The sequence below is a fragment of the Hemiscyllium ocellatum genome, chromosome 7 (genome assembly GCF_020745735.1).
Source record: "Hemiscyllium ocellatum isolate sHemOce1 chromosome 7, sHemOce1.pat.X.cur, whole genome shotgun sequence".
Taxonomy (NCBI): domain Eukaryota; kingdom Metazoa; phylum Chordata; class Chondrichthyes; order Orectolobiformes; family Hemiscylliidae; genus Hemiscyllium; species Hemiscyllium ocellatum.
In genome coordinates this window covers 112,507,744-112,579,832 of record NC_083407.1, presented here as the reverse complement: position 1 = coordinate 112,579,832, position 72,089 = coordinate 112,507,744, and the positions used below count along the sequence as shown (strand labels likewise).

General features: G+C 43.7%; 1 protein-coding gene across 1 annotated transcript; it reads right to left on the bottom strand.

Moving 5' to 3' along the window:
* Nucleotides 1–29,630: 29,630 nt before the first annotated feature.
* On the bottom strand, nt 29,631–54,023 carry LOC132817598 (cytotoxic T-lymphocyte protein 4-like). The gene is made up of 4 exons (XM_060828102.1): nt 53,913–54,023; nt 42,826–43,194; nt 39,840–39,943; nt 29,631–31,157 (listed from the first exon to the last, which is right to left on the bottom strand). The coding sequence occupies exons 1-4, from the start codon at nt 53,974–53,976 to the stop codon at nt 31,041–31,043; spliced, it is 654 nt and encodes a 217-aa protein (XP_060684085.1). The 5' UTR covers nt 53,977–54,023; the 3' UTR covers nt 29,631–31,040.
* Nucleotides 54,024–72,089: the final 18,066 nt, after the last annotated feature.

The following is a 72,089-nucleotide window of genomic DNA, read 5'->3' as shown; positions in this document are numbered from 1 at the left end:
ACCACCACTGGCTAAGGCAAAGAAAGGGAACTGAAGCTATCTTGGCAGATGAGCACACAGTAAGCTGGGAGCAGTCTGTCTCTGGAGGAGTGCCAGTTTTAATGGGTAGCAGTTGGAGGATCTGCCTGCATTCATCACCTCACTGTCACGTGTTGGCTCTGGAAAATAGCACCATATTCGAAAAGAATGGTTTCATGTGTTGGCTTTGGAAGCCGTTTAACAGCCCAACAGGCTGCAATGTGTACACTTCCCTAACCATTTCTGCATCAACTGACAGGGTGGCAGGTCCTACACAGTCAGCAGATTGTGGAGGCTTCAGCAGGGTCTGGAGCTGGTAACCCACACGCACTGGATCCTGGCACCCCAGTAAATATTAGCCTGGAATGCACTATCAGGGCTTCTCATTGGCTGAACCCTCACTCACTGAGAGTCGGCAGTGCTACAGTAAAATCTAAAGCTCACTCCAATGAGAAAATCGTCATTCCTCAAAGCTGCTCCATTAAAAACTCAATGACCTGTTGCCTGTTGGATTTGGATGGGAATGTCACCATGTGAATGGAGTTAATGGCTATTCTTTAAGTGAGATCATGGATCTTCTATATAGAGTCATAGAGATGTACAGCATGGAAACAGACCCTTCGGTCCAACTCATCCATGCCGACCAGATATCCCAACCCAATCTAGTCCCACCTGCCAGTACCCGGCCCATATCCCTCCAAACCCTTCTTATTCATATACCCATCCAAATGTCTTTTAAATCTTGCAATTGTACCAGCCTCCACCACTTCCACTGGCAGCTCATTCCATACACGTACCACCCTCTGTGTGAAAACATTGCCCCTTAGGTCTCTTTATATCTTTCTCCTCTCACCCTAAACCTATGCCCACTAGTTCTGGACTCCCCCACACCAGGGAAAAGACTTTGTCTACTTATCCTATCTATACCCTCCTATCTCAGATTCAAAGTGCCTTTTTGACAGGCCAGATGGAGTCTGCAATGGAGTAAGAGAACTCATTGGCCAGTATTAAGGAGAGTGTGCACACCCTGGAAAGCCAATCTACATCTGGTTTGGAACAATTAAACAGATCCAATCAAAATAAGCGTCTGGTTAAATGGTCGCTGCTTCTAATGGAGCAGTTTCAGTGACTGTAGAACCAGTCTTTAACAAAATTTGTTCTGGACTTCAATCTTTAGGTTTACGCAAGACCTTGGCCAGACTGAGAGCCTATACAGACTTGGCCAACATTGTCTATCTCATACGCTGCAGGCATGGATGCCCTGAGGCATGGTACATGGTACCAAGCAGACGCTATGACAAGGGATGAATGGACACCGTATAACAATCACCAGACAGGTGTGTTCCCTCCCAGTCAGGGAACACTTCAGCGGTCAGGGACATTCGACCTCAGATCTTCGGGTGACCATCTTCCAAGGCGGACTTCGGGACAGGCAACAACGCAAAGTGGTCGAGCAGAGGCTGATAGTCAAGTTTGATATCCATGGAAACGGCCTCAACCGGGACCTTGGGTTCAAGGCACACTACATCTCTATCACACACACACACACACACACACACACACACACACACACACACATACACACACAGACACACACACTCTTACATACTCATACACTCGCTCAGAACTTCTCTCATACACAAGCTCTCTCTCATACACACAAACATACACCCACCACATTCACACCTACGCATGCATCCTCTCACAGGCTTATACTCCATCACAGTCTCACCCACAAGCTTGCCAAGCTTGCAAGTGTGCAAACACACACTTTTACTTGCACTCACACTCACACGCTCACGCTCACATGCACACACACTCTCTCTCTCTCTCTCCCCTGCAGGTGCACATGTGTATAAGTCTATGGGGTGAATTTGTAATTGCAGATGCATTTTATTTTGCTCAAAGAATGCACAGCTTGGAGGCAGTCAATGCAGGCGGTCAATCCAGGTAATATTTTGTAAATGCTACTTTGGAAGTAGAACCAGTTTAACAAAAGATTAGGATACAGACACACTCTAACCTCACACCTTTAATACAATGTCTGAGCTGAGATGTCATCTTTATTTTATAAAACCTTAAGTTTTCTTGAGAATGTGACTTAAAAGAAATTCTTGGATTTACATATTAGTGAACGAAACTTGCAACCCATTCTAAAAGATAAAAGAGTTTACAATCTAGATTTGTTCAAAATATCATTTCAGTTGCATGACACTGTAATTTTTTGCTATAAATTCTGTGTCGTATGGCCCTGCTTCACAAACACCTGATGAAGGAGCAGCGCTCCAAAATCTAATGCTTCCAAATCAACCCGTTGGACTATAATCTGAGCGTTGTGTGATTTTTAACTTTGTCCACCCTGGTCCAACACTGGCTCCTGCGTACTTGCAATTGCGGTTAGGTAAGGATTTTCAGAAGTGTGCTACAATTAATATCCACTAGAGTTTGTACCAATGGGTGAGACTGCCATCTTATTGAGTCATAGAGATGTACAGCATGGAAACAGACCCTTCGGTCCAACCTGTCCATGCTGACCAGAAATCCCAACACAATCTAATCCCACCTGCCAGCACCAGGCCCATATCCCTCCAAACCCTTCCTATTCATATACCCATCCAGATGTCTCTTAAATGTTGCAATTGTACTAGCCTCCATCTCTTCCTCTGGCAGCTCATTCCATACATGTACCACCCTCTGTGTGAAAAGGTTGTCCCCTAGGTCTCTTTTATATCTTTTCCCTCTCACCCTAAACATTAGCCTGTGTAATATTAAGGTGGACAATGGAGAACATTTTACAAGGTCATTTTATGAAGTCACAGCTTGCTACTTATCTAGGTGATGTGCTAATAACAGGGAAGACCAATAAGGTGTACTTGGAGAACCTGACATAGTCCTTAGACATTTCTCCCAGTTGTGTGTACATCCTGGAAAGGAAAAATGTGTATTCCAGGCACCCCAACTGACTTACCGGGGCTACAGAGTCGACAAGACCGAGTGACATCTGTTGGAAGGCAAAATGAGGGCGATCAAATGTGCCCCAGCTCCATGTCTGTACCGGACATTCACTTGTGCTGGTGAATTATTATGTAATGTTCATACATAACCTCACCTCCACCTGACACCTTTCCATCAACTCCTGATAAAGGGTCAGCCTTGGAAACGGTTGTGTGGCCAAGCCATAGCCTTCAGGGAAGTGAAGCAACAGCTATCATCTTCTTCAGCATTGACAAGCTGTGATCTAGTATTGACTTGTGATGTCTCCCCGTGAGGCATTGGGGTAATGTCAGCTCATTGATGGCCCAATGGAGAGGAACTCCCCATAGCGTGTGCATCCAGGACGTTGGTTAATGTAGGGTATAAGAATGGCCAGATAGAGAAGGAAGGTTTAGTGGTAATTTCTGGGTGTCAGCAAGTCCAACCAATACTTTAATGGATGTACATTTGTAATAATAAGGAACCATAAACTCCTGCTAGGTCTACTTAAAGAGGACAAGGCTATGCAGCCCTTCCTTCGGGCCAAATTCAGCAGTGGGCTCTAATACTAAGTTCAGACAAGTTGGAACACTGTCTGAGAGGCCAAGTTGCATGCGGGTGCATTGAGCAGCCTCCCATTGGCAGATAGACTCCTGGTGGTACTGCCACTGGAAGAATTCGTAATGGTTTTTAATTTTTCTGGACATACTTCCAGTCACAGTTGACAATATCAGACTTTGGACTCAAAAGGATCTAATCCTGGCAAAACTGACACAAGTGGTGGTGATGAGGGAAGCTAAAGTGCCATCACAATCAGAATTGAAACTGGAGAGATAAGATTGCATATTATTAAGCTGAGCAAGAGTGATTGTCCTGAGTAAAGGTCGTGGATAAACACTGGCTGAACTGTACCAGGGTCATCCAGGGGTTTCTAAAACGAAGATGTTGGTGAGAAGTTATGTCTGGTGGCCAGCACTGGGTGTTGGTGGGCAATGCCCAGAGTTCCAACAAGAATAAAAACTTACCGCCAGCAACACCCCCACATTCATGGGAATTGCCAGGTAAATGCTGGACTCGGTTATACATTCACTATGCAGATTCTGGGTCAGTGGTGCTGGAAGAGCACAGCAGTTCAGGCAGCATCCAACGAGCAGCAAAATCGACGTTTCGGGCAAAAGCCCTTTTTGCCCGAAACGTCGATTTCGCTGCTCGTTGGATGCTGCCTGAACTGCTGTGCTCTTCCAGCACCACTGACCCAGAATCTGGTTTCCAGCATCTGCAGTCATTGTTTTTACCTTATTCACTATGCAGGTCCTTTCATAGACTCAATGTTCTTAGTCATTGTGGACGCCCACTCAAAGTGGCTGAGCGTGCACACAGTTCATTCGTCAAACATGGGGATGACGATAGAAAAACTGCGTGCATCTTTTGCAATGCGTGGATACCCAGATGTGTTGATCGTAGATAATGGGCCATCGTTTCCCAGCAGGGAAATTGAATATGTCCAAAATTCAAACAGCATTTGGGGGGGACAGAAAAGGACAGCTCCATACCATCCATCATGTTAGAGAGAGCAGTCCAAAATTGAAGGAAAGTTTAAAGGATCAGTTAAAAATCACACAACATCAGGTAATAGTCCAACAGGTAAATTTGGGGAAGCACTAGCATTCGGAGCGCCGCTCCTTCTTGAGGTACCTGGAGATGGAGTAGAGCTCCAAAAGCTAGTGCTTCCAAATAAACCTGCTGGACTATAACCTGGTGTTGTATGATTTTTAACTTTGACCACCCCAGTCCAACACCAGCTTCTCCAAGTTAAAGAATCAGCCGAGAGTTCACTAGATACCAAACTGTCCCGGTTCCCATTTAATTATAGGACAATGCCTCATGCGACTGAAGGGATAGCTCCAGCAGAGTTGCTGATGCGGAGTAGACTTTGCACCAGGTTACATCTGATCTTCCTGGACTGGGGGTGGAGAGGGTGAAATGGCATCAGGAACATCATTGTCAGACACAAGGCTCTGCTCACTGAGAGGGATGGTTTACTTCAGGTGATGAAAGTTGGTGTCGGAACCATGGCCCTGCATAGGTAAGAAGCATGGTTGATGTGAGGTCAGGTCTCCAGGTGTATAAAGTTTGGGGAGATGTGACGGTCCTAAACAAGTATGTGGACCACATGAAAGCTGCAAATTCTTAAATGATGCGGGAGCAAAATGTGCCCGGCTCCTTAACTGACTTTCCAACTGTTTCGGAATGCGTGCATTCACCCTGTCCATCAAACATTCGGGTACCTCAGAATCTGATATGGGCAAGGTGGATGTCTCCAGTTCAATGCCTTTGCTGCCTGAAGACGAGAATGAATGTCTTCCAAGATCCGCCGGGTGCAAGATGTGAGCCACTGTGCACCAACATATCACCCATATCCAAGGCAGGGTATGATGAACCTGATTCAGCACTTAAATGCTCCAGGGGGAGCTACAAGGGGAAAGAACTAGCCCGTGTCTTTGGACTCGGGGTGGGGGTGATGTAGTGATTATACCGAGGTCAGCCAGTTGGGCATCATAGAATATTAGTTCCCCTATTGGGGCTGTTAATCTGGTCCAATCAGGGAGCCCTGGCTGACAGGTAAGAACAGGAGGGTCAGACGTCCTGTTCACTCTGAGAGCTGGCTCCGAGGGAGCTGGATCAGTGTCAAGGATTCTCCAAGTGTGAACAGAGGGTGACATGCTGACAGGATACCGGCCTCTGGAATTATTTCAAACTGCACCTTCAGCCTCCACTTCTCCTCACAGCACTGAGACTCACTAACTCAATCCTGTTTCACAGTATGCACTCAATATGTCTTTAAACAAGTGGTCACAAACACAGTAAGGCAAACTGAAACCAACCGCTCACCGCAGAAAGTTGTGAACATGTTCATCATACCGAACAGCTCTGTCACATAATCTGTAGGTTGATGTCTCCTGTTCACAATTGCCATAGGTTGACATTTAAAACGCTGGTTTAAGACTGTTGCTCACTCACAAAGGATAACCCATCAAATTTATCTGTAAATAGGAAAATGCAGCCACAAACGAAACCACAGACTGAGTGACATTCTAGGCAGTGAAACAACTGTGAACTGCACAATATGGCCTGGTCTGCGCACACAGTTCAATCTGCGTACACAGCTCAGTCTCTGCGTACACAGCTCAGTCTGCGTACACAGCTCAGTCTCTGCGTACACAGCTCAGTCTGCGTACACAGCTCAGTCTGCACACACAGCTCAATCTGCGTACACAGTTCAGTCTGCGTACACAGATCAGTCTGCACACACAGCTCAATCTGCATTCACAGTTCAGTCTGCGTACACAGCTCAGTCTGCGTACACAGCTCAGTCTGCGTACACTGCTCAGTCTGCACACACAGCTCAATCTGCGTACACAGTTCAGTCTGCGTACACAGTTCAGTCTGCGTACACAGCTCAGTCTGCGTACACAGCTCAGTCTGCACACACAGTTCAATCTGCGTAAACAGCTCAGTCTGCGTACACAGCTCAGTCTGCGTACACAGTTCAGTCTGCGTACACAGTTCAGTCTGCGTACACAGCTCAGTCTGCGTACACAGCTCAGTCTGCACACACAGTTCAATCTGCGTAAATAGCTCAGTCTGCGTACACAGCTCAGTCTGCGTACACAGCTCAGTCTGCGTACACAGTTCAATCTGCGTACACAGCTCAGTCTGCATACACAGCTCAATCTGCATTCACAGTTCAGTCTGCGTACACAGCTCAGTCTGCGTGCACAGCTCAGTCTGCGTACACTGCTCAGTCTGCGTACACTGCTCAGTCTGCGTACACAGCTCAGTCTGTGTACACAGCTCAGTCTGCACACACAGCTCAATCTGCGTACACAGTTCAGTCTGCGTACACAGTTCAGTCTGCGTACACAGTTCAGTCTGCGTACACAGCTCAGTCTGCGTACACAGCTCAGTCTGCACACACAGTTCAATCTGCGTACACAGCTCAGTCTGTGTACACAGCTCAGTCTGCGTACACAGCTCAGTCTGCGTACACAGTTCAATCTGCGTACACAGCTCAGTCTGCACACACAGCTCAATCTGCGTACACAGTTCAGTCTGCGTACACAGCTCAGTCTGCGTACACTGCTCAGTCTGCGTACACAGCTCAGTCTGCGTACACAGCTCAGTCTGCGTACACTGCTCAGTCTGTGTACACAGCTCAGTCTGCACACACAGTTCAATCTGCGTACACAGCTCAGTCTGCGTACACAGCTCAGTCTGTGTACACTGCTCAGTCAGTGTACACAGCTCAGTCTGTGTACACTGCTCAGTCTGTGTACACAGCTCAGTCTGCACACACAGTTCAATCTGTGTACACAGCTCAGTCTGCACACAGCTCAATCTGCATACACAGCTCAGTCTGCGTATACAGCTCAGTCTGCGTACACTGCTCAGTCTGTGTACACAGCTCAGTCTGTGTACACTGCTCAATCTGCGTACACAGCTCAGTCTGTGTACACAGCTCAGTCTGCACACACAGTTCAATCTGCGTACACAGCTCAGTCTGCGTACACAGCTCAAATGCGTACACTGCTCAGTCTGCGTACACATCTCAGTCTGCACACACAGTTCAATCTGCGTACACAGCTCAGTCTGCACACACAGCTCAATCTGCGTACACAGTTCAGTCTGCGTATACAGCTCAATCTGCACACACAGTTTAGTCTGCGTACACTGTTCAGTCTGTGTACATTGCTCAGTCCGTGTACACAGCTCAGTCTGCACACACAGTTCAATCTGAGTACACAGCTCAGTCTGTGTACACAGCTCAGTCTGCACACACAGTTCAATCTGTGTACTCAGCTCAGTCTGCACACACAGTTCAATCTGCGTATACAGCTCAGTCTGCGTACACAGCTCAAATGCGTACACTGCTCAGTCTGCGTACACAGCTCAGTCTGCACACACAGTTCAATCTGCGTACACAGCTCAGTCTGCGTACACAGCTCAGTCTACATACACAGCTCAGCCTGTATACACAGCTCAATCTGTGTACGCAGTTCAGTCTGCGTACACAGCTCAGTCTGCACACACAGTTCAATCTGCATACACAGCTCAATCTGCGTACACAGCTCAGTCTGCGTACACTGCTCAGTCTGTGTACACAGCTCAGTCTGCACACACAGCTCGGTCTGCGTACACAGCTCAGTCTGCGTACACTGCTCAGTCTGCATACACAGCTCAGTCTGCGTACACTGCTCAGTCTGTGTACACAGCTCAGTCTGCACACATAGTTCAATCTGCGTACACTGCTCAGTCTGTGTACACAGCTCAGTCTGTGTACACTGCTCAGTCTGCATACACAGCTCAGTCTGCACACACAGTTCAATCTGAGTACACAGCTCAGTCTGCACACACAGTTCAATCTGAGTACACAGCTCAGTCTGTGTACACAGCTCAGTCTGCGTACACAGTTGAAACTGCGTACACAGCTCAGTCTGCACACACAGCTCAATCTGCGTACACAGTTCAGTCTGCGTATACAGCTCAATCTGCACACACAGTTCAATCTGCGTACGCTGCTCAGTCTGCGTACACTGCTCAGTCTGCGTACACTGCTCAGTCTGCACACACAGTTCAGTCTGTGTACACAGCTCAGTCTGCGTACACAGCTCAGCCTACATACACAGCTCAGTCTGTATACACAGCTCAATCTGTGTACACAGCTCAATCTGTGTACACAGTTCAGTCTGCGTACACAGCTCAGTCTGCACACACAGTTCAATCTGCGTACACAGCTCAGTCTGCGTACACAGCTCAGTCTGCGTACACAGCTCAGTCTGTGTACACAGCTCAGTCTGCACACACAGCTCAATCTGCATACACTGCTCAGTCTGTGGACACAGCTCAGTCTGCGTACACTGCTCAGTCTGTGTACACAGCTCAGTCTGCACACACAGTTCAATCTGCGTACACTGCTCAGTCTGTGTACACAGCTCAGTCTGCACACACAGCTCAATCTGCGTACACAGCTCAGTCTGCGTACACAGCTCAGTCTGTGTACACAGCTCAGTCTGTGTACACAGCTCAGTCTGCACACACAGCTCAATCTGCGTACACAGTTCAGTCTGCGTATACAGCTCAATTGCACACACAGTTCAATCTGCGTACACTGCTCAGTCTGCACACACAGTTCAGTCTGTGTACACAGCTCAGTCTGCGTACACAGCTCAGCCTACATACACAGCTCAGTCTGTATACACAGCTCAATCTGTGTACACAGTTCAGTCTGCGTACACAGCTCAGTCTGCACACACAGTTCAATCTGCGTACACAGCTCAGTCTGCGTACACAGCTCAGTCTGCGTACACAGCTCAGTCTGTGTACACAGCTCAGTCTGTGTACACAGCTCAGTCTGCACACACAGCTCAATCTGCGTACACTGCTCAGTCTGTGGACACAGCTCAGTCTGCGTACACTGCTCAGTCTGTGTACACAGCTCAGTCTGCACACACAGTTCAATCTGCGTACACTGCTCAGTCTGTGTACACAGCTCAGTCTGCACACACAGCTCAATCTGCGTACACTGCTCAGTCTGTGGACACAGCTCAGTCTGCGTACACTGCTCAGTCTGTGTACACAGCTCAGTCTGCACACACAGTTCAATCCGTGTACACAGCTCAGTCTGCGTACACAGTTCAATCTGCATATACAGTTCAATCCGTGTACACAGCCCAGTCTGCACACACAGTTCAGTCTGCATACACAGCTCAGTCTGCACACACAGTTCAATCCGTGTACACAGCTCAGTCTGCGTACATAGTTCAATCGGCATATACAGTTCAATCTGCATACACAGCTCAGTCTGCATACACAGTTCAATCTGCGTACACAGCTCAGTCTGCGTACACAGTTCAGTCTGCGTACACAGCTCAGTCTGCGTACACAGCTCAGTCTGCACACAGTTCAATCTGTGTACACAGCTCAGTCTGCACACACAGCTCAATCTGCGTACACAGTTCAGTCTGCATATACAGCTCAATTGCACACACAGTTCAATCTGCGTACACTGCTCAGTCTGCACACACAGTTCAGTCTGTGTACACAGCTCAGTCTGCGTACACAGCTCAGCCTACATACACAGCTCAGTCTGTATACACAGCTCAATCTGTGTACACAGTTCAGTCTGCGTACACAGCTCAGTCTGCACACACAGTTCAATCTGCGTACACAGCTCAGTCTGCGTACACAGCTCAGTCTGCGTACACAGCTCAGTCTGTGTACACAGCTCAGTCTGTGTACACAGCTCAGTCTGCACACACAGCTCAATCTGCGTACACTGCTCAGTCTGTGGACACAGCTCAGTCTGCGTACACTGCTCAGTCTGTGTACACAGCTCAGTCTGCACACACAGTTCAATCTGCGTACACTGCTCAGTCTGTGTACACAGCTCAGTCTGCACACACAGCTCAATCTGCGTACACTGCTCAGTCTGTGGACACAGCTCAGTCTGCGTACACTGCTCAGTCTGTGTACACAGCTCAGTCTGCACACACAGTTCAATCCGTGTACACAGCTCAGTCTGCGTACACAGTTCAATCTGCATATACAGTTCAATCCGTGTACACAGCCCAGTCTGCACACACAGTTCAGTCTGCATACACAGCTCAGTCTGCACACACAGTTCAATCCGTGTACACAGCTCAGTCTGCGTACATAGTTCAATCGGCATATACAGTTCAATCTGCATACACAGCTCAGTCTGCATACACAGTTCAATCTGCGTACACAGCTCAGTCTGCGTACACAGTTCAGTCTGCGTACACAGCTCAGTCTGCGTACACAGCTCAGTCTGCACACAGTTCAATCTGTGTACACAGCTCAGTCTGCACACACAGCTCTGTTTGTGTATACTGCTCTGTTTGCATACACAGCTTGGTCGACGTACACAAAATGATCTGCACACACAGTTCGGTTCACATACATAATTCGGTCTGTGTACACATCTCATTTTGTTCCACAAACACAGCAACAAGACAGACATGGATGAAGATTCAGAGTGAAGATATCTTCAATCAGAAGGTGAATTCTACATTGTTAATGTAGTATGATGCCAAACAGTTAAAACCTTTCACTCCTATCAGCCTTTTAGGTTCTAAGCTTAAAGATGCACGCATACTTGTAGCCAAAGTCAACCCAGAGATGAGTGTGAATATCTTACTAGTCAGAGTCCTGAAAGGTATGTATTTGTCAGTCAATAATACAGTCTACAATATTATAGCTAAACTAATTGCATAGAATGCAATAGCTATTCATTGCATGGGCATATTAATGATGAAATACAGCTATGGTAAGTCTACATGGAACACACAAAGTATCTTAACTGGTGAAAATGAATGGACCAGAATTGCAAGACCATCTATATGTATGAACCATACTCTGTGATTATTCACAAAGAAGGGACTAAGCACAATTGCATTGAATAAGTTCATAATGTTGTAATATACCCATTGACCCTTCTAAAAAGTGCAGCGCGCACACACAGGAAAATTTCGAGAGCGAGTTGGATAACATGGAGCCTAATGGTGTGCATGAGCACATAGATTGATGCAGTTCTATCACACATGAAAGCAAAAGGAACAATCCACTTGTATCCATGTAGTGATGGAACCAGGACCAGGTGGATCCCATTGAGTATGAGATTCTTGATTGGGGTTGCTATGGCAGATGGAATTTAATTTAGATAAATGCGAGGTGCATTTGGGAAAGCAAACCTTAGCAGGACTTATATGGCTTAATGGTAAGGTCCTAGGGAGTGTTGCTGAACTAAGAGACCTTGGAGTGCAGGTTCATAGCTCCTTGAAAGTGAATTTGCAGGTTGATAGGATAGTGAAGGGGGCGTTTGGTATGCTTTCCTTTATTGGTCAGAGTATTGAGTACAGGAGTTGGGAGGTCATGTTGCAGCTGTACAAAACATTGGTTAGGCCTCTGTTGGAATATTGTGTGCAATTCTAGTCTCCTTCTTATTGGGAGGATGTTGTGAAACTTGAAAGGGTTCAGAAAAGATTTACAAGGATGTTGCCAGGGTTGGAGGATTTGAGCTATCGGGAGAGGCTGAACAGGCTAGAAAATGTGGAGTCAAGACAAGTAGCAGAATGACTAGCAAATTAACTCCAGAGTGTGTTGGGATTAGCTAGCCATTTGGATACAGAACTGGCTTGTAGGTAGAAGACAGAGGGTTGTTGGTGGAGGGTTGCTATTCAGACTGTAGGCCTGTGACCAGCAGTGTTCCACAAGGATCGGTACTGGGTCCACTGCCTTTTGTCATTTACATAAATGATTTGGTTATGAACATAAGAGGTATGGCTAGTAAGTTAGCAGATAACACCAAAATTGGAAGTGTTGGGGACAATGAAGACGGATATATCAGAGTACAACGGGACCTTGATCATATGGGCCAAGGAGTGGGAGATTGAGTTTAATTTGGATAAATGTGAGGTGCTGCAATTTGGAAAGGCAAATGAGGGCAGGACTTTTACACTTAATGGTAAGGTCCTGGGGAGTGTTGCTGAACAAAGAGACCTTGAAATACAGGTTCATAGCTCCTTGAAAGTGGTGTCCCAAGTAGACAGGATAGTGATGAAGACGTTTGGTAAGCTTGTCTTAATTGGTCAGTGCATTGAGTATAGGTGTTGGGAGGTCACATTGCGGCTATACAGAACATTTGTTAAGCCACTTCTGGATACCGTGTGACAATCTGGTCTCCCTGCTACAGGAAGAATGTTGTGAAACATAAAATGATTCAGAAAAGATTTACAAGGATGTTGCTAGGGTTGGATGATTTGAGTTGTAGGGAGAGGCTGAACAGGCTGGAGCTATTTTCCCTGGAGTGTCGGAGGCTGAGGGGTGACCTCATAGAGGGCATGGATAGGGTAAATAGACAAGGTCTTTTCCCTGGGGTCAGGGAGTCCAGAGCTAGAGGACATAGGTTTAGAATGAGAGGAGAAAGATATAAAAGAGACCTAAGGGGCAACTTTTTCACACAGAGGGTGGTATGTGTGTGGAAGTAGCTGCCAGAGGGAGTAGTGGAGGCTGGTACAATTGCCTCAGTGCAGTTATTTAATCCACATCCACGGCATTTAAATCTTAATCTGAAGAAATGCCCACATAAGATTACAACATGAGAGGAATTGAGTCCCATGTTCACAGGAGCTAAATTCTTCTCCAGCTGGACAACAAACATGTACCTGTAAAGGAATCTTAATATCACTAGCCCTCAGGATGTCATTTGGAAGGTATTGCTTCCAGAGATTACCTTTTGATTTGCTATCAGTCACAATATTCCAAGTGTGGTCTAACCAGGGCTTTATAGAACTGCAGCATAACTTTAAACTCATCCCACTGCTCATGAAAGCCAACATACCAAACACCTTCTTAACAACCCTATCAACCTGGGTGGCAACTTTGAGGGATATATGGACTATGATCCCAGGATCCGTCGGTTACTCCATGGTATCAAGAATCCTGCCTTTAATCCTGTAATCTGCATTCAAAATCAACCTTCCAAAATGAATCACTTCACATTTTTCCAGGTTGAGCTCCATCTGCCACTTCCCAGCCCAGCTCCGCATCCTGTCAATGTCCCGTTGCAACCTACAACAGTCCTCCACACTATCCACAACTCCACCAACCTTCAAGTCATCAGCAAACTTACTAACCCACCTTTCCACTTCCTTATCCAAGTCATTTATAAAAATCACAAAGAGGCAGAGGTTCCAGAACAGATCCCTGTGGAACACCACTGGTCACTGAGCTCCATGCTGAATACTTTCCAACAAATACCATCATCTCTTTTCCAAAGGCCAGCCAGTTCTGTATCCAGACAGCCAAATTTCCCTGTATCCCATGCCTCCTTATTTTCCAAATGAGCCTACCATGGGGAGCCTTATCAAACACCTTGCTAAAATCTATGTATACCACATCCACTGCTCTACCTTCATCAATGTGTTTTGTCACATATTCAAAGAACTCAATAAAGCTTGTGAGGCATGACCTTCCCCCTCAGAGCCATGCTGACCATGTCTAATCAAGCTATGTTTTTCCAAATAATTGTAAGTCCTCTCTATCAGAAACCTCTCCAGTAATTTGCCCACCACTGACATAAGACTAACTGGTCTGTAATTCCCAGAGTTATCCCTATTCTCTTTCAAGAACAAAGGAATAACATTTGCCATCCTCCAATCATCTTGTACTACTCCAGTGGACAGTGAGAATGCAAAGATCACTGCCAAAGGTGCAGCGATTCCCTCTCTCGCCTCCTGTAGTATAACCTTGGGTATATCCCTTCTGGCCCACGGGGCTTGTCTATTTCTTTTTCAAAATTTTCAGCACATGCTCATTCTTAACATCAACCTTTTTGAGCTTATCAGCCTATTTCATGCTGTCCTCACAAATAACAAGGTCCCTCTCACTAGTGAATACTGAAGCGAAGTATTCATTTGAGGATCTCCCTTACCTCGTCCAACTCCAAGCACAAGTTCCCTCCACTATCCCTGATTGGCCCTACCCTCACTCTGTCCATCCTCTTATTTCTCACATAAATGTACAATGCCCTAGAGTTTTCTTTAATCCTACCTATCAAGGCTTTTTCATGCCCACTTCCAGCTCTCCTAAGTCAATTCTTCAGTCCTTTCCTGGCTATGTTGCAACCTTCTAGAGCCCTCTCTGATCCTTGCTTCCTCAACTTTAAGTAAGCTTCCTTCTTCCTCTTGACTAGGTGCTTGACATCTTTTATCATCCAAGGACCCTTCACCCTACCGTCCCTTCCTCATCTCAGTGGGATAAACCTATCCAGCACGGGTTTGAAAGTGCTCTCTAAACAACCTCCAGATTTCGGTTTTGCATTTCTCTGAGAATAAATGCTCCCAATTTATGCTCCACAGTTCCTGCCTAATAGCATTATAATTCCCTCCCCCAATTAAATATTTTCCAATATCGTCTCACACATCAGCAATTGTGTTCTCTTGTCCTGTCACATGGATGATTTTCAAATTAAATGGCTGTAACAATAACTCCATTTAAACAGTTTGGTATTTTTACCTTTAAATTCTTCCAAAAACATTCAGGGGTTAAGATCAGTGTATACAATTGCCTCAGACGCAGTACTGGCAACATAAATGTTCAAATGTTGCAATACCAACATCTACCTGAAGGTCTCCTTCTCAATTAGAGAATGTTCAGCCTTCTGGGTGGCACAGTGGTTAGCACTGCAACGTCAAAGCACCAGGGTCCCAGATTCAATTCCTGCCTTTAGGCAACTGTCTGTGTGGAGTTTGCATATTCTCCCTGTGTCTGTGTGGGTTTCCTCTGGGTGCTCCGGTTTGCTCCACAGTCCAAAGATGTGCAGGTCAGGTGAATTGGCCATGCTAAAATTGCCCATAGTGTTAGGTGCATCATTCAGAGGGAAATGGGTCTGGGTGGGTTTCTTTTCGGAGGGTCGGTGTGGACTTGTTGGGCTGAAGGGTCTGTTTCCACACTGTATGGAATCTAATCTTTTTATCTTCTCATCATCGTCTTGCAAGAGTACAGCACTGACATTCACATCACTCACAATGATAGCCACTTTGAATGGCTTTGTGCAGTTAGGTTTGGCTAATACTGGGGCAGTGGTTAATAAAGCGTTTAGGCTGTCAAATGCCTTCTGACATTCCTCAGAAATGTTCTGCATTTCTTCAACAAGTCAGTCAATGGAGAAATCTTCGAGTAAAAAGTGAGGTCTGCAGATGCTGGAGATCAGAGCTGAAAATGTGTTGCTGGTTAAAGCACAGCAGGTCAGGCAGCATCCAAGGAACAGGAAATTCGACGTTTCGGGCTAAAGCCCTTCAAGGATTTCAGTGAGTCTCTCTCTCATGCACCCCCCAGGTCATCTCCTCGAAGGGTTTTAGCCCGAAACGTCGAATTTCCTGTTCCTTGGATGCTGCCTGACCTGCTGCGCTTTAACCAGCAACACATTTTCAGCAGTCAATGGAGAAACCACGTTGCTAAAATTTGGTACAAAGATCTGATTAAAAAACCCTCTCAGTTCCAGGAATTGCCGTACTTCCCTTTTTGTTGATGGCATAAGAAACTCCCCAGTAACCATTGTTTTTACATCCCATGGTTTCATCTCTGTTCAGTGAGATGGCCTAGGAACATATCTGAGCTTTTGCAAATCAATCCTAACCAGGTTTATCATCAAACTGCCTTTTGAAGCCAATCGAACAATTCCAATAGATGCTCCAAATGGTCCTTCTAGGTGTGACTCAACATCACCAGATTGTCCACGCACACCACACAATTGGATAATCTTCAGGTAACTTTATTGATTAGTCTTTGAAATGTAGCTGATGCACGTTTCATACCGAATGGAATAACTTTAAACTGGTACAGTCCATTCGGTGTCACAAAAGCCAAAATTTCCTTAGTTCTCTTAGACAAAGGTACCTGCCAGTATCCTTTGAATAAGTTCTGCTTCCAAATACAAGTTGCTTGTCCAAATTTCTCAATACAATCTTCCAGCCATGGAATAGGATATGAATCAGATTTTGTAACTGCAGTGACTTTGCAGTGATCAGCGTAGGGTTCCATCAGGTTTTGGCGCCATAACTATGGATGATCTCCATTTGTTGCAACTCACTTTGATTATATTGTCATTGAGTATTCTTTCAATCTTTTTATTTTTTGAACCTACGCCAATTTTAGAGGGTTAAGTCTCTTAGGATGTTGCTTTATTTAACAGTATTTCTACATTATGAGCAGTAGAACATAGAACACAGAACCATACAGCACAGTACAGGTCCTTCAGCCTGTTGTGCTGAAAGATCAAACTAACCTACAAACCCTAAATTTTACTATCAACCATATACCCATCGCTTCAATGTCCCTAATGTCTCTGACTCTCTGAGCACTGCTGGCAGTGCATTCTACGCACCCACTGCTCTCCATGAAAAGAACCTACCTCTGCCATCTCCTGAAACCTTGCTCCAATTACCTTTAAAATCATATTAGTACTTCTTTGTTTATTCCCACAAAGCTCTCCATGTGATTGTAATAACTTTCAGGTCATTTTGATTTTCCTCTGGAAGCTAACTCTATAATTTATCCCAATTTTTGAGAACTTCCTTATTATCTAATTTAATTTGAGGATAATCAAATTCAGAATCATCTGGATTTGGTTCTCCACTCCAAGTTGTAACAAATACCACATTTGCCTTTGGCTTTCCTTTCCTATCAGAATGTCGTTTGAGTGAATTCTGTGAGTTTTCCTTCTATCTGGTGCTCTTATCACACCTACTCTAGTGACATTACAAATCTTTTGATTTCTTGACTGCTTCTTGTTTCCTCACATACTGTGCTACTTTCAAATAACTGTCTCGCCCACTCTATTTAATATTCCCCTGAAATTTGACGTATCATCCAAAAAGATGGTCTCTGAGCTCTGACTTACCAGTGTTTTTCTGAATTAATTCTGGTGGTCCTCTCACCTCATGTCTGAAAACTAATTCAAGTGTACTAAATTGAGTTAATTCATTAGGTGCATTCCGAATTAGAAGTACAAAAGGAATTCCTTTATTCCAATCCTCTAGATAATCATGACCATAAGTCCCCAACTAGATCTTTAAAGTTTGATACCACGGTTCTAATAGCCCTGTGTTTCTGGATAGTATGCAATTGAGATAAATTGTTTTATTCATAAGCTGTCTATAACTTCCTTTAATACTTTTGATGTAAAATTTGACTCTTGATTAGATTGTATCTCTAAGGATAGTTTATATCTAGTAAAAAAAAAGTAACTCTTCTACTATCCTTTTAGCTGTGAAACCATGATAAGAATGGCCTCCAGAAATCTTGTGGACACACCCATTATGGTCAACAAATATTGATTCCCACTTTTTGCATTTGGGAGAGGTCCCACACAATCAGTTAAGACTCTGGTCAAACATTCCTCAAGTGGTGGAATAGGTATTAGCGGTGCTGGTTTTATCACTGCCTGAGGCTTTCTGGTTACCTAACATGTATGACATGTCTGGAAACATTTAACCACACCGTTATGCAGTTCAGACAATAGAAATATTTTGGTGCTTTGGTTTGAGGTTTCCTTACCCCCAAACAACCTCCTTCCAGTACCTCATGTGCTACCTGTAACACCTCTATTCTGTAACCCACCAGTAATGCAACTTGATAAACCTCTGCCCATTTTTCATCTGTCTGAACATGTAATGGTCTCCATTTCCTCATTTTTAAGATAGTAACATCCTCGGATACACTCAGATTCTTCTTTTGTGTATGCTTTTTATACAATAACTTTATTTTTTTTTCATCTTTTTATTCACATCTCATAGAGCCATAGAGATGTACAGCCCATGCCGACCAGGTATCCCAACCCAATCTAGTCCCGCCTGCCAGCACCCGGCCCATATCCCTCCAAACCCTTCCTATTCATATACCCATACAAATGCCTCTTAACTATAAATATCCACTTTATCCTTCACCTGTTGTTTTTTCTCATTATTTGATCAAACATAGTTTCTGATAATTGAACTTCAACTTCCCTGTCTTTACTCTTTCTCCTCCTGTTTCAGCCTGTGCCTTTGTGACCTTGTAACCACGCTGGAAAAATCCCAGGATATACTTACTGTAGCATCTCAGTTGCCTGATTCTCCATTGGCTTTTCAACCACAGTAGGCATCACTCTCACCTGTGATCCAGCTATATCATTCCCACGATAGGCTGGTATCTCCAGAATAGAGAAAATCTCTATCACTCCTATCACCATTTTACCCCTTTTCATCAGACTCTCCAACCTCAACTTATACAATGGAACACGACTCTTCTCACCATGAATTCCAAATATTACCACCTTTTCTGGCAATAATCCTTTCAAAGTACATAACTTCTCATCTCTCATCATCAAAGATTGACTTGTTCCTGCATTTCTTAAAATTTTAATTTCTTTACCTACTCCTCCAGATACAGATGAGTAAACCTTACCTATGCAGGTAAATTCTTCAAAGGTATCTGGTACTTTCTTACTAACCAATCTCTGACCAGGCTGTATATTCTTTTGCAGCTCTCTGACTTCCAATGGGATCTCCTTTACCAATTTAATAAACCCCATTGGCTTATTCTGTTTGCCACATCTCTCTTCCCAGTGCTTTTCTTAAACTACCAGCACTGAGACTTTGTGTGCCCTATGTTATTACAATGAGAAAACCTGGGGGCTTTTAACTTTTCGTTCCCACCTCCCCCCCCCCCCCAACACTCCATGTGGTAAACCAGCTTCAATGAAATTGCCTGTCCTTTACTCCTTGAGGATGTTTCTTTACTCTAATTTCTATCCCTTCATTACAGCGCTCAAATCTCAGACTCCAGCTCATCAACTCTGAGCTGGAGTTCCTCAGGCAACCAGCACTTGCAACAGATGTGGTCGCTCTGAACCACAATGAGGTCCACCAGCTCCCGCGTCATGTCGGTGCAACACGTTACCTGTCCCTGCATTCCGACTTTATTTACTTAGTTCTTAACTTGTCTTTTCTAATTTACATTTCTTTTTAATTGGTAATCTGTGAAATATTTCTTCTATTTACTTTTAATCTGAAAGTAACCTCTAGTAGATATTCAAATTAGAAGCTATTACCAATGAATGAACAAATCGTTTTCTTGTGACATCACTTTATGTTGGGTCCCCAATCCTGAGCTTCAATCCTTTTAAAAAGACTTTACTTTGAACCAAAACAACAAACAAAAACAATGGAGTCCCACGCTGCTCCAAAATCCCAGAATATTTGCACATTCTGCCCACGACTTCATGGGTTACCTCTGGGTGCTCTGGTTTCCTGCCACAGTCCAAAGACGTGCAGGTTAAGTAGATTAGCCATGCTAAATTGTTCATAGTGTCCAGGCATGTGCAGGTTAGGTGGGTTAGCCATGGTAAATGTGGAGCTACAGGGATAGGGTAGGGAGCTGGGTCTGGGTGGGAAACTTATCGGAGGGTCAGTGTGGAAAAGGTGGAACAAATAGCCTCTGTTGTTGTGGTTCTGTTCGCCGAGCTGGGAGTTTTTGTTGCAAACGTTTCATCCCCTTTCTAGGTGACATCTTCTGTGCTTGGGAGTCTCCTGTGAAGCACTTCTGTGCTGATTCCTCCGGCATTTATACTGGTTTGAATCTGCCGCTTCCGGTTGTCAGTTGCTGTCCGTTGCAGTGGTCGGTATATAGGGTCTAGTTCGATGTGTCTGTTGATAAAATCTGTGGATGAGTGCCATGTCTCTAGGAATTCCCTGGCTGTTCTCTGTTTGGCCTGCCCTATAATAGTGGTGTTGTCCCAATCAAATTCGTGTTGTTTGTCATCTGTGTATGGCTACTAGGGATAACTGGTCGTATCGTTTCGTGGCTAGTTGGTGTTCATGGATGCGGGTTGTTAGCTGTCTTCCTGTTTGTCCTATGTAGTGTTTTGTGCAGTCCTTGCATGGGATTTTGTGCACTACGCTGGTTTTGCTCATGCTGGGTATCGGGCCCTTTGTCCTGGTGAGTTAGAACATAGAACATAGAAGGATACAGCGCAGTACAGGCCCTTCGGCCCTCGATGTTGCGCCGACCGAGTCCTACCTAACCTATACTAGCCCAATAACTTCCAAATGCCTATCCAATGCCTGCTTAAATGAACATAAAGAAGGAGAGTTCACCACTGATACGGGCAGGGCATTCCATGAACTCACAACCCGCTGTGTGAAGAATCTACCCCTAACATCTGTCCTATACCTACCACCCCTTAATTTAAAGCTATGTCCCCTAGTAACACCTGACTCCATTAGCGGTAAAAGGTTCTCAGTGTCGACCCTATCTAAACCCCTAATCATCTTATACACTTCTATCAGATCTCCCCTAAACCTTCTCTTCTCCAATGAGAACAGCCCCAAGTGCCTCAGCCTTTCCTCAGAGTTGTTGTCTGAGAGTGGCTGTTATGAGTCCTAGTGGTCGCAGCAGTCTGGCTGTCAGTTTGGAAATGCTCCTCATGTATGGGAGTGTGGCCAGTCCTTTGGGTTGTGGCATGTCCTCATTTCATTGTCTTTCCCTAAGGAAAGACTATTATAGGGCAGGCCAAACAGAGAACAGCCAGGGAATTCCTAGAGGCATGGCACTCATCCACAAATTCTATCAACAGACACATCGACCTAGACCCTATATACCGGCCACTGCAGCGGACAGCAACTGACAACCGGAAGCAGCAGATTCAAACCACTGTAAATGCCGGAGGAATCAGCACAGAAGCGCTTCACAGGAGGCTCCCAAGCACTGAAGATGTCACCTAGACAGGGGACGAAACGTTTGCAACAAAAACTCCCAGCTCGGCGAACAGAACCACAACAACGAGCACCCGAGCTACAAATCTTCTCACAAACTTTGAACAAATAGCCTCTTTCCACACTGTAGGGATTCTATGATGCTATTCTATGATTCTATGAAATATCCACTCACTGTTTCTGTGTCTCTATCTCTGGGTGCAACCTCTTCTTCCTGACCAAATGAAGCCTAATGATCCTAATGCTCGTTATTCATTAAGCCCTACACTGACTGTTTCAAACTGCACACTTTATTAAATCCAACAATCATTTGTCATTAAGTAAATTCCATGTCCAATGCTCACCTTTCTCTGATTCCAACATTTATTCATCTGTGATTCTCATTTAATCTTCACTGATTACAATACAAATTTTTAAAATTCTTCCTCATTCTTATTCTGATCACCATGTTGCCTTTTTCAAAGATTTCTCTTTAATATTTAAACAAATGTTCATTAATTATTCACTCTGCATTCAGTCTGAGCTTTGAACACTACAACACATTGGGTTGGGGGAGGAGTCAGGTTGAGGGTATCCAGGCAGTAATCCTGAAGGAGTCTCAGCATTTAAGCTTGCCTGACAGATTTGACATTCTTGCTCCCTGTGTGGATGAGAGCAGGAGCTGTAGGAAGGATGAGCAACTGACCATAGTGCCATGGTACAGGAAACCATTCAATAGGGGGCAGAAATGAGAAACATAGTTACTTGGGGATAGTATCGTCAGATTCTGCTCCCCCGATGTTTAGTTTTTTTTTGACATTGCCAGTAGTTCCTCTAGATGTCAGCACTAGTTCACTCTTCACTCTGGTCTCTGAGTGGAGAGGTCTGGGGTTCAATGTAACTCCTGAAATTAAGCCCAAAATCTAAACTGACACTTTAGTGTAGCACTGAGGAAGTACAGCATTGTTGAGAATGTCACTTTTCAGCTGAGATATTAAACCAAAGTTCTATGTTCTGCTTCAGATGAACATTAGAGATTCTGATTTGGAGATACCGGTGTTGTACTGTGGTGTACAAAGTTAAAGATCAGGTGGAGGTGGGTACTGCAAATGCTGGGGATTAGAGTCAAGATTAGAGCGGTGCTGGAAAAGCACAGCAGGTCAGGCAGCATCCGAGGAGCAGGAACATCGACATTTCAAGCAAAAACCCTTCATCAGGAAATCACACAACACCAGGTTATAGTCCAATAGGTTTATTTGGAAGCACTAGCTTTCAGAGCGCTGCTCCTTCATCAGGTGGCTGTGGAGTATAAGATCATAGGACACAGAATTTATAGCAAAAGTTTATAGTGTGATGTAACTGAAAGTTATGTAACTTGTAAATGTTCTGCAATTTGCATATGAAAGAACTGAAATCAACATGTTCATTCTAAAAAATGAGAGACTTAACAAACAGCCAATACCTTTTTCAGAGAACATGGAACATAGAACAATACAGCCCAGAACATGCCTTTTGGCCCTCAATGTTGCGCCGACCTGTGAACTATTCTCAGCTTGTCCCCCTACACTATCCCAAAATCATCCATGTGCTTATCTAAGGATTGTTTAACTCTCCCTAATGTGGCTGAGTTGACTACATTAGCAGGCAGGGCATCCCACGCCCTTACAACTCTCTGCGTAAAGAACCTGCCTCTGACATCTGTCTTAAATCTATCACCCCACAATATGTAGTTATGGCCCCTCGTACACGCTGAAATAATATATAATTTCAATACTTAATTGCAGTTACATCACACTGTAAACTTCTGTTATAAACTCTGTGTCTTACAATCTTATTTTCTACAACCACCTGATGAAGGAGCAGCGCTCCGAAAGCTAGTGCTTCCAAATAAACCTATTGGACTTTTAACCTGGTGTTGTGTTATTTTTAAATCAGAAATCCTATGGCACTATTAGAAGGGGGACAGTTCCTTCAGTTAACATGCATCTCCATTCAGACACCTTGAAAATAGATTTATTTAGTCATTATTCTATGGGTGCTTGTGAGATCAAGCATTCTTTGCAATATGTACCACAGATGTTCTCCTCCCCTTTCCAATCCCATCTTCTTCTGCCTTTATCCACAGTTAAAATTGCTCTACGTTTCATACAATGTAATTTTCAACCTGCCATATGCTTTTGATTCTGTTCACAATCATGCTGCTGGCAAGTTTCACAGTTTGCAGTTGAATCACACTCTCAGCTCTACGTTTGATGCCCATGTACCCACAGGCTTCAAGTTTTTCTCTGCAGAGTCCAGGAAGAGGACTTCGATGTTCTGATTTTCATTTAAGGTGGAGAGGTGACCCTGGAAGTGTGTTTGGAGGTTTCTGGGTATGGAGGCAGCCTGGGCAGAAAGGACACCGACAATTTTTCAAAGCTACGTGGAAAATATAAACAAAAGTAAAAAGGGACACCCCACATACCACATCACCCTCATACACTTCACCCTCTTCTCGTACCCAGTTCATGCCATCTGATGACAGTTCAGACTATCCATGCCAACCTATTCCCCTCTACCCACGTTCATAGCTTCAACGCCAAATTAGCGCCACTTCATTCAAACCCATACTCCTATCTCATACACCACCCTTTGTCCTTGCATGTACTATTGCAAATTAACTAATATGCACAATGGATAGACCCCACAACCCATGTTAAGATTAAATACAGTTCTTAAGTAGCTATTGAAGGATTCATAATTAAAGGAAACACTCAACTTGATTTAACTTCAAACAATCCATTCTAACAGTAAACACTTGAATTCACCGTCCCACTTCAAAGAATTTAAAACAATTTAGAGCCATCAATCAAACTCTGAAAAACCTCCACAACCACCTAATGATGGAGCAGCACTCTGAAAGCTAGTGCTTCCAAACAAAATCCTGTTGGACTATACCCTGGTGTTGTGTGATTTTTAACTGAAAAAGATAGGCACCTGACTGTGAAAGATTGCGATATTATTCATGAAAGATTGTGATATTATTCATGAAACACTAATCCTGTTGTGAAAGGGAGTGTGAAATAGCCAGCAAACAGTTATCACTTCCAAATATTTAAGGGCTAGGATATTTTGGAACTATACTATGGCGTTTAGAGGTGTATTTTGTCCTGTATGTTTTTTGAAGAGACGTTTTGATGTAAAGGTGAAAAGCTGTCTCTTCCAAACCAATGAAGGAAACAGCTTGTGAGGCTTTGGGGTTCATTTTAAAGTTGGAACAATCAAAGCAGTATGAGCCAATAGAGTCGGGTTCCCACAGAGCCAAGGTTTTAGTTCAAACAATAGATTATAGAATAGTAGATTATTTAATTACTAAACTAGGGTCAGATGATATGGAGTCTGGGTGGGTGGAATGAGGAACGACAAAGGCAAAAAAAAATAACGGAAGTTATGTACAGACCTCCTAACAGTGGTCAGAACCTGTGGGTGTAAGATGTACCGGGAAATAGATAGGGCATGTCAGAAAGGCAAGGTCACGGTGATCATGGGGGATTTCAATGTGCAGGTGGACTGGGTGAATAATGTTGCCGGTGGTTCCAAAGAAATGGAATTCATGGAATGCTTGCAGGATGGCTTTCTGGAATAGCTTGTGGTGGAGCCCACAAGGGAACAGGCTATTCTGGACTTAGTGCTATGCAATGAGCCAAACTTTATAAATGATCTCAAAGTAAGGGAACACTTAGGAGGCAGTGGTCATAATATGGTAGAGTTCAGTCTGCAGTTTGACAGAGAGAAGGCAAAATCGGATGTAATGGTGTTACAATTAAATGAGGTAATTACAGGGGCATAAGACAATAACTGACGAAAATTAACTGGAAGCAGAGCCTAGTGGGTAAGACAGTAGAGCAACAATGGCAGGAATGTCTGGGTGTAATTGTGGACACAGTTCGTCTCAAAAGAAAGAAAGATTATTTGGGGGTGTGGTGGGGGGAGGAGATTAGACAACCATGGCTGATAAAGGAACTCAGGAAATGCATCACAGAAAAAGAGAGAGCCTATAGAGTGGCCAAGAGCACTGGGAAGTCAGAAGATTGGGAAGACTACAAAAACAAACAGAGGATGACAAAGAGAGAAATAAGGCAGGAGAGAATCAAATACGAAGGTAGGCTGGTCAGTAATATCAGAAATTATAGTAAAAGTTTCTTTCAAGACATAAGAAACAAACAAGAGGCAAAAGTAGACATTGGGCTGGTCCAAATTAATGCTGGAAGGCTCGTGATGAGAGATAAGGAAATAGCCGAAGAACCTAACAAGTACTTTGCGTCAGTCTTCACAGTGGAAGACATGAATAATATCTCAACAATTAAGGAGACTCAAGGGGCAGAGTTGAGTAGGGTAGCCATTACAAAAGAGTAAGTGATAGAAAAGCTAAAAGACCTAAAAATTGTTCATCTTCTGGCCCTGATGGGCTACATCCTAGAGGGAGGTGGCTGAGGAAATAGCGGAGGCATTGGTTTTGATCTCAATGGAGTTGGGGAAGTCCCAGATGATTGGAAATTCCCCCCTTGGTCAAGAAAGGATCAAGACAAAGATGGAAAATTATAGGCCAATTCGCCTAACCTCGGTTGTTGGTAAAATTGTAGAATCATCGTTAAGGATGAGATTTCTAAATTCTTGGAAGTGCAGGGTCGGAATAGAATAAGTCAGCATAGATTTAGTAAGGGGAGGTCGTGCCTGACAAACCTGTTGGAATTCTTTGAAGAGGTAACAAGTAGGTTAGACCAGGGAAAGCCAGTGGATGTTATCTATCTAAACTTCCAAAAGGCCTTTGATAAGGTCCCTCATGGGAGCTGCTGAGTAAGGTGAGGGCCCATGCTGTTCGAAGTGAGCTACTGGGATGGATTGAGGATTGGCTGTCTGACAGAAGGCAGAGAGTTGGGATAAAAGGTTTTTTTTCGGAATGGCAGCCGGTGACAAGCGGTGTCCCGTAGGGTTCAGTGTTGGGGCCACAGCTGTTCACTTTATATATTAATGATCTGGATAAAGGGACTGGGAGCATTCTGGTAAAGTTTGCTAATGATACGAAGTTAGGTGGACAGACAGGTAGTACTGAGAAGGTGGGGAGGCTGCAGAAAGATTTAGACAGTTTAGGAGAGTGATCCAGGAAATGGCTGATGAAATTCAATATGAGCAAATGCGAGGTCTTGCAATTTAGAAAAAAGAATACATACATGGACTATTTTTTAAACGGTGAGAAAATTCATAAAGCTAAAGTACAAAGGGGTCTGGGAGTGCTAGTCCAGGATTTTCTAAAGGTTAACTTGCAGGTTGAGTCTGTGATTAAGAAAGCGAATATAATATTGTCATTTATCTCAAGAGGGTTGGAATACAAAAGCAGAGATGTGCTTCTGAGACTTGATAAAGCACTAATTAGGCCCCATTTAGAATACTGTGTCCAATTTTGGGCCCCACACCTCAGGAAGGACATACTAGCACTGGAGCATGTCCAGCGGAGATTCACACAGATGATCCCTGGAATGGTAGGCCTAACATACGATGAACAGCAGAGGATCCTGGGATTGTATTCATTAGAGTTTGGAAGGTTGAGGGGAGAGCTAATAGAAACTTACAAGATAATGCATGGCTTAGAAACGGTGGACGCTGGGAAGTTGTTTCCGTTAGGCAGGGAGACTAGGACCCATGGGCACAGCCTTAGAATTAGCGGGGACCAATTTAGAATGGAAATGAGGAGACATTTCTTTAGCCAGAGAGTGGTGGGTCTGTGGAATTCATTGTCACGGAGTGCAGTGGAGGCCGGGACGATAAATGTCTTCAAGGCAGAGATTGATAAGTTCTTGATCTCACAAGGAATTAAGGGATACGGGGAGAGTGCGGGTAAGTGGAGTTGAAATGCCCATCAGCCATGTTTAAACGGCGGAGTGGGCTCGTGGGCCAAATGGCCTTACTTCTATTCCTATGTCTTATGGCCTTAACTCAGCTAGTCAGTCTGTAACATTGCTGCTGAGCCTTCACAATGAAGAATATTGAAGCTCTTCAGCCAGAGGACATCCTGTGCACTTGCCACCCTCAGTGGTTCCTCCACGTGGTATTCAACATGGAGGACTTAGGGCTAGGAAGAGCTGAGGGGATGTGGTAGGTTAGTAATCAGGAGATTTCCTTGCCCAAGTGTGACCTGATACCAGGAGACTTCAGGAGGTCTGAAGTCAGCATTGAAAATGCTCAGGCCAACTCCTTCCCAAGTGCATTCATTGTGCTGCCACCTCTGGTGTGCTTGTCGTGATGGTGGCACAGGATGGTGGTGGTGGTGGTGTCTGCAATGTTATCGGAAAGAAATAATTCCATGAGCCCGATGATGGCTGCAGTTTTAACACCCAGATATTAATAAGAAGCATTTTGCAGGGTTGATTCACCTATGTTTGGCGGTGTTGTTTTGCAGGTGTTAGATTAATGCCAGATGATCTGTCTTGTTTTATTTCTTTTTTAAAAGGGCATTTAAGAGCCAAGCATACATTGGGTTTAAAATCCCACGTGGGCCATACTGAGTAAGGGTGGTGGATTTCTTTCCCTTATGGACATTGGTGAACCAATTGGGTTTTAATGACTATCAATAATAGTTTAATGCTTGCTGTTAGATTAGCTTTTAATTCCAGATCATATTGAATTTCTGTTTCACCAGCTGCCTTGGAGGTACGTGAGTGCATTTCTGAAGAATTAGCCCAAACCTCTAATTTACTTGCCAGTGATAATACCACTGTGTCAGGTTTCCAAGTACTATCTTCCACAAGTTTGAGCACATTATGGAAGTTATTATGGCAGTCATGTAGTTAACTTAGTGTTGCAATGTATGCCCAGGATCATGTTACAGGGCTCCAGTAATAGATAATGGTAGTGCATCGTGATAGTTTAGTTAAATTAGTGGGAGATGAGCTAATGCTGAAGATATTGGTGTTATAATGTGATAGGTTAACTGTGATGGAGGGAACCAATGCAGCAGACATTGATTAGTTTAGGAAGATAAACCAAGCCAGCATAATTGTCTCTAGTAATGTTATCCGGTAAGTGCAGGACCAACAAATTATATAAACTGGAGAACAAAGAAATCGTGGGGAGCCAGGAAAGATATTTCGCAAGATTAAATTTTAATTTTGTGAAGGATTTTCTGTTTCTCCTGGTAATTATTTTATAGAACACTGAGTGATTCTTCCACATGTGTCTTGGGATGTTTTCTTACATGAAAGATAACTTTTGCTTCTATTGCTTTCGTTGTTCATACAAAATATATCATCGCGCTTACAAGCTAATGTGAGGCTAGAAATCAAGAATTATTTGATTAACGCTACAAAGTATTCAATGCAAAATATAGGTCAGCGGTTAAAATTTAAATTCGCCACACTCTCTGCAGTAAAAATAACCAAAAGCTTTATTTACCTCTCTCTGACCTAAGTTGTCACACTTTCCTGGCAGGTTTAATCTGGTCTGTTAATCTGATTGCCTGTCAGTTTTATCTGAGTTTCACAATTTTTTGTTTTAAACAGCTTGACTGCTTTTGTGTAGAATTTGGGGGGGAAAAAAAAAGTTTCCCTTCCCTTCCAACCGTTACCGGCTCCAGGAAATCTGGGATTCTCTTTCAAAGTCGTGGGTCAATTGAAAATTTCAAAACGGAGCTTCAGAGATTTTTGTTAGGGTTTTAAAGGGCAGGGACCCATTTCTGGAAAATCGCACGAAAATATCTATAATCTAAGTTGGATGGGCTGAACCTGTTTGAGGGGCTCAGTGTCAAGTTCACAAATCGCCTCTACTCAAGACTGCAGTCAGCCACAAATTCTCAGAAAATATATTTGCAAATGGCTCGGTCTTTGCTAGTTTGCTACTCAGGTGAACAAGCTGTACGCCTAAAATGTAATTGAACCTGGTAAGTGACATGGCAACAAACTCAGAGTTAAGGTAGCATTAGTTCTGCGATGGAGAGAACCAGCCCTGTCATTACTGCATTTGCAAATGCAGCAGGTGCCATGAAATTTTCACAATGACTCACCGAGTTCCCAGATTATTTATAAATTCATTTCTAGAAACTGTAAGACCAGATAACAGAAACCCACCCACTGTGCGTCTACTTTTAATGTGACTGCACCAAAATTTAACCTCACAGGTTCAGAAAATGAAATTATCAATGATGCCCGCATGTCTGGGTGACATCTTTCAAGTGCCAGATGCTCCGGGACTCTCATACTCAGAAATCCGATTCAACAAATTAGACAGTTTATATCAAAAAAATTATAACTTTCTGGAACAAATTCAAACAAGACAAGATTCTTGCATCACAAAAAAAAGTATATTTCTCTGGAACAAACCTGGGAACTATAAAACTTACACGAAACAAACACGCGGTCAAGTAACTTACATGTTAAGTTGGATACACAGAGCATCATGGAGTGATTTCTGAATGGCCAGACTGGACAGAGCAACAGTGAGGGCTATGAACGTGTACAACATGCAGGAATGAATCCTCCACCAACACCATCTACTCTTAAAGTAGCATTGCCTCAGCTCTATATACATGACTTGGCCTAATTGCTTCGGTGTGGCATTCTGTTTTCCTGCTGTTTGAGTTGCGTGTATGAAAGCTTCAAACCAAAGAGAGAGCGACTGCTTACAATGGGCTACCAGGCTAGCTACCTCGAGCTACTTGGGAGCTAGCTGTCACTGTGGGCTGGGGGTGGGATTGTCAGGGACAATTTCATTTCCTCTTCAATTTGACACAAGTTAATCCCTGAAGGCGTTGGTTCAGACAGAGTATTTGAAATCAACCACACCATGTGGACTGAAATCTCAGGGAGAGCCAAATGATGCAGGAAGGCAGATCGCATGGAGTTAGTGGTCAGCACTGCTGCCTCATAGCACCAGGGACCTGAGTTCAAAACCATCCTCAAGTGACTGTCTGTGTGGAGTTTGCACATTCTCCTGGTGCCTGCATGGGCTTCCTCCGGGTGCACCGGTTTCCTCCCACAGTTCTAAAGGTAGGCAATTTGGGTGGATTGGCTATGCTAAATTGCCCATAGTGTCCAGGGATGTGTAGGCTCAGCGGATTAGCCAGGGGGAAATGCTGGATTAGAGGGGTTGTCAAAAAGCAAAGCTGCTCAGGAAGCATCCATGGTGTAGAAGAGTCGATGGTTCGAGCATAACCTCTTCATCAGGAATTCAAAATGTTGACTGTGCTTTTTCCAGCACCACACTTTTTGACTCTGATCTCCAGCATCTGCAGTCCTCACTTCCTCCTTATAGGAGTCGTGTCTGGATGGGATGCTCTTTGAAGGGTTGGTGTGAACTCTTCCACACCGTACAGATTCTATGATGTAGGAGTGACACATCTTTACACGGTGTGTTTTAAATATACAACTTTGTGGATCCAGTACTAGAGGCTAGTGTACCCTGTGAGAAAGCTCCCTCGCTCAAAGGAGGCCCAGTAATCCAACCACGTCCCCAGTGGTAGAGAACTACCTGCTCTAGCATCATTTTGTGAGGCAATGCTGCACTGATACAAAAATAACTCGAGTATCAAGACTTGTTGGTTTGAGAACAAAAATAGAGTGGCAGTAACACATCGACCATTTTACACAGCGTTTCTCCAAAGCTATCAGACTACAAAAGAGACCACATCAACTGTGCTCTGGCAAATATAGAAGCAGTTCAACTGTTACAATGAAGTTCTGTGCTTGACTAGATAAACGTTTTCTTTTAGTATTTGCGTGAAAGAGTTGTGGCCGACTCAGTGTTCCTCCTGCTATGCTCTCCACCATTGCTGGGGGCCATTTGCTCATACACAGAATTCTCCTCTTCTTTCTTTCCCACCTTCTGTGAAAGAAATGCATATATTTAGTGTCATTTCACCCAGCCATACCTTCCAGTTCACGCAACAATTAGTGGAGTTGCAGGTGGATAGGATAGTGAAGAAGGCGTTTGGTATGCTTACCTTTATTGGTCAGAGTATTGAGTACAGGAGTTGGGAGGTCATGTTGCGGCTGTACAGGACATTGATTAGGCCACTGTTGGAATATTGCGTGCAATTCTGGTCTCCTTCCTATCGGAAAGATGTTGTGAAACTTGAAAGGGTTCAGAAAAGATTTATAAGGGTGTTGCCAGGGTTGGAGGATCTGAGCTATAGTGAGAGGTCGAATAGGCTTGGGGCTGTTTTCCCTGGAGTGTCAGAGGCTGAGGGGTGACCTTATAGAGGTTTATAAAATCATGAGGGGCATGGGTAGGATAAATAGACAAAGTAATTTCCTTGGGGTGGAGGAGTCCACAACTAGAGGGATAGGTTTAGGGTGAGAGGGGAAAGATATAAAAGAGACCTAAGGGGCAAATTTTTCACACAGCGGGTGATATGTGGATGGAATGAGCTGCCAGAGGATGTGGTGGTAGCTAGTACAACTGCAACATTTAAGAGGCATTTGGATGGGTATATGAATAGGAAGGGTTTGGTGGGTGCTGGCAAGTGGGACTAAATTGGGTTGGGACATCTGGTCAGCATGGACGAGTTGGACTGAAGGGTCTGTTTCTGTCATCTCTATGACTATAATTAACTGAAAGTTAACCTTTTGGTACTCAACATTAATCCATATCTCTATGGTGTCTTCAGCCCAAGGAAATGCCCCCCAAGACAGCACAAAAACATTACCAGACGTATCAGCAGAGTTGCCATGGTCACAGAGCAATGTTTTAAATTAGAGACTAAGAGAGATAGAGTAAGTGAGCAACAAAGAGGGGGAGGCAACATGAAGTTTAAGAAGGGAATTCCAATGTTCAAAGTCAAGGAGCTAATGTCAGGGGTGCCAAAGATGGGGTATCCAAAAGACTAGAACTGGTGGAGCACAGAGATCTCAAAATGTTGTAGGACTGGAGTGGATTAGAGACATAGGGAGGCACAGGCAATGGAGGGGTTGGAGCACAAAATTAAGGATTTTATAATGAGGAATACTGGACTGGAAGCCAATATAGATGAAAGAATTGCATTGGACATATGTATCAACTTGTCACAGTTCCAGAACATCACTGCAGGAATGAATGAATGATTTATTGTCACATATATCCCGGGAGATACAGTGAAATGAGTTCTGTCGCCACGACCTGTTGTCATCTTAAGGTACAAAGAATAAAAAGAAAGTACTTGGATACAGTTCAACTTCAAAGGCTGGGGTCCCAGACATGGTTCGAGGACTTCTACGTTTTTGCTCTGGACCTACGACAGCCAGACTCTCCTGAACAGTGCACCGATATCACTGCAGTCAACGACTTGCTGTTGCCGAAACAGTTCACACTCCAAGTCTAGTGCAGCCAGGAGTTCCTGCTCCACTATCACTGTTGCTGATGCCGTTTCGCCATTGTCAGAACCCATGCATCGGCTTTATACAAAGTCAGGAGTTACTGTATTGTATGCCAATAACTCAGATGATTGAGTGGTGCATTGAACTTTGGGGATGGCATGGTGGTTCAGTGGTTAGCACTGCTGCCTCACAGCAGCAAGGACCCAGGTTCAATTCCTGCCTCAGGTGACTGTCTGTGTGGAGTTTGCAAATTCTCTCCATGTCTGTGCAGGTTTCCTCTGAATGCTCCAGCTTCCTCCCACAATCCAAAGATGTGAGCTTCGGTGAATTAGCCATGCTAAATTGCCCGTAGTGTTCAGGTGTGTGTAGGTCAGGTGAATTAGTCAGGGGTAAATGTAGGGTAACAGGGTAGGGGTAGGAGTATGGGTCTGGGGGTTACTGTTTGTCAGTTTTGGGGTCTTGTTGGGCCAAAGGGCCTGTTTCCACACTGTAGGGATTCTATTTAAAAAAAAGAAGGGCTAGAAAATAACTTTAGTTGCTCGCATTGTTTAGTGACAAAAGAAATCAAGCAAGTGTCTGAATGCCTCTGGGCACAATTACCAGATATCTGATAAATGTCAGGAAGTTGTTCAAAGGAAATGTTTACAACCTTGTCAGTTGAGTAAGAAAGCTGAAAATGTGTTGCTGGTTAAAGCACAGCAGGTTAGGCAGCATCCAAGGAAAAGGAAATTCGACGTTTCGGGCATAAGCCCTTCATCAGGAAGGGTAAGAAATTAAAGATGGAAGATAGAAGCAATACCTAACTGGGTTACATGACTATGAAGAATACTATTGTGAAAAAGGGTTACATTTGTCTTCTTGCTCTTTATAAGATCTTTACAAATTCTTTTGCTTTTATTCCTTTTGTTTCATAAACACTCTTTTGTTAAAAGTACTTTGACAGCTTCTTGTAAATATATTCAGTGACACTGTATCACTGTAATAACTAAATTGCAAAAACAAAATGGATGGTCTATCAAGCCAGGTTTCAGACTGGAACCTGACTTGTCCAACATTACCAGCAGCTGCGTTCACAACATTGTTTTGCAGTAATTTATAATAAAGCTTTTAGAAATTCAAGATTGCACAGCTAGCAGCTCCCCTTTATTTAATTAATTATTTTTATCCTCACAAAACTTGGTAAATGGCATTTCACTTTTACAAAACTTTGTTGACATGTTCTAATCTAATATCAGGTATTCTAACTGCACTGTCAAAACTTCTTGTAATAACTGATTGACAGCATTTGCCTTTAATCTACTTCAGAACTTTCTTGATGACTAATTTTAGGTTCGCAAGTATGTAGTTTCCTGTTTCTCTCTTCTTCCTTTCTTGACCAGCAGTGTTGCATTTGCTAACTTCTAAACTGTTGGGATTGATCTAGAATCTAGGGAATTTTGAAAAATTAGAGCTAGTCTATCTATTATCTTTACAGTTGTCTCTTCTAAAACCCCAATATGGACACAATCAGCTTCTAGAGTGTTGTCGGATTTTAAACCTTTGAGTACTTTTTTTCTGCTTAGATGAATTATCTTAATTGCCTCACTCTTATTAACCTCTAGATAAGAGTAGAGGGTGGAAGATAGGCAATTCTCACGCAAAGAAATCATGGCGATGGAGCAGATCTGGAGATGGAAACTCAATTAAAGTTAAACAGGGTGTAAAGTTGTAAACAGTGGTGCAACCTCAGGCAATGGCCAAGGAAGGGAATGGTGTTGAGTTGAATTTTTTGATAGGGACAAAAGACAATGGTTTCAGCTTGTTTGATGATTAGTTGGTATAAAAGTTTGGGACATCACAACTGTTGGGGGAAAATCAACACTAAGATTGCCCCATGTCTCTGTTAAAACCATGCCTGCCCCCAAGACCACACACTTCTACTGGAGTCTGGTGGATGTCCTTCTTATTCGAGATATCTTTTGTTAATGGAATCAGTTGATATTTCCGGTTCCTTTGAACCTTGCTCAGAACTGAGGAAAGGTCACTGGACCCAAAACATTCACTCTGATTTCCCTTCATGGGTTTGCTGCCAGACCTGCCGAGCTTTTCCAGCAACTTCTGTTTTTGTTTCTGATTCACAGCATCTGCAGTTGTTTCGGTTTTTATCTTTTGTTACTGCCTGGTCAGTCACATTGTTATGTTGTTTGCGCCTTCATTTAGGCTTACGAACATAAACTTTATTATTATAATTGTTTATACAGTGAGCACCTTTAAAACATTGGGGGTCGAAGGGGCTGTATAACTGAGTCGTCAATAAACTCTATTCACAAATCAAAGTGTTTTGGTTTTCTCCCTCACTGATTGACAGCTTTTACACTCCTTCTTCACTTGCTGCTCTACCTCCATTATCCTTCCATTTATAACTCAATTGCCACCACTGCTGCTCTGTGAGTGGAATGGGGTGAATTGAGAGCTAGTAAATGCTCCTCTGGGTGAGATTTCTAATCTTGTGCCTCTGTCTTATGTAATGGAAATGAGAGACCACTTTACCCTGCCATTATCCCTTTGAAGAAGGGCTTATGCCCGAAACGTCGATTCTCCTGTTCCTTGGATGCTGCCTGACCTGCTGCGCTTTTCCAGCAACACATTTTTCAGCCATTATCCCTTTGTGCCAATGTCACAAATCATTTGGCAAGATGAGTTGGGTAGATAAACGTGGAGCTGAAAATGTGTTGCTGGAAAAGTGCAGCAGGTCAGGCAGCATCCAAGGAGCAGGAGAATCGACGTTTTGGGCATGAACCCTTCTTCAGGAATGAAGAATAGATAAATGTGGAGACTGGTTCCTAAATCTCAGCATCAGACAGAAGAGTTGGGGAGTGGATGAAGAGTGATTAGCAGCTCTTACCCACCCAAAACTCCACAGCCGTGGTTGTAAGATTGCTTCCATACACATCTCAAACATGCTCAAATCTGGTCAGGGAGAAACAATCTCTGATACCTATCAGTAAAAGTGGGGAGAAATTTACAAAGGATTTCATGGCCATCGTAACGGAATCGGTGAGTCCACTGAACTCGAAACAGGCTAATTCCAATGCCCCTTTTCACAAAAGACAACAAGACAAGGAATGAAAAAAAAAACCCAATTATGATCCAGCAGCTGGGAAAATAATATAATCCTTCAAAATGACCCAAAGCTTAAGCAAACTAAAATGGGAAGTATCAACGCTGTGGATCCAGAAGGGTTAGACGGGAGATGTCCTCTGGATATGTGCTAGATGATACACTGATGGGGAGAGTTTCAGCGATCCATGTACTGAGTGGAATGCTTCTGGGATCTGCGTTTGGGAGGTAAACAGCGTGGAGTGCCTCTGGGATCTGTGCTGGGGAAATGTATCAAAGGTGCTATCTCTGGGATCTGTATTGGGAAAAGTATTGTATGCAGTGTCCCTGGAATTTGTGTTTGGGAGATGGACTGAGTGGCTAGGGTGCAGAAAGAGATGGTCAATGTAAATTGGAAGATGTTGTGAGAACACTCCACAGAGCTCTGGGGTGAGGTTACACCTCAAATATGCATCATGGTCTGGTCACAGGTTCTGCCAATGGAGCACAGAAAGTGTCAGAGAATTGAGCTGTAACTAAATACTTCAAAGGCCTTGTTGAAAGTTCTTTGGATCTGCTTCTATTATCCTTGCTGTGCCTTTATCATTTTTAAAAAAATTAAATCGTGGGATGATGGAATCATTGACTGGGCCACTATTTAGTGTCCTTGCCTAATTGACCTTGAGAAAATGATTGTAAGTTGTCTCCTTGACCTGCTGTAGGAACATGCAAAGTGCTGTTAGGGAAGGAGTTCCAGGATTTTGATCCAGCCACAGTGAAGATAGGGTGACACAGTTCTAAGTCAAGATGGTGTTTGATCTTAAGAGGAACTTGCAGGTTCCCGTGTATCTGCTGCCCTTGTCCATATGGGTGATAAAAGTCGCTGCTTGGGTAAAGTGCTGTCAAACTGCCTTGGTGATTTGGTATAATATATCTTATAGATGGTGCACATTGCTGCCAATCAATTAGACCAATTTAACCTGGATAGTGTCAGGTTTCTTGAATGCCCTTGGAGCATTCAGGCAAATGAGAAGTGCTCCATCACACTCCTAACTTGAGGTTTGGTAATATTGTAGACAAACATCAGGAGACAGGAGGTAAGTTCCTCGCTGCAGGATTTCCAGCCTCTGACCTGCTCTTGTAGTTGCAGTATTAATATGGCTGGTACAGTTCTGCTTCTGTTCAATGGGAACTCCTAGGATGTTAGTGCAAGGGAATTCAGTAATAGTAATGCCATTGATTGTGGATGCTCTTCTGTGCACTTTTGAGTCATGAATATGATTGGCCACTTTGAGTCATAGAGATGTACAGCATGGAAACAGACCCTTCGGTCCAACCTGTCCATGCTGACCAGATATCCCAACTCAATCTAGTCCCACCTGCCAGCACCTGGCCCATATCCCTCCAAACCCTTCCTATTCATATACCCATCCAAATGCCTCTTAAACATTGCAATTGTACCAGCCTCCACCACATCCTCTGGCAGCTTATTCCATACACGTACCATCCTCTGCGTGAAAAAGTTGCCCATTAGGTCTCTTTTATATCTTTCCCCACTCACCCCTCAGCCTCCGACACTCCAGGGAAAACAGCCCCAATCTGTTCAGCCTCTCCCTATAGCTCAAATCCTCCAACCCTGGCAACATCCTTGTAAATATTTTCTGAACCCTTTCAAGTTTCACAACATCTTTTCCAATAGGAAGGAGACCAGAATTGCATGCAATATTTCAACAGTGGCCTAACCAATGTCCTGCACAGCCGCAACATGACCTTCCAACTCCTGTACTCAATACTCTGACCAATAAAGGAAAGCATACCAAATGCCTTCTTCACTATCCTATTTACCTGCAATTCCACATTCAAGGAGTTATGAACCTGCACTCTAATGTCTCTTTGTTCAGCAGCACTCCCTAGAGCCTTACCATTAAGTGTATAAGTCCTGCTCAGATTTGCTTTCCCAAGAGCGTAACTAGGGAGAGAATAGGGCCCCTAAAAGATCAGTAAGGCGGCCTTTGTATGGAGCAGCAGAAAATGAGGAAGATACTAAACGAGTATTTTGCATCAGTATTTACTGTGGAAAAAGACATAGAAGATATAGAATGAGGGGAAATAGATGGTGACATCTTGAAAACTGTCCATATTACAAAGGAGGAAGTGCTGGATGTCTTGAAATGCATAAAGGTGGATAAATTCCCAGGACATGATCAGGTGTACCCTAGAATTCTGTGGGAAGCTAGGGAAGTCATTGGTGGACCACTTGTTGAGATACTTATATCATCGATAGTCACAGGTGAGGTGCCAGAAGACTGGAGGTTGGCTAACGTGGTGCCACTGTTTGAGAAGGGTGGTAAGGACAAGTCAGGGAACTATAGACCAGTGAACCTGACATCAGTGGTGGGCAAGTTGTTGGACGGAATCTTGAGGGACAGGATGTACATGTATTTGGAAAGGCAAGGATTGATTAGGGATAGTCAATTGTGCGTGGAAAATCATGTCTCACAAACTTCATTCAATTATTTGAAGAAGCAACAAAGAGGATTAATGAGGGCAGAGTGGTAGATGTGATCTATATGAACTTCAGTAAGGCGTTCGACAAGGTTCCCCAAGGGAGACAGGTCAGCAAGGTTAGGTCTCACAGAATACAGGGAGAACTAGCCTACTGGATACAGAACTGGCTCAAAGGTAGAAGACAGAGTGGTGGTTGAGGGTTGTTTTTCAGACTGGAGGCCTGTGACCACAAGGATTGGTGCTGAGTCCTCTACTTTTTGTCATTTTCATAAATGATTTGAATGCAAGCATAAGAGGTACAGTTAGTAAGTTTGCAGATGACACCAAAATTGGAGGTGTAGTGGACAGTGAAGAAGGTTACCTCAGATTACAACAGGATCTTGATCAGATCGACCAATGGGCTGAGAAGTGGCAGATAGAGTTTAATTCAGATAAATGCGAGGTGCTGCATTTGTAAAAACCCTTTGGATTCTCCCTAATTCTATTTGCCAAAGCTATCTCATGTCCCCTTTTTGCCCTCCTGATTTCCCTCTTAAGTATACTCCTATTGCCTTTATACTCTTCTAAGGATTCACTCGATCTATCCTGACATATGCTTCCTTCTTTTTCTTAACCAAACCCTCAATTTCTTCAGTCATTCAGCATTCCTTATACCTACCAGCCTTTCCTTTCACCCTGACAGGAATAAACTTTCTCTGGATTCTCGTTGTCTCATGACTGAAGGCTTCCAATTTTCCAGCCGTCCCTTTACCTGTGAACATCTGCCCCCAATCTTGCCTAACACCATCAAAATTGGCCTTTCTCCAATTTAGGACTTCAACTTTTAGATCTGGTCTATCCTTTTCCAACACTTCATAGGCTATAAAGGGCTTGGGGTGACTCAAGGCCGGGAATGGCACAAAATCAATGGAAAACATTTGATTCCTTCACTAACTTAATTTACATTTGAATCAAGAGCAGGAGAAGGCCAGTCAGCCCCTCAAGTCTGTTCCGCCATTCAGTGAGATCATACCTGATCTAATCGTAACCTCAAATCAACATTCCTACCTACCTTTGATCACTTTTTACCCCCCATGCTAACAAGAATCTATCTACCTCTACCTTAAAAACATTCAATACTTCGCTTCCACCATTTTTTCAAGGAGTTCCACAGATACGTGACCCACTGAGATAGAAAATCTCTTAACGCCAGTTATAAATGGGCGACTCTTGATTTCTAAATAGTGAGCCCCAGTCCTAGATACTTCCAAAACAAAAAGCATCCTCTCTTTACCGATCTTATGAACACCATTAAGGTTTTATATGTTTCAACCAAGTCATCACAAACCTCCAGTGGGTACAAGTCTATCTGTCTAACCTTTCCGCATCAGACAAGTCACTCATTTTGAGCATTATTCTAATAAAGCTCCCCTGAACTGCCTCCATTGCATTTACATCTTTCCTTAAGAAAGGAGACTGTTGGAAAACTCTTTACCAAAACAGAACCACCAAAAGCCGATAGATGTGGGAGACAAAGGTTTTGTCATTCAAGTGGTAGTTAGATATAGTAATGTGTATATTGTGCTGAAGGCTTCTTTTTTCTATATATTTTGTCCGTAATGGTAGTGATGTTCCATTAGACACTTACTTTAACTCTGCATATCTTCGACGTCAGTACAATGCTATAGATCATACTTGACAGAGTCAGGAAACTGAGAATCCCCATGATCAAGAGCATTACAAACTGGAAACCTGAAACACAATGAAAAACATGATTGAAAGAACATTGCATATTGAGACTATCACTTTAGGCATGTTGATATAAACAAGATTCTGATAACTGCATGCATTTCTATGAAGCAGATTTATTTTGTCAGTTAGTGTCCTAAACATGCCCAGAGATGTCTTCAAAATGGAGTTTGCAGCAATCACATTGAACTAGTGGGATGGCTCAGTGGTTAGCACTGCTGTGCCTCAGTGCATGGGATCTGGGTTCTATTCCAGCCTCGAGCAACCGTCTGTGTGAAATTTGCACTTCCTCCCAGTGCCTGCGTAGGTTTTCTCTGGGTGCTCCAGTTTCCTCCCACAGTTCCAAAGATGTGCAAGTTAAATGGATTGGCCATGGGAAATCTAGGTTTACAAGGATGGTGTAGTGGGGTGGGATGCTCTTCAGAGGGTCAGTGTGGACCTGAGTATGCCAAGTGGCCTGAGGGGATTGTATTGTATAGAAGAGACATGGGAAAGCCAATTCCTCTCCAGGAAAAGAAAGGTTTTGAAATTAGTGCTAGACCATTCAGGAGGGAAATCAGGAAGTAATGTATCACATAAATGTTGTAGAAAATTCATGTCACCCTAACCCCAATGGCTGGGACCACTAAATTCTAAAGCTGGAGGTTTTCATATTATTGCAAAATGTTATTTACGAATATGGGCAAAGCAAGTTGAGGTACATCTCAATCATTATCTAAACCAGTGACAAAATAAAGAAACGTTTCTGTTGCTATCATGCCTTTCACAATTTCTGGACTTTACAAAACAAGCCAACTAAGTACTTAATTATGAATGAATTAATTTAATTAATGATGGCTCATGCTACTAAGAATTGTGGTTTCATAATTTTATATTGCCAATCCATTTAGATTGTTAGGTGCTGATGAAAATCACAAACTGTGCAACTGTAAGAACAATGCCTTATTAATTCCTTAGCAATTAATTTCTTAATAATGAATTTGGACGTTGGTCATCAGATAGCAAATGGGGGTAGGTGGGTAAGGCAAAATACTACATTTGTACACAGGGGTCTCTTCTGATATTGGACTTTTTGCAACAGTTTAGAAGAAGCTATAATCTGTGTCTAGCCCAGTGCTGTACCTTTCTGGGACTGTTTGACAGGGACAGTGTCGAGTGAGTTTTATTCTGCATCTATCCTGGGACTGTTGGATAGAACAATATAGACGGAGCTTTACTCTGTATCTAGGCTTGTGATTTACTTGTTCTGGGACTGTTGGATGGGACAGTATATAGAATAATAGAATCACTACAGTGTGGAAACAGACCATTTGGCCCAAACGTCCACACCAACCCTTCAATAGGACATATAACATTACAGCACAGTACAGGCCCTTCGGCCCTCAATGTAGCACTGACCTGTGAAATCAATCTGAAGCCCATCTAACCTACAATTTCATTTTCATCCATATGACTATCCAATGACCGTTTAAATGCCCTTAAAGTTGGCGAGTCTACTACTGTTGCATGCAGTGCATTCTATGCCTTTACTACTCTGAGTAAAGAAATTACCTATGATATTTGTCCTCTATCTATCACGCTTCAATTTAAAGCTATACCCCTTCAAAGGGTATCTCACCCAGACCTATTCCTCTACCCTATTATTTTACATTTCTCCTAACTAATGCACCTAACCTACACATCCCTGAACACTATGGACAACTTAGCATGGCCAATTCACCTAACCTGCACATCTTTGGACTGTAGGAGGAGGAGGTGCAAACTCTACACAGACAGTCGCCCGAGGTGAGATTTGGACCTTGGCCCCTAGTGCTGTGAGGCAACAGTGCTAACCATTCTGCTCCGACATAGAGAAAGTATAGAGGAAGCTTTAATCTGATTCCAACCCAGTGCTTTTCCTAACCTGAGAGTGTTCGATGGGAAAGTATAGAGTAAGCCTTAGTCTGTATCTAAATAATTATGGGACTCTCAGATGGGGCAATACAGAGAAAGCTTTACTCTGTGTCCAATGGTGCTGTCCCTATAAAATTGATTTTATAGAGATTTATAAACTCATGAGGTGAATGGCAGGTGTCTTTTCCCTAGGGTGGCATTTTCAAGGTTAAGGAGCATATTTTTAAGGTGAGAGGAGAAATAGTTAAAAAGGCAGTGTGGATTTTGCAACTGCTCCTGGGATTGCAGGCTTAATTGAAGATTTATTGCAGTTTTATTATGGTTATTATACACAGAGGGTGGAATGAACCTCCAGAGGATGTGGTGGATGGGGGTATAATCACAATGTTTAAAAGACATTTGGATAAGTACATGAATAGAAAAGGTTTGGATGGATATGGACCAGGAGTAGGCAAGTGGGACTAGTTTAGTTTGGGATTATGTTTGTCATGGACTGGTTGGACCGAAGGATCAATTTCTGTGCTGTATGACTCTATATTTTTACAAGACATGGTATGCAATTTCTTTTACACAGAGAGTGATTTGCATATGAAATGATCTTCCCGAGGAAGTGGTAGATGTGGCTACAGTTACAACATATAAAAGACATTTAGCCAAGTACACGAATAGGAAATGTTTGGAGGGATACGGGCTAAGCACAGGAGGGTGGAACTAGTTTAGTTTGGGATTATGATTGGCATGGAATGGTTGGACCAAAAAGACAGTTTCTGTGCTGTATGACTCTATGCCTCTACAAGCCAGCGCTGCACCTTTCTGGGAGTGTTTGGTGGGGACTATGGAGAGAACTTTACTCTCTATCTAACCCTCTGTTGTACCTGTCTTCGGAGTGTTTAATTTGCCTAAAATGAAACAAGTTCCATTCACCTCTGCAATCACATTATTAAGTACACAAGGTTAACCCAGAAGTTATACAAATCCATAACTGCTCTCACATTTCTCGCAATTCTCCTTGCTGCTGATGAACATAATCGTCCCATTCCCTTGTTTCCCTTCATAAGGTGGTGGGTACAATTTCTCGATCTTGCAGAAAAAGTTGTCAATTAAAGATGAGTTGAATCCATAGAACGTGACATAAATACTGCCTGATGTCCGGTTAATCTGGCAATGCAGGAGTTCTGTAGAGTTGACATAATGTACAGATGAATTTGTTCTTCCAATGCAAACCTCTCGTGAATCTCTTTCTTTAAGAATAGTTAATTTTAGTTCTGTCTTTTCATCCCAGCTGTGGTTACACTGTAGGGTGGCCTTACCGGTGCTATCAACCTCCAAGAACCTTGGCTGGTCAACTCTTAGTCCAGCTCCTTGAAAAGACAGAAAGGCAAATCCTTAATTCGTGTTATATCTATTATAATCATTCATTTTTGTTCAATTTGTCAATACAATTAATCATTCCTGTTTGCTTTTGTGCTTATTTTTCTCTCCACCTGACTGATATCCTACCCAAATTTGTTCTCCCCAGGTTCGCCCCTCACTTGGCTTTATTGTTGGGAAGCTAAAACTTACTGGTGAAGTCAGAAGCTGATTTGGTCCTGTGGGGGTGAGTTACATTGTGATCATCTGGAGCAAGCCATGCAGAGGAACCAAGCAAAGCCCAAAGATCCTAACAGCAGTAAAGAAATTAGTGCACTTGGCTCCAATTGGAATGACACTTTTCTTTAGCCCAACTTACCAAAACCAGGAATACTACAGAGACAGCAAAAGAGAAATGAAAAACAGAGAGGGAGAGAGAGAGGAAGAGAGTTGCAAACAAGTTGCAGACACACATTCCAGCTCCTTTGCAAATACCAAGGTCATACAAACTGCTATGGAGAAATATACAATCTGCTTTTTTGGTCATGGTTAAGCAATAAATATTAGCTAGGCAAAGTCCTTTGATCAATTTGAAATAGAAGCATAGGATATTTTACAATCAACACACTAATGATCAGGTCTGGGACATGGTTATAGATAGCCAAGAGACCTCATCTAAGACTGTCTCATTGGTGGGATATGGACCCAAACATCCTAGCTTATGGATATTCAGACATTCTGGATTAGAGGGATCACATTTACAGTACCATCTAAATAAAAAGACATTGGTTAAGGCTTGCTAAAACATTAGGACCAGAACTTGGGAAATGTAGGTCTGCATGTTGTTGGCATCCACCAAGAAGACAATTTGAAACTTTGAATTTTAATTCCAAATGCAGCTCATAATTTTGTGAATATAATGTAATCTGTATATTATCACAGTATAATAGAGTATTACATGAATCAAAAAGACTTGAATTCATACAATTCTTGCAAAAGCACCCTGAACTAGAGAGAAAGAATGAAAAGCTTTTGAAATAGTATCATGGTGTAACATAGGATTTCAGCATATTGGCCATTTTGTACAGACCCTGCGAAAAAGATTTACAGGGATGTTACCGATACTACAGGGTTTGTGTTATAAGGAGAGGCTGGATAGGCTGGGGCTATTTTCTCTAGATTGTTGGAGGCTAATGGAAGGGTGGGCTTATAAAATCAGGTTTATAAAATCATGACGAGCATAGATAAAGTGAAAAGCAAAGATCTCTTCCCTTAAGTCAGGGAGTCTAAAACTAGAGGGCATTTGTTTAAGGTGTAAGGGGAAGGATTTAAAAGGGACCTGTAGGACAACATTTTCACATGGGGGTGATGGGTGTATGGAACAAGCTACCAATGGAAGTGGTAGAGGTGAATACAATTACAACATTTAAAATACATTTAGACAAGCACATGGATAGGAAAGGTTTAGAGGGATATGAGCCAAATGCAAGGAAACGGGACTAGTTCAGTGTATGAAACCTGGTCGGCTTGGATGAGTTGGGCCAAAGGATCTGTTTGACTTGAGAACAGATAATCTGCTTTTTGGCAATAATCAAATATAAATCCTGTTCATTCCAAATAGCTCGATGGGACCTTTGGCATTGACCTGAGTGGGTAAATAGAGCTGCTGACAGAATAGTACAACAGCCCTGTGTCAACCTAGACTTTGTGCTCAAGCCCCTGGAATTGTAATTGAACTCTCACCTTTCTAACTCAGAAGGCAGACTATCACCCACAGAGCCATTTCCTTCCCCTACCTCTGGCTGGTAGCTGGATATATAGGGGTATGATAGAATAGAATGATGACAGAATCCCTGCAGTGTCAAAGCAGACCATTCGGCCCTCTGACCCTTTGTTTAGCATTCCTCCCAAGGTCACACTTTCCTTGTAACCCTACTTGTCTCCTGCCTAATCCATCTCACTGTACATTCCTGGACACTACGGGCAATTTAGTATGCCCAATTCACCTAACCTGCACATCTTGGGACTGTGGGAGGAAACAAGAACACTTGGAGGAAACCCATGCACACACAGGGAGAACGTATAAACTCCACACAGTTGCCTGAGGGTGGAATCAAACCCAAGTCCCTGGCATTGTGAGGTAGCAGGGCTAATCACTGAGCCACTGTGCCACCCCATGGTACACCGATATCCAGTCTCAAACAGTTAAATACCTGTCAACTGTTTTATTGGCTAGCCTCACAAGGGAATAGAGATTTTCAGTGCGTTACAGGCTTTATTGAGCTTTACTGAACTGCAGCTGTGACCCTTCCAACCTGTGGTTCCAACATTATTCACAGCTACCAGTTAGTCACACTTAAAATGACAGTAAAATTGACACTGGTTCAATGTATGAACAGGATTCCAGTGTTGTCAAATCTTACATCATGGTTTGTCTCATCGTCAGTGGCTTTGGAGCTTGTAGCATTTCTAAAATTCTTGACAATGGGCAAGGAGTGAGGTAAATCATCACGTATTCAGAAATTAAAAGGGCTGACGGAATATAGTCAACATCTCATATGACGTAATTTAGCATTTATCGTGGAAATGATACAGCAGTAATTTTACAGATTGTGATCTTTGTTTTTTAATTTGCCTCTTCCGGAGGGGTTGGGGAAAGGTTCCACTTTGATCAGCAACTCAGTTCAACTGCTGACACACAGAAAATGGGTCACTCTCCAACCTTTGCTCATTCATTCATGGGATAGCAACGTTCCTTTATCTTACAGCAAAAGGGAAAGGTAAACCTTTACACCAGTGACGAGCATCAAAAATGTAATGAGCTCTGGGAATTCCTGGGATTTTCGGGAACAGCAAAATTGTTATTTTAGATTCTGTTCATAACTTGGCCTGTTGAAACAGAGCTAATCTGACCTATTAAACAGCAAAGATACAAAGTTAAAATGGACACATCAAACGCTCTTGCAATAACATCATAAATGATTTCACGTTTGCCATTGAAAATTACAAAAAATGGATTTGTTTAATGAGGTGCATGAATGAATAGAATCTGAAACACCTCCCTTGTAAGCATCTACCACTGTTACTGTCTTCTGTCATTTTTGGAATCAATTTCAGTGTTAGCAGTCTCAGACTCTCTCCAATTACCGCCTCAGTCTGGGTAATAACATCAAAACTGCAGCACAGAAACAGTCCATTCAGTCTCAGCTTGGGTTCACATTCCTCACTAGCCCCCTCCGACTTGCATGACCTCTTCCAACCCAGAACTCATATTCCTCCAATCCCTTCTCTCTCTTGTAGGCATTAAACTCCTTAAACATATCAAGGCTTCAACAATTCCAATTCACACTATCACACCCTCTGTGTAAACAAAAAACTTCCTAAATTCTTTATTTGATGTGTTCATGCCTACCATATATTTTTTTGCTCCTTTGCTCCTATAGAATTGAATCACAGAATGCCCTTGAAAATCTTAGCATGAGCAATTTAATTCATCCCACACCCTGCCTGTTCTCCACAGCCCTGCAGTTTTCTCCTCTCCCTGTGTTTATCCAATTGCCTTGTAAAAATTACAATTAAACATGCCTCTGCCTTTCTATCAGTGCATTTTGGTTTTTAACCCGTTGCTGCACTGCACCCTTTCTGTGCTTCCACACCCTTTCTATAATGCGGCCGCATTTGGAATATTGCGTACAGTTCTGGTCACTGCGTTATGGGAAGGATGTGGAAGCTTTGTAAAAGGTGCAGAGGAGATTTACCAGAATGTTGCCTGGTATGGAGGGAGGAAAGGCTGAGGGACTTGAGGCTGTTTTTCGTTAGAGAGAAGGTTGAGAGGTGTCTTTAATAGAGGTATACAAGATTATCAGAGGATTAGATAGGGTGGACGGTGAAAGAGCCTTTTTCCTTGGACGGTGATGGTTAGCATGAGGTGACATAGTTTTAAATTGAGGGGTGATAGATATAAGACAGATGTCAGAGGTAGGTTCTTTACTCAGAGAGTAGTAAGTGGAATGCCCTGCCTGCAACAGTAGTGGACTCATCAACATTAAGGGCATTTGAATGGTCATTGGATAAACATCAGATGATATTGGAATAGTGTAGGTTAGATGGGCTTCAGATTGCTTTCACAGACTGGTGCAACATTGAGGGCTGAAGGGCCTGTAATGTTCAATGTTCTATGCTTGTAGCTTTTCAACTCTGATCAAATGGTTGAAATACTGACATTGTATTTTCTGGATGTCAGTTTTTAGAGGTTTTCTTTTGCTTTTGCAATTTTACTACCCCTTCAATTGTCTAAGGAATAAAAATAAAGAAATATAGCAACAGGAGTAGGCCATTCAGCCCATAGAGCTTGCCCCACTATTCTAGTTCGTGGGTGATCATCTCCTCAATGTTATTTTCCTGCATTATCCTCATATCCTTTAATATGATTAATCTCCAAAAATCAATTGATTTCAATCTTTCCTGCTCAATGATAGAGCTTCCACAATGCCTTGGAGAGAGAATTTGATTTATTTAAAAAAAACCTAACTTAGTTTTCTAATCAACCTATTCAGAGATGTTATTACACAGCTCTGAAGCAGGTGGGAGTTGAATCCAGGTCTCTTGGTTCAAGGGTAGAGACTTTACCTCTGTGCCACAAGAAGACCCTAGAAAGAAATGGAACATTTCACAAATTTGCATAACCACCCTCTTAAATGAAGAAATTCTCTCTCTCAGTTTTAAATAGTCTGCTCTTTATCTTGAGATTGCTTACCCTGGTTTTAAAGTCACTTGTCTGGCAAAATTGGAGGTGTAGTGGACAGAGAGAAAGGCTATCTCAGAGTACAATGGGACCTTGACCAAATGGGCCAATGGGCCGAGGAGTGCCAGATGGAGTTTTCTTTAAATAAATGTTAGGTGTTTCATTTTGGGAAGACAAATCATGGCAGGACTTATATGCTTAATGATAGGGTCCTGGGGAGTGTTGCCAAACAAAGAGACCTTGGGGTGCAGGTTCATAGCTCCTTGAACGTGGAGTCATGGGTAAATAGCACAGTGAAAAAGGCATTTGGTACAAGCCTTTACTGGTCAGTGCATTGAGTATAGGAGTTGGGGTATCATCTTGCAGCTATACAGTACATTTGTTAGGTCATTTTGGAATACTACATACAATTCAGGTTGCCTGCTATAAGAAAGATGTTGTTAAACTTGAAAGGGTGTGGAAGAGAGTTACAAGGATGTTTCTGAGATTAGAAGGTTTGGGTTTAGGGAGAGGCTGAATTAGGCTGGGGCTATTTTCCTCAGATGGTCAAAGTTTTTTTTCGATGAGAGGAGAAAGGTTTAACAGGGACCTGAGGGACAGTGTTTTCACACAGAAGGCTTGTGTATGGAATGCACTGTCAGAGGAAGTGATAGGTGCAGGTACAGTTATAACATTTAGAAGACATTTGGACAGATACATAATTGGGAAAGATTTAGAGGGATATGGATACAGGCAAAAGGGACTAGTTTACTTTGGCAACTTAGTCAGCATGGACAAGTTGGACTGAAGGGTCTGTTTCCGTGCTGTATGATTCTAAAATCCCACCCAATTTGGTGGCATCAGCAAATTTGGAAATATTACAATTGATTCCATATCCAGTGAAAATAGTCCCCACCTATCCAGCCTCTCATTATAACTCAAACCTTGCAGTCCCAGTAATATTCTGGAAAATCTTTTCTGAACCTTCTCCAGTTAATAATATCCTTCTTTTCGGAGGCCAACCAGAAACTGTATACAATACTCCGCAAGTGGCCTCATCATCATCCTGTAAAACTGCAATAGGACACTCCAACTCTTGTGAGGAGTTGGACTGTGGAAGGATCACTGGATCTGAAACGTTAACTTTGATTTCTATTCACAGATGCTGACAGACCTGCTGTGCTTTTCCAGCAATTTCTGTGCCCTGTATTCAATGACCTCAATAATGAAGATAAGCAGTCAAGCACCTTCTCAAGCATCCTGTCTACCCATGACGCAACTTTCAAAGAATTACGTACCTGCATCCCTAGACCTCCTTGTTTGACAACACTTAGGGCCCTATCAAAGTCCTGCCAGAATTTTGAAAGATGACCAACGCAGCATCCACTATCTCAATTTTTACTTCCTTCAACATTTTGGGATGCAGCTAATCGAACCTGGTCAAAGAGATTTATGACCCTCAATCCAGCTCTGTTTTCAAGTACTACCTCTTTAGTAATTTCTTTTAACACTTCAGTTATAGATGTTCCTCGGGTGCTTTATTTCTGTGAGATTTCCTGCATCATCTTCCGTGAAGACAGATGCAAAATAAGTGTTCGGTTTCTTCACCATTTTCCTGCCCTTCAATATAAATTTCCTTGGGGCCACATTTATCCTTGCTAATCGTTTTCCTTTCTCATATTGATATGAACGTTCATCCTCACCTTTATGTTCCTCACTACCTTGTCTTCGTATGTCTTAACTTCTTTCATTAACTATGATTGAATCACCTTTCCCTTTTGACATTTATACTTTGGAGGAGTGTATATCTGTTGTAAACCTTGCAATATTTATATAAATACTAAATAATGCCTGTTTTCCATCAAAATGTATTGTAATTTTCCAAATTCATTCTAGTCAACTTGCTCTTCAGTTTCATTTGCTCAAATTTAAGACCTTAGTTTCAGAATGAAATATGACTCATTTAAACTTCATGTGAAATTCTATCATATTACTATGATACTATATGCTGAAGGCTTCTTTTCAGTAAGGTTATTAATTAGCCCTTTCTTGTTACACATCAAATCCAAAACAGCCTGAGAGGCTGATGGTGACCCTATAGAGGTTTATAAAATCATGAGGGGCATGGAAAGGGTAAATAGACAAAGTCTTTTCTCCGGGGTGGAGTAGTCCAGAACCAAAAGGCATAGGTTTAGGGTGAGAGGAGAAAAATTTTAAAGGGACCTAAGGGGTAACTTTTTCACGCAGTGGGCGGTACGTGTACAGAATGAGCTGCCAGAGGAAGTGGTAGCGGCTGGTACAGTTACAGCATTTGAAAGGCATCTTGATGGGCATATGAATAGGAGGGGTTTAAAGGGATATGGGCCAAATGATGGCAAATGGGACTAGATTAGGTTAGGATGGAACATGGAACATGGAAATGTACAGCACAGAACAGGCCCTTCGGCCCACTATGTTGTGCCGAGGATTATTCCTAATCTAAAATAAAATAACCTAACCTACTGTTCATGTGCATGTCCAGCAGTCACTTGAATTTCCCTAAAGACTCTGCTTCCACCACCACCGTTGGCAACGCATTCACAACTCTGTGTAAAGAACCTACCTCCGACGTCTCCTCTATACCTTCCTCCTAATATCTTAAAACTATGACCCCTCGTGCCAGTCAGTCCTGTCCTGGGGAAAAGTCTCTGGCCATTGAATCTATCCATGCCTCTCATTACCTTGTATACATCGATCAGGTCACTTCTCTTCCTCTTTCCAGCGAGAAAAGTCTGAGCTTAGTCAACCTTTCTTTGTAAGACAAGCCCTCCAATCCAGACAGCATCCTCGTAAAATTCTTTGCACCCTCTCCTAAGCTTCTGTATCTTTCCTATTGTTTTACATCTTTCTTTCCCTCAAAAATGAACTCACTTTTGCAAGGCAGGAGTCCAGTAGTCAAGTGACCAATCTTCCCGAGACTCAACTGTAAGTGTCAAATTGTTCAATTTGGGAAAACAATTCTGTCCTCACAAACATTCAAGTACAATTTCTAGCTGATGTGTTTGGATAGTGATAAGAGCAGGAACCCAAGCTATTTCTAGGCTAAAGGTGTGAAAGCCGAAATGTCTTGATTGTTATCATAGTTGAGGTCAGTTAGTTCAGTACAGAATTGGAATCAAAAATACAGAGTTTGAGAATTTTACAGCTCAATAATAGACTAGTTTTGCGTTACTGTATACCAGGTAACTGTGAGGTGCTTTAAAACTCCACTGCCGATCGGCATACCTGTACCGTGCGCACTGACTCATTAACCATAGTCTCATATAATCCCTACATTTGGTCCAATAAATTCGCATCGACCTTCCAAAGAGCATCCTACCCAGAAGCACCCCCCTACCTCTTCCCTGTATCCCTGCAATTCCTACGGCTAATTCACCTAGCCTGTACATCACAGGCAATTTAGCATGGCTAATCCACTTAGATTGCACATCTTTGAACTGCAAGCAGAAACCCACACAGACATGGGAGATTGTGCAAACTCCACACAACAACACGCGGGGGGTGGAATCAAAACTGGGTCCCTGGTGCTGTGAGGCAGCAGTACTCACACTGAGTCACCATGCTGCCCATAATCATTTTTTAGTATGGATTGCCTTGCTCAAGTGCTTACATCAGTGTCTAATTCTGATTTGTTACCAGCATCACAGAAATTGATAGCTTGGCCTGAACTACTTCATATCACCAGAATTTAACTAGATGATGTAATGGAGCTAAACAATATTTCAGTGTTGAATCTCAGCTACTTTTTCTATCGGTCATAATAAAAAAAACACAAATAAATTGATCTGGACAATATACATCAATCCAGGTTATTGGGCATACACAAAAAAAAGTGTCAAACTTAGCACTAAATTGGCAACATAACAAGGCCAAACAACTGTTGGAGTTGGGAAAGCAAACAGTCCCACACTGGAGTAATCTCAGGAATTTTGGCTAAGGTTAATTTATCTGGTCGACATGGGCGAATTGGACCAAAGGGTTTCTGTGCCATACATCTCTATGACTCTAGTTGACTCCTCAATATAATGTTCCAGAATTCCACGCAGGAATTCATGTTCCACAGTGTACTGCTGACTTAGCTAACCCAGTCTATAAGCAACTGTATTATCCATCTTACATTTATCTCTAATTTCCAGATTTATGGAGGGCTCAACATCAGTATTACAGTGTGGTGTTCTATAGAAAACTCTCATCAATGTTTGTTACCTGTTGGCTGTTTCCACCCACATTGATTCTACATCTTGATTCTTCAAGCAATGATTCCCTTTTACTAAAGTTAACCTTTATCCTATTTAAATAAAGAATAAACCTAATAGTCAATTCTCAGTCGCCCTGTAGCCACTTTCTTGCAATGGAAGTTATTACATTTCCGCTTACTTCAAATTCTGCTTTTGAATCATCAGCTTTTTTGTGAATACTTCATGCATTCAGATTGATAAACTTCAATTCAGCCTTTTTAACATTGTTCTCCATTCTGATCATATTCGATGGTTAGCATTTGTTCATCTATTCTCTATGTTTAGTCACAACTTTCCTTTTTTTCAACTGGTTTTGGCACTCTTAAGTTCCTTCTTAGGGTTCCACCCACTGCCAAACAAGTTTATATCCTTCCCAACAGCACAAGTAAATCTTCTTGCCAGAATGTTAATCTGGTCCCGCCAAGAGGCAACATGTCCAAAGTGGACAGGTAGCTTAAACACCAGTTTTCCAGCCATTTATTTAGTTGCGGAATTGTCCTGTTGCTATGCCCACTAGCATGCGAGACTGATAGTAAACTTGAGATTACTGCTTTGGAAGTTTGCTTTTCAGTCTCCTTCTGATTTCATGCCTCCCATGAAATCTACTTTCAGGCTCTCATCCATTAGAGAGGTGCTGGAAAAATCCTGACCCAAATAGTTGGTACCAACTCAGGACCATGGCCTCTGGCTGTTCATTCTCCCCCAGGAGAATGTCCTAAAGCCAGTCTCAGGGAGGCAACACACCATCAGCTGCCTGTCTGTTCCCCTAAAGAATCCCCTGTTAATACCGCTCTTCCTCTCCTCTTCCTTCCCTCCAGTACAGCCGAGCTACTAATGGGGCCACTGACTTGGCTCTAGCTGTACTTCTCTGAAGAACCAGTGGCTTCACTAGTATCCAAAGTGGAAAACTGATGTGCGAGTGAGATCATCTAAGAAGACTTCTGTACTAACTGTCTAGTGGTCACCTTTAAGCTGTGGAGTGACTATCTCCCATTTCGGAGCAATGTGCACCCTTTAGTGATGCCTTGTGACATCCTGATGACATCAAAGATGCTGCTCCTTTCTACTTTCACTACTACAGCTTTACAGCATCGGTTTTAATGCAAAACTCCTATCCATCAGAAGTCGGCTCTTTCCACCATTTATCCAAAGTCCATGCACACACATCGCCAACTGGCATCTATTGTGAAGTTATCAGAAGGTAGAGTCTCGGCTCTTTACAGTTCAAGGCATGGAGGCAAATCTATCCCCCAACTCCAAGAATTCCAAACACCAACAACTTTCTGAGAGAAGAAATTCATCTTCATCTCCACTGTTCTCATCCAAGGAATCAGCCCAGAGAACCTACTCTGAATTTTCTTCGGTGTAAGCATATCCCTCTTTAAGAGACTGAAACTAGACACAGTACTTGATGTGCGATCTCATTAATACCCTGTACAGTTGTAGAAAGATTTTGGCACTTCTTTCCTCCAGCATTACCGTTACCTTCCTAATTACTGGCTATATGAGTGCTAATCTTTTTCGTGATTCATATAGAAGGACATCCAGATCCCTCAATATTCTGCAATCTCTCTCCATTTATAAAAATATTCTATTCTTCCAGCCACACTGGACAACCTCATATTTACCCATCTGCCAAATAAATCCCTGCTCACTTTGCCTGTCCAAGTACTTTTGGAAATTCTTAGTATTCTATTTACAATAATTCACAACCAAATGGCGTTCTTACCATCCAATCTCTGAGCTGTGTAGATCCAAAGAAAAACTACCAATAGGTTTCGGGGACAAGCCATGAGTTTGACGCTCTGGTACTGAACTGCATTTATTGTAAATAGCACTTTTGAATTCAGAACCTTACATACACATGATACTCTGTGATAGGAAATGGTTTGTGGTAGTGAAGAGGAGGGACTGGGGAAAGTTACGTGATTACATCTGCACTAGAAGTACTGACAATGACTCTCCGATTTCCCTTTCTCTCTCCTACACTCTTTCAAGTTCACTGCTCCCCTTTACTCTCATGATGGAACAGTTGACACTGAACTGAAGTGGCTTTTCAGGCTAGTGCTGTTGTTTTGTTTCCACCCCTCCAGATGTTGGCACCGCAGAAAGGCGGCTGCACTGTGGGTAAAGGATTCCTTTTGCCAAATCAAAACAGTGGCAGCACCATACCTTCGGCTGACAGGAAACTCTCTCCCTTTGTCCTTAGCAGCTTGGAAATATCAATTTCAGTGACAGACATGGAGGGAATCCATGACAGAAAACAGCAGAGGAAAGAGTAAAATGGCAAAAGAGGAAAATACAAAGAGGGGATGGAAGAAAGAAATGAAAAAAAATTGACAAATAGGAAGGAAGATTTTGGATGATTAAGAATTAAGTACAGAAAAAGTGTGAGACTGAGAAAATACAGAACTATAGATAAAAGATCATGAAACTGGATAGAAGTTGAAAAACAAACAGGGGAATTTGAAGAGGCTTTCATCTGTATGTTATGGTTGTGCTGTTACAAATGAACTGACTGCATGGAAAAAATATGAAACTTTACTCATTGCCTCAGTTATTATACTTTCAGTATGATCTTCAATTCCCAGCTATTTAGTGTTTGGCTCTCCAATCACAGCAATATGTTTGCAGTTGACTGTCTGCTTAACCACTCCCCTCACCTTGTTCCCAGTAAGACCCTTACACTTTCCCTCATATACTGGAACATATAAAACACTATAATGTCTTGAATCATGATTCTAGTGTCATCTTTGAAGGAACAGATGATCCTTGGTTTCTTTTCAAAATGACCAACCACCTCCTTAAATACCTCTTCTTGCCATCCACAACTGTAAGACATTTATAAATTTATTGCTCATTAAAATTATGACCATCCACTCAGTTGCCTTTCCTGCTTTTGTTTCTCTTCATAACTTACCAAGTCAAAATCACCCAGTTCACACCAAAACACTGAACAAACCTCTCTGTCCTGGCATCACTTCAACTTTCCTCTGCCAGCTTTTTGACATTCATCTACAGTTCTTTAGACCTTATTATTTTTAAAAAATACTAATCATCCATGTGTCCTTGTGTTAACTGATATTGCAAATGGTTTTCACTCATCATGTACCCACCTCCTCTTTCAAAATTACTCCCTATTAAATAAAATCCTCAGCTCCTCCCTCTCGTAAGCAGCTGCCTCCACTTCGACTCAAAATTCCTTGAATTTGTTGTTTCCTTCCAAGTCCACTTAAAGCTTCTCCAACTCCATGTTCAAGCAAGTTTCCACCTGCCACAGCAATGAATTTACCTTTAAAACCCTGATATAATTAAGGACAAAGTTTGTGAGAAGATTTGTAGCTTGGGTGCTCATTGTTATGGTTCTGTTCGCTGAGCTGGGAATTTGTGTTGCAGACGTTTCGTCCCCTGTCTAGGTGACATCCTCAGTGCTTGGGAGCCTCCTGTGAAGAGGAAAATACAAAGAGAGGATGGAAGAAAAAAAATGAAAAAAATTGACAATTGACAATTGCTACCTCACCGCGCCAGAGACCGGGTTCAATTCCCGCCTCAGGCGACTGACTGTGTGGAGTTTGCATGTTTTCCCCGTTTCTGCCTGGGTCTCCCACTGTCCAAAGATGTGCAGTTCAGGTGAATTGGCCATGCTCAATTGCCCAAGGGGTAAATGTAGTGGAATGGGTCTGGGTCGGTGTGGACTTGTTGGGCTGAAGGACCTGTTTCCACACTGTAAGTAATCTAATCATAATTAAGGACACCCCTGTCTCATTGGTTAATGATATTTTAGAAAATATTAACATTGCATAATTTTATGTCATGTTTAGAGTAATTTAATTATTTACACAATTAGGGTTTTAAATAGATAACCAATATCATGAAAGTAAAATACTGCAGAGGCTGGAGATCTGAAATAGAAACAGAAAGTGTTGGAAAAACTCAACACATCTGGAAATATCAGGGGTGGGAGAAAATGAGTTAATGTTTTGAGTTCAATGTGACTCTACTTTGGAACTGGCTCTTATCAAAGACACAAACAGCGTCTTATGTGACTGTGATAAACCATCTCTCCTCATCCTTCTCAACTGTTCTGCAGCCATTGATATGTTAAATCAGACTGGGTAAAAAACAATGACTGCAGATGCTGGAAACCAGATTCTGGATTAGTGGTGCTGGAAGAGCACAGCAGCTCAGGCAGCATCCGAATCAGACTGCCCTACTCCAATGACTTTTCATTGTCCAACTGAGTGGGACTGCACATAGCTAGTTCATCTGTGCAATTGTAACCAGTGTTGGGATCCATTATTAAGGTTAGGTAGTGTAAGAAACTTTATTGTTAGGTAGTGCTCACGTAAGGTAGTATTAACAAGTCTGGAACTTGTTAGCTTCACTAGACAACAGTAAGCCATTATGTTACACTAAGAACAGACTGAAAAGCTGATGGCATAGCCTGAAGAGGCCCCAGGGAGTGTGAGAGATAACAGGACATTGGAGCCGTGTCAAAATGCACGTAGCTCAAACTGAGGTAATAGAATGTTATCAGGTGAGAACCAATGACATACCAAAATTCTGCATTTTACCAAATAAGGATGTAACTCTGGAATGTGAGAGAACAAAAGGATAGACAAATTAAAATATAGGCAGAACGCGCCTTCTCCAGTGAGCTAGACACCTCACTGTACTGTGTACGATTCTCTCTCATTAAACCTGTTTATACTTTTAATCAGACCCGGTGTCTCTCTCCTCCAAACGAACACGGGGACAGAAGATCTGTCCCAACAGAGATGATGACCCCACTGCGGGGAGGGAGTAGAGACACGCCTGTTGGCAGGGATTGAGAGCTCGCCGGACGGCCGGCCACTCCTAATCGGGCTCGGAGACACCCTTTATACAAAAGATCTCCAGTAGGGGTTTGAATACACTAAATTCTTATTTTGTTTGGCGTCTCACAACTCTTTGCCAACCGAAATTCTGGGCTTGTCAGCCCGAGAGAGAATCGAACCGTTTTGTTTCACTGTTAACGAAAGTCTCTGGGTCAAGGATTGAAAGTCCTGGAGATGAGTAAGTAGAGTGAACTGGTGATCAAGAGTGGTGAGTCATTTTTGGGTGCAGCGCTGCGAAGTTTTGGTGAAGAGATAGTTTTGGGGTAAAGCGGATACTTCCCCTGCGCTTTGGACTGGTTTGGGGTAAAGCGGATACTTCCCCTTGCGCTGACAAATTTGGGTAAAGCGTATGCTTCGCTCTGCGCTGACGAATTTGGGTAAAGCGTATGCTTCCCCCCGCGCTGACGAATTTGGGTAAAGCGTATGCTTCCCCCCGCGCTGACGAATTTGGGTAAAGCGTATGCTTCCCCCCGCGCTGACAAATTTGGGGTAAAGTGTATACTTCCCCTGACCAGAGGACAGTGTTGACTGGAACAGGCTTTGTCAGGAGTCGAATTACAAGGATTTGAGAACCCGATTTCTGGACCGTATTTCAGTAGCCGGCCCGTCCCGCAACATAATGGAAGTATTTAATAGGGGCTCACGAACCCCGACGCACATAAGTTGAATTCCTAGAGTAGGGGGGCATTGGGCAAGGAGAGAGAGACAAAGACAGGGGACAGGGGACAGAGACAGACACAGAGTTACGGACAGAGCGACTGTGTGTATGTGAGAGAGGGAGTCTGTTTATGAGAAAGATAGAGTCTCTGGGTGTGTAAAATCTGTGTGTGTATAAGTATTTCTGTGTTTGTAAAAGTCTGTGTGAGAAAAAGAGTTTCTATGTGTGGAAGTCTGTGAAAAAGTCTGTATTGTTGCCCAGAGAGAGAGAGAGAGAGAGACACTTGCAAAAGGCTGCTCAACTAACAGGCAGTTTAACACTTTGTGCTCTGGCTTGAATTCATCTGTTTGATAGTGATTGAATGTTTAAGTCTTGTCACCTAGGGCGTAAGTCCCGGGACTGTTTTGGATGTGATTGTTATGGTTGTTTAACATGATTTAGATGCATCTGTTTGTTTGGTGATTGAATTCTTGTTTTTGTTTCTGTTGTTTAAAGTGATTTCTTTTTATGTGAACTTAACATGATTTTTTAAGGCTAATAACTCCTGTTCTTTTATGAGTCATGACTCCCTAACTACTTTTCTTACTAACCACTTTTATTTTTACATAAAAGCAATATATGAAGGACAGTCGAAGTTTCGTTCGACAGTGGGTAGTTGTAAAAACGAAAACTTCCATGGTTATTATCTGTGACCTTGGATTCGACCATTGTGCATGCGTTAGAAGTTTTTAACTTGAATTGACAAATTGTTGTAAGACAGCTCTGATTATTTTTATGACCTAAAGTATTGTAATTGAGAAATGATTGGTCAGGAGTACATAAGAAAACTAATTTTGGATCTAAATTAGGGTACTAAATCTGGACGATTACAGTGGATTTCAAAATTGGGAACTGTATGCATTTTACATTTTAAATATTAAACACTGAATAAATGGACGTAAATATATAAATATGTTTACAAGTTAGGAACAGGCCTTAAAGTTAGTCAAGCACGAATTGATAAATTGGTGTTTGAGCATATGGGAAGATAGGAACATTGGAAAATTTCTTAAAAGAAATAAACAGGGAAGAACATAATGTCCCGTGATATAATGGAATTATTTAATTACGGACCGGCCAAGCTAGTAGGTCTGCGTACTCGGCACCCCGGAGTATCGTGGTGGCGCCTGAGTTTGTCCAAAATTCGGCCCTCACTAAACAACTACTTCTAGACTGTGTGACACTAGGGAGGAGTAATCTCCTTCAGACACTCGAACAAGCCCCGAATCAGAGGTCCGAAGTACTAGAGAGGCTTAGTGAGACTCTCACCGACCCTTCGGTAATGATCAAAACCCTGGACTCCCTTTGTGAGTATCCCAGGAGCACGGCCAAGCAGAGAGTAAAATTGGGGAAACCACCCACAGAGTGGAAAGGGGAAAAAAGTGGGTCCCTGGCATGGAGAACCTTCTTCCTCATCACCTTTCACCCACTCTGGGAGAGGGAGAGGTGGGAGGGGAAGAATGTTGTCCCGGACACCCCTGGCCAGGGGGGTCCCTCACTGTCCTCGGTGAGTCTTTTGGGAACTGCCCACCCGGCTCAGGACTGTACGATCCTAACCGGATTGGCCGCTTCCCTTTCTTTCCCGCCTGAGGCTGAGTTTCAGCCGCCTACACCAGTACCAGTCGCCCCGGTCTCGTCCGCAGGGAGTCCCAAGACAGGTGAAGTTATAAAATCTATTCAGACCCTTATCGAGCAGAATAATACAACAAAGGAGGTGAAAAACAAGCTATCGGCCCTACAGAAATCAATTACAGACTGGAGATTAAAGGGGTGGTTCCCGGAGGATGACAGGGTGTTTTTATCGGACTCCGAGTTGAAGACTCTGAAAACAAGGGTGGCTGATAGTGTGGTCGCCGACAAGAGATCGGCCCAGAAAAGATTGTTTCTGAAAGGCAAGGCAGTGAGGAAGACCGAAAATGATGAGGTCTACCTTCGGGAGTTCCTCAGCCGTTTCGCTAGTCAGATCACTAAGTCTGTTCCCCAGACTTCCACCCAGAGGGAGGCAGACGAGTCGGATTGGGTCTTAGACCACGCCCCGACGTATCCCCCTTTTCCGTCCCCTTACGAGGGGACGGCGCTAGATCACCGGGTTATTTCACAACAGACAGTTCCCGCAGGTGCCCCACTGCCCCCACCGCCGTACACAACGGCACCTTCGGCACCCTCTGAAAGCAGAGAGACCCCAACCTTACAGGCTCCGATAATAGAAGTGACCAGTGGAACATTTGAAGTCCGAGACCCCGGCAGGGGTATTATAGCAGACCAACTCAATATGCATCGGGAACAGATTGATGATCTGGCAGCCCAAGTCTTAGAGTTGCGAAAGAGACGAGTAGAGGATGACATTTCTGAATTGAGAGGGAAGCTCGCTGACGGGAGGATGCCCGGGGAGACAGACTCGGTGTCCAACGAGAGCTCGCGCGAGTCCCTAAAGGGAGGAAAAGGGGGGAGACATGAGAGGTTGACCCTGTTTAAGAAACTAGAAGAGGGAGTGGTGTCCGCTGGGACCAGCTCGGACAGTAATGAAGATGATATTTTAGTAGTAGTAGGGAGGAACTTGAGAGGCACTATTACTGCGGCGACGAATCGCAGGGGGACAGAGGTGGGAGTGAAGTCTGAGGCTGAGGACGGGGAGACTTACGGCGGACTCCAACACGCCATGCCCCTACTCACCACGAGTATTGGAAATGATAAATATGTCCCTTGGTCTACAACAGATCTGGAGTCCCTGGTGAAGAGACTTCCCCCGATAGAGAACGGTGCCTCAGCCTGGATAAAGATGTTTGAACTAGAAACTTGCCATGAAAAGCTGGCATTAGCTGACTTTCGGACCATAATGGTCCGGATCAGGGCCTCTGAGGCTCTGACCAGGGCCCAGAAGGCTGCAAAGTGTGGCGGAGTATCCGAAACTGCATCATTTGATCTATACAGGAACAGGATTTATGACTCCCTCAGGGAAACCTTCCCGACTAGGTTCTCCCTCGACGCCCTGGCTAGCCTAGACCTTAAAGACACGGAGGACACACATGAGTACCTCAAAAGGGCATGGGACCTGTGGGAGGAGGGCACTGGGGAGAGACCAGATAGTTCCCCGTTGGCTACAGCACGTTTTAGAAGAGGGGTACTTAATGGCTTGCCCCCCCCCTTGAGGGGAAAGATTCAGGATCATGTCGCGGATTTTGACTCTTTGCCATCAGACCAATGGAATAAACAACTGGCCCACCACATTAGGCGTTACCGATCGTCTGAGAAGACGAAAACGGAGGCTCAGTCTTCCAAACTGTCTACGCGAATAATAGAACAGTTAGGAAAGGTCATTGAGCAAGTGGCTGCAAAGGCTACAGCCCAGGACATAGTAGCAGCCAAAGCTGTGCCCCAGATGTACGCTACCACCCCGAGTCAGAGAGGTCCACGTAACAATACTCCGCGCTATCCCAGACTTTACAGTGATCCGGGACAATACCGCCCACTGACGTGTTGGAATTGCGGGAATGTCGGACATTTCGCCAGAGAGTGCCCGGTGGGGCCCAGTCAGGGGGAGATGGACAGGCTGGGACATCCTGCGGGCAAGGCTAGGTGAGAGAGAGCGGGGATAATGGGGAATCGTAGGGAGGGCCTGCGAGACAGAGAACTGGTAAGCAGAAGAGAGCCCCAGAACGCGAGGGGAGAGAGAGGGGGATGGAGAGTGATATCGGACTCCATGCAGGGAGTTGTGGATGTACCGCCTCTGGAAACAGACGAGGAATATGAAGGGAGGTTCTCCCCCCAGTATTGACGGGGCCCGGGGAAGTCCCACAGTCTCCAGGCAGTCGAGGCTACACCGACACATTTACCCCCCATGGTTCGGGTGCGCCTGTGTGGTGAGGAGCGCTCGTTTATGGCGGACACTGGGGCGTTCGCGTCAACTATTTCTCGACTGCCTAGGGACCTTGCCTTGTCTGATAAAACTCTGGATACTGTGGGCTTCTCAGGGAAAATTGAGAGGCAAGTCTACACGAAACCTGTAACGATTTCAATCGGAGATCAGGTCACCACAATCCCTTTACTTTACGCCCCACGTTGCCCGGTCAACCTCCTAGCTAGGGATGCCCTCACTCGTCTCGGGGCATGCATACACTGTTCTGAGGAGGGCCTCCGCCTGCTCTGGCCGGGGGATAATCCCCCCACAGGGGGACAATTTGTGTTCAATCCCGTGCAGGCAGAGTCGGGAACACAGGAAATTGACGTCTACTGGCTCCGGTTGCTGTACGCACTCCCGGACCAGGGACTAAAAGCAGAGTTCACAGAGTGGCTCCCCAAGATCCCTGATTCACAGACCTACCATCCCCCTCGGGACCCCTGGCATGTTACACTCAACTACGTCCCAGTACAGGACCAAGTCTATAATGACCGATTCATGGCTCATGTGAATGGTACAACTACCGTCATTGAGGTTGTGGGGCTAGTAGCAGGCGAAGAAGGCATTGCAGGGATTGTCCGCTTAGATGAGGATCAGGAAGAGTGGTTCCGCCTCGGGGAGAAGGTAGTTCCTCACATTACCTTGGCCATTGCCCCAGGTACGAAGCTCGTAACCTGGGACCTATGGTCAAGCAGGCCTTGCAGGGTACATACATCCCTGTTAGTGATAGTGATGGGACTGAAGTGTCTCCAGATGGGCGTTTTCAGAAAAAGCCCATCATGGCGAAGGAGGTCGCCAAGTATGAGAAGCTGGAGTTAGAAAGGACGCTCTTACTGGACACGAAAGACCACGATGATGCGGCCGCCCTACTGAGGGAGGTTAACCCTGCACTCTGGACAACGCACCCTTTTGACACAGGGAAACTGAGTGGGGTGGTCCAACTATCCCTGAAGGACAGTGTTAACAGCTGCATTTGGGTACCGCAATACCCCCTTTCCATGGAACAGATTGAAGGCATACGAACAACAGTGGAAGGGCTAGTTGGGGTGGGAGTTTTGAGGAAGATACGAGGTGGAGGATGGAACACCCCCATTCTCCCGGTTCCCAAAGGATTGGGGAAAGGGTGGCGCATGGTCCACGACTTACGTAGGATTAATGAAGCCACTGAGACACTTAACCTAAAAGTACCGGACCCTTACGTGGCCCTCCAGGCCTTGAGCCCTGACTTGCAGTATTACTCTGTGATAGACCTGGCCAACGCTTTTTTCTGTCTACCCCTCCACCCGGACTGTCAACCATGGTTTGCGTTCACTTATGAAGGACAGAGATATACCTATAATCGTTTGCCTCAGGGTTATAAGGACTCGCCCGGACTGTTCAGCGTGGCCCTTCTCCCCATCTTAAAATCAGTCTGTCTTCCCGAGGCTACAGTTATTGTGCAGTATGTGGATGACCTTTTGGTGGCCAGCACAATGGACAGCCAGAACCTCCAGACGGTACGGGACCTCCTGGGAGTATTGTTACGTGCAGGGTTCAAAGTAAAAAAGGAGAAGTGCCAAATAGCGCGAAAGTCGGTCACCTTTATGGGAAGAATAGTAGGGAGAGGTGGGACGACACTATCCCATGCTCATCGAAAGGCCATTCTCTCCTATGGCACCCCGGTTACTGTGCAGGACATGATGGCCTTCCTCGGCCTCTGCGGGTACTCCCGTACATACATCCCTGACTATGTTGGACTTACTGAACCCCTTAGGGCTATGATAACAGAGGTGGGAGCGAAGAAATTAAAGAGCACTCTCAGGTGGTCTATGGATAGGGAAAGAGCCTTTAGGGAAATGAAGCAGGCGTTGGGCGCGGCCGCGTCATTAGCACACCCTGATTATGGCAAGAACTTCCATCTGGATGTGGCGGAAAAGGATGGGGTGTGTAATGCCGTCCTCTATCAGAGGGACAGGGGTGACAGAAAGGTTCTGTGTTACTATAGCTGTAAATTGGATCCCGTTGAAAAGGGTCTCCCCGGGTGTGCCCGTTTCGCCGCGGCAGTCGCTAAGGCAGTAAAAAACACAGCTCATTTAGTACTGTGCCACCCCCTGTTAATCCATACTGAACACAGCGTGAGTGCTTTTCTGGCCTCGAGCTCTTTCAACTTCTCTACTAATCGCCAGATGAGGCTCGAGACCACCCTTTTGGCCCCGCATGTATCCTTCCGCCCAATCAAAGGAGAGGGTCGAAACATGGTAGCGGGTGTGAACGGCGGTACACTCCCGCCCCATGACTGTGTAGCGAGAGTAGCGGAGGAAAAAAGACTGAGGAGGGACCTCCACACAGAACCGCTCCCCGACCCGGACTGGTCACTCTACACTGACAGTAGCAGTTGCCGTGGACCTGATGGCTGTGTTCAGGCTTCTTATGCTGTAGTGCAGGCTGAAGGGAGCAGGTACATAACACTAGGGGCTAAAGAGTTATGTCAGCCAGCCTCTGCCCAATTGGCGGAGATCGCAGGTCTGACGAGAGCACTTGAGCTGAGTAGTGGGATGAGGGTAAACATATACACAGATTCTAGTTATGCCTGGGGGGGCGGTACATGTAGAGGGCACATCTTGGATACGTCGGGGGTTTCAAACAACAGCGGGACGACCGGTAAAACATGAAACCAGCCTTCGGCGGCTTCTCAGAGCTGCCCTCCTTCCAACAGAGGTAGCAGTCGTCAAGGTACAGGGGCACTCGGGACCGGACACAGAGGAGGGTAGGGGGAATTCTGCGGCTGATGAGGCAGCGAAGGGGGTCATTCAGGCTTTGAACCTATACTCAGGGAACCGCACACAGGGAGGCAGTGTTGGAGGGGCCACGGAAGAAGGGATAACGGATGGACAGGGGACACCACATGGGAATGAACGTGATGTGGGCAACCCGGTCAGCTGGGAGGATGCCATTATGCACCTTATTGAGTTACAAGACCGCGCAAGTGCAGCCGAGAAAGGTGAGTGGGAGAGCAAGGGGGCGGTGGCCCAGACGATTTGTGTGGGGACGTCGCAGCATCGACTATGGAGGTCGGCAGGCGGAGAGGTAGTGGCGCCCCGGTCCCTGCTCCCTACACTATTTGCTGAACTCCATGGGCCGACGCATGTGGCACTGACTAAGGTCCTCCTGGCAGTGCGGGCTCATTGGTGGGCTCCCAAGCTACGGGAACAATTGGAAAATCTGAGAGCAAAGTGTAAGATTTGCAATGAGCATAACGCTCACAAAGCTCTTCCTCACCCACTACTTACTTTCCCAACGCCCCTCGGCCCGTGGCAGGAAATCTGCATGGACTTCACTGACATGGGGGCCAAGTGGCGCATGCCAGACCACTACAGGTTCCTCCTGGTGATTGTGGACCGTTTTTCCCGGTGGGTGGAGGCGACGCCAACAAAGGAGGAGGATGGGGAGGTAGTGGCCAACTGGCTGCGAAATGAGTTGATCCCCAGACATGGGGTGCCCAGACTCGTTTGTACCGATAACGGCACCCACTTTAAGAACGAACACCTAGCCCGTGTGGAGGCAGCGCTGGGAATAAGCCATAGGTTTGGCAGTGTATACCATCCGGAAAGCCAGGGCTTAGTTGAGCGGGCGAATAGGACCCTGAAGGACAAGATAGCGAAGGTCCTGGCGGGGACCTCCATGACTTGGGTACAAGCACTGCCCCTGGCTCTTATGTCCATGCGCCAGGAGAAGTGCGGAGACACCTTCCTTTCCCCTCATGAGATTCTGACCGGTAGACCCATGCCCAGACCTCGCTTATCACCCCGGTGGGAGGACACCTGGGACTTCATGAACCAGGGCATGACCCAGTACATGCAGGTCTTACACGAGATGGTTAAGCTAGTCAGGCAACAGGTGATCGATACTCGGGAAAAGGAGACTGGTTCAACGGCACCGCTCTCGGTGGGGGAGGAAGTTTACCTCCGATACCCAGGCAGGACATCCTGGAGTGAGCAGAGGTGGCAAGGGCCATTCCGAGTCACCGAAGTGGCTAACAACACCCTGAGGGTGGACAGGGAGGGGGACAATAACTGGCACCACTTTTCACACTGTTCCAGATCTCCAAAAGGACAATCACTGGCGGAGGGCGCTCCCGGAGAGGAGACGGAGAGTGGTGGTGATGATGTCTGAACCAAGGCGGACTGGTCATCTTCTCATAGGGCTGGGTCTGTGCTTTGCGGTACGACTCTCCGTGCAGGTAACAAAGGATATGCTCTTAGCAGAGAAAGGAGGGGTCTGCGCGATGTTTGGTGCAATGTGTTGTTCTTCAGTAGCAAACAATACGGGCCCAGATGGGAAACTCACTAGAACTTTAAGGAAACTACATGCTCTGGCCACTGAACTGAAGCGGCAGTCTGGGGTCAGTAATCCTGTTATAGATTAGTTGAGTAAAACATTCGGGAAGTGGGGAAATATGCTGGGGCAGTTGGCCCTGGGCCTGAGCATTTCTGTTGCTATTTTTATTATTTGTGGCTGTTGTTGTATCCCCTGTCTCAGGACCCTTGTAACTCGAACTATCGACCGAGCCCTTACAGGCAAGGATGACCACCTTTCTTCGCCCCCACCTTATCAAGCTGTACAGCAGGAATGCGCAGGCGCTCCCTGTGCGACAGTTGGCATGGCCGAATTTGAGATGGAGGGGGACCTCCCACCTCCATGTTACGACTTTTGAGTGCTTATGTCTGTTATGTATTATTTCACTGCTTCTCGTGCCTTAACGATTGTATGCGAATTGGAGAGGCGCATAGAGTAGGGATTTTTTGCGACGCGGATTGCTTTGTGAAGTTGTATGCTGCTTAGGGACTCCTATCCCCTATAACTATGTCTCCCTAGAGTCAGACAAGCCAGGTTAAGCTAATTGGTCGGTCTTACAAAGTAGCGACGGAGGGGCGCTCACCGACCATCCGGGTCCTGACTGCTGCGCGCGAACTGCTGTATTTTGTGTGGCCTCTTTCGAGGCCAAGGGAGGGAGTGTTGGGATCCATTATTAAGGTTAGGTAGTGTAAGAAACTTTATTGTTAGGTAGTGCTCATGTAAGGTAGTATTAGCAAGTCTGGAACTTGTTAGCTTCACTAGACAACAGTAAGCCATTATGTTACACTAAGAACAGACTGAAAAGCTGATGGCATAGCCTGAAGAGGCCCCAGGGAGTGTGAGAGATAACAGGACATTGGAGCCGTGTCAAAATGCACGTAGCTCAAACTGAGGTAATAGAATGTTATCAGGTGAGAACCAATGACATACCAAAATTCTGCATTTTACCAAATAAGGATGTAACTCTGGAATGTGAGAACACAAAAGGATAGACAAATTAAAATATAGGCAGAACGTGCCTTCTCCAGTGAGCTAGACACCTCACTGTACTGTGTACGATTCTCTCTCATTAAACCTGTTTATACTTTTAATCAGACTCGGTGTCTCTCTCCTCCAAACGAACACGGGGACAGAAGATCTGTCCTAACACCAGGGAATCATTGCTTTACTTCCTGTGCCCACACCTTTATCACTGGAGCCCCTCAAGGATGATATTAGTTCATGGTATTTTTGAAAATAGTCATCATTGTATAATTTTAAGTTGAGTTTTAGAGTAATTTAGGGTTAATTGCAAAATCAGTGTTTTAAATCAAAACAATGCAAATTACAGAGGTATCAGAGATAAGTTGGCCAGGATAGATTCAGAAACTACATTACAAAATATGATGGTAAATAAATATGGCTGCTTTCAAAACAAACTAATTCATAATTTGCAACAAGTGTGTGCCCACTTCAAGAACAAAATCTCCATGGGAAAATTGGTCCAATTGTGGCTAACAAGACAAGTGTAAGTAGTATTAGATTGAAGGAAAGGCCTTTCAATATTGTCAGGAATAGCAAGTTTGAGGATTGGGAGTGTTACATCTAAGATCTGGTATGCCAAGTAACTTTAAAAGACAAGCTCATAAAATCATAATTAAATCATAACATGTGACCCAATGGCACAAGGTCTCATTTTCCATCTTATCAAGGACCATTTGAAACATGATGTATTGGTGATAGTGTGCTTCTATTTGTAACCAAATGGTCCACACGTACTGAACTATCTGTGACTATAATATATGCATGTTTCAGGAGCTGTAATAAATGCTGTCTCAGAATAAAGGAATGACCAGTTTTAGACTGAGATGAGAAATTTCTCCTTTCAGAGAGTTGAGTATCTTTGGAACTCCTTGCCATAAAGAGCTATGGGGACACAGTCCTTGTGTATATTTAAGGCTGAGATAGATAGATTCTTCATCAGTCGGGGAATCAAGGATTATGGGGAGAAGGCAGGAATATGCACGTGAGGAATGACAGAGAAGCCGTTGATCCTATTGACTGATGGAGCAAGCTTGACAGGCTAAACAATCTATTCCTGTTTCTATGTCTAGTGGTTTTATGGAATCCTTCAATACCATGTTACTTGTATCTATTTTGTTTTGTTATGGGAGCTAAAATAAACATGCTGCATTAGGTATAAAAACCCTGCTGTAGTCAAAGGCCACACTTCAGTGGCAGTTCATGGTAGCTTATAAGTTCTTATTTTCCCAACTTATACTATGAATAACCAAGGTAATGTAACCTTGCTCTTGGGGCAGCACAGTGGCTCAGTGGTTAGCACTGCTGCCTCAGGTTCGATTCCAGCCTCAGGTGACTGTCTGTGTGGAGTTTGCACATTCTCCCCGTGTCTGTGTTGGTTTCCTCCGGGTGCTCCGGTTTCCTCCCACAGTCCAAAGATGTGCTGGGAAGGTGAATTGGCCATGTTAAATTGCCCATGGTGTTATGTGCATTAGTCAGAGGGAAATGGGTCTGAGTGGGTTACTCTTTGGAGGGTCGGTGTGGACTTGTTGGGCCAAAGGGCCTGTTTCCACACTGTAGGGAATCTAATCTAAATCTAAGGGTCAAGCTGCTGGAATTAGTGGGCAAGCTGGAGTTGGAGCTGCCTCATTTCGTGAAGAAAGGAGAGATAATTACAGCAATAGCTCAGCATTTAAATTTGCTGGAAAAGCCAGTATAAACTTTAGAGATGGCTAAAATTCAATTGAAAATGAAGAACATGAGTTTGAGGCAAAAGACAAGGAAAGGGCAACAGAACTGGAACTGTTTGAATTATGATTAAAAGCAGAGGAAAGGAAGGGGGAGAAGAGAGAGAGAAAAGGAGACAGGAAAAGAAGAAAGGAATGAAGTTTAAACTGCCGAAATTGGCATTTAGACAGGAAAGTCGGCTTAAAAGGATGGAGATGAAGGTTCAAACTGAGCTTAGTGAGGATGAACAAACCCATGATAGCCAAAGGCCTAGTGAGAAGCTGTTTAAATATAATCAAGCATTGCCTAAATTTGATGAGAAGGATGTGGAAGCCTTTTTATTTCATTTGAAAAGGTGACCAAACAAATGCAGTGGCCAGTGACCATGTTGGTTTTGTTGATCCAAACAAAACTTGTAGATAGTGCTATTTAGGTTTTCGCATCACTATCACAGGAGATATCTGGGGAGTATGAGGAGGTGAAGAAAGTCATCTTAAGTGCATATGAGCTTGTGCCAAAAGCCTACAGACACCATTTCAGGAATCTAAGGAGGGACCTTTGTCAAACCTACATTGAATTTGAAAGGATTAAATAAAGTAATTTTGATAAGTGGATAAGGGCATTAAAAACAGAGCAAGCCTTTGAGGGGTTCAAAAATTCACTTCCTGAAATAAGTTAAAAATCACACAACACCAGGTTATAGTCCAACAGGTTTAATTGGAAGCGCACTAGCTTTCAGAGCGTCGCTCCTTCATCAGGTGATAGTGGAGGACTCAATCCTAAAACACAGAACGTATCGCAAAAATTTACAGTGTGATGTAACTGAAATTATACATTGAAAAATACCTCGATTGTCTGTTGAATCTTTCATCTGTTAGAATACAGTGATAGTTTCAGTTCTTTCAAGTGTAAATCACAAAACCTTTTTTTTTAAAAAGTTGCATTCTCAGGTTAGCTGTTAACAATGGTGATAGCTAGACAATATGTTGAAGGTGTTAGACCCCTGTGTTCTCTGTCTATGCCATGATGTTTAGATTGATTCTAATCTAAAAAGTGAGATAACAGAGTTTTACATGAATTCAGGCAGGTTTTGAGCAAAGTACAATGTAATCCTGCAAGTACAAATTCACCCCACAAAATGTGTGCGCGCATGTGGGTCTTTGTCTGTCTGTCTGGGTTTCTTCCTGAAATAGTGAGAGCTCATGTGGAAGAGCAGAGAGTTAAAATGGCAAGATTAGCAGCTGAAATGGCTGATGATTATGAGTCGGTCCATAAATCAAAATTTAGCTTCAAAAATCAAGTTCAGTCAGTGAGATATAGAAATTGTGGATAAGAAAAATCCTCACGTGGAAAGGGAAAGGTAGATCTTGATGAAAATTATAAGGAAAACTCACTGCAGGATAAAAATGAAAGCCTTGAAGGGGAAAGAGAAGTTAAAAAGCTCTGGCGATTTCACTGCAATAAAGTAGGCCACATGAAATCACAATGTTGGTGAGTTAGGAAAAGCACTGGGAAGCAAGATATGGGAATACAGGATAAGCAAGTGAATTTTGTTGGAGTGGTAACGGAAAGCACAGTGGAGGCTAGAAAGCTGCACCAGAATGTACAAGCTTGTCAAAGGTTGGTTAAGGAGGAAGAGCCAGATCTTCCTAAACCATATACCTGCAAAGGTAAAGTTTACTCACATGGGCCTGGAGCAGCAGGTAAAGAGGTTACAATATTAAGAGACACAGGATCCTCTTCTTTTTGTGATGTTGAAAGATAAGGAGATATGTACTTCTGAAGGACTACTGCCAGGAAAAGTGCTTGTAATGGGAACTTAGTGAGACAAGAAGCATTCAATTATGTAAAGTAAATTTGAGTGTCCAGTGAAGTGTGGAGAAGTTGGGTGGTAGGAGTAAAGGACAAACTCTCAGCTCCAGGAATACAGTTTGTCCTTGCTAATGATATAGTTCGTTCACAGTTAGGAGTGCTGCCTACTGTGGTTGAAAAACTATTGGAAACTCAGGCAACCGAACTATTGCAGGACATACATATATCCTGGGATTTTTCCTGACTGTGGGGTAACAAGGTCACAAAGTCACCAGTTGAAACAGGAGAAATCAAAGAGTATAGGTAAGAAGGTTGAAATGGAATGAGCAGAGACCCTGTTTGATCAGATGGTTGACACAAAGCAGGAGCAGATAGATGACAGAGCAGACATCTTTCGCTCAGATAAATTAACTAAGTTACAGCAGAAAGATGAAAGTTTAAAGCGATTAGATCAAAAGACATACATAGAAAAAGAATCCAAATGTATCCCTGAATGTTACTATCTTAAAAATGATGTCTTAATGAGGAAATGGAGACCATCACATATTCAGGCAGGTGAGAAATGGGTAGAAGTTCATCAAGTTTTTTTTTCCCTGTGGGTTATAGAAAAGAGGTGTTGCGGGTAGCACACGAGCTACCGCTAGGGGGCCATTTAGGAGTGAGAAAAACTCAAGCTAAATTACAAAAGCATTTTTACTGGCCTGCACTGCACAAGAATTTTGCCAGACATGTCATTCATGACAGGTAATTGGAAAACCACAGGCAGTAATAAAACCGCACCTTTAATACCTATTCCCGCATTTGAGGAACCTTTTACACGAGTCTTAATTGATTGCATAGGACCCCTACCTAAATCAAAGTGGGAATTCGTACTTATTAACAATAATGGATGTATCGACTAGATTTCCAGAGGCCACCCCCTTACACAATATCACAGCTAAAAGGATCGTGGAGGAATTACTCAAAGTTTTCACTAGATACTGAGTACCCACAGAGATATAAGGGTCAAATTTTATATCAAAATTATTCAAGGAAGTTATGGACAGCTTAGGAATAAAACAATTCAAATCTACTACATGCCATCCAGTGTTGCAGGAAGCACTAGAAAGGTGGTAACGGTGGTATCAGACATTAATGACCACATTGAGGGCTTATAGTCAAGACTATCCAGATGATTGGGATAAGGAAATTCCATTTGTGCTTTTTCGATCAGAGATGCACTGAATGAATCGACCAAATTCAGTCCATTTGAGTTAGTGCTCTCACTTCATGCCCAAAAACTATGGAAATTGATTAAGGAGAAATTGATAAGTCAAAATTCAGAGACCACATATTTGGACTATGTGTCAAATCTTAAAGAACAATTAAATAGAGTGGGGGAGTTGCTTAGACTGCATTTAAAAATATCACAGCATACCATGAAATAGGAAGCAGAGAAGAAATCAATAACTCACAATTTTTCTCTCAGTGATAAAGTGTTATTGTTACTTCCTGTGATAGGTGAACGTTTAAAAGCAAAGTTTAGTGGACCTTATTAAGTCGAAAGGAAATGGAGTTAGA

Excerpts from the sequence above, each read along its gene's own strand:
- LOC132817598 (XM_060828102.1), bottom strand. The coding sequence starts at position 53,976 with ATGGCTTGTCCCCGAAACCTATTGGTAGTTTTTCTTTGGATCTACACA. Across the intron at positions 43,195-53,912 it reads CACAGCTCAGAGATTGGATG|GAGCTGGACTAAGAGTTGAC; the intron begins GTAAGAACGCCA and ends TGTCTTTTCAAG. Across the intron at positions 39,944-42,825 it reads CAAGGAGAATTGCGAGAAAT|GTTTCCAGTTTGTAATGCTC; the intron begins GTGAGAGCAGTT and ends ATTGTGTTTCAG.